Below are 68230 nucleotides of genomic sequence, written 5' to 3'. Positions count from 1 at the left end.
ACTCCCAAAATCAAAATAAATACAGGCACAATTGATCAATTTATATGTTCAATTTCACATGTGTGTGTGTGTCTATATATATATATATATATATATATATATATATATATATATATGATCCTATCTAGAGTGGAGCTGCGCTTTGAAAATTAATGTGTGAAGTTCGAGTTTTAGGTCACTTTTCGGTTGCATATCCACATCTCGACTGTTCAGTTTTTAGGTACTAGTGTATAGATCATCTCTGCAAATTTTCAGCCAAATTGATGATCGTTAAGGTATCTAACGCGCTTAAACCAATAGACGGACTGAATCTGTCAACCTGAACCGTACTAGCTTTAAGGAAGTTATCAATGCCTTAACGATCATCATTTTGGCTGAAAATTTGCAGAGATGATCTATACACTAGTACCTAAAAACTAAACGGTCGAGATGTGGATATGCGACCGAAAAGTGACCCAAAACTTGAACTTCACACGTTAATTTCAAAGCGGAGCTCCGCTCTGGATATGATCTGTGTATATATATATATATATATATATATATATATATCAGTTTATGTGTCGATAGTCTGGGTTGAAGTCGAAATATGAGGGAAGAGCAGTGGTTGTCGATGGCGGGTCTGGTCTGAATTGAATGGCAGATGATTATTGGTTGTCGATGCCGGGTCGGGTCTGGGTCTAATGGCAGATGATTCGCTGCTGCTGGGATGCAATTGACTGGCTCGGGTCTGTGGTTGAACGCTGGAGAGGGAGTCGTCGGCATCTGGGCAGTCGAGGTCAGCTTGTACAGGTGAGATCGAGGTCATCGCTGGCAGCGGTGTGCAAGTAGAGTCGTCGCTGGTGGAGGTGTGTAGGTGGAGTCGTCGCCGGTGCTAGGAGATGATCAGGTGGAGTCTTCGCCAGTGGGCCGGAGTCGTCGTTGAGGCCACTGAGATCGCTGGTCGGGCTGGAGTCGTCGTCCTGTCCTTGTCGGCGTCAAGATGGCCGGAGTCAGAGGAGCTGATGGAGTCTGGATCAAATCTGGTGTATGGGTATGGATATGTGTATGGCGGAGAGAGAAAGAGTGATAGGAGGAGAGAGAGGGGTTTGTAGTTTATTAATTAGAGTGGGGTAAAAATGTCACTTGGGTTTAAACTGGGTAAGTGGGAGTAAAAAACTCTCAGTGGAGTAAGTGGGCAATTTTTAGGTTAAAATTGGGTAAGTGGTCACGTCCCCATTCCGATATCTCCAGAGTATAATCAATGTGCAGTAATTCATAGCTGAAAACTCAAAAACCCATAAAATTGTTTTTGGTTTTTTTGGTGGGTTGCTACTATGGTTGGATCTTAGGGGCGGTGAAGACATGAAATATAAGTAAAATTTGTTAACAAAAATTTTCAATATTAATGACTATCTTATAAAAATAAATAAATAAGGAAACAGATGGAGGGCCAAAAAAAGAAGTTATTCCGCTTTCTTAGAGCGATCTCGAAACAGTTTTGTTTACTTGGAATTTTGCATTTCACAACGCCATTCAACGACGCATCTTTGGGACATCATCGTCAGTTGGGCAACTAAGTTCTGTGACTCCAATTGTAAGGGTCAGTGGTGTAGTCGAGGCCAAAACAAGAGGCCAGAAACGTAGTTAAACTCAATTTCAGAGAAGGCGCGTCAAACACAACTATGCCTGTTTGACAGTTCCCGATCGGAGCAGAGGCAATGAAACTGCGCAACAGTGGAGCAGCGGAGGTGGACGGGCAATTGGCGAAGACGATTTTGGTCGCCAAACTGTGTTGATTTTTTTTAGTTATGGGTTATGGCTAATGAAGGAAAATGCTTCAAAGGCACGTAAGGATTTACGCTTTCCTTTAGACTTATTTGTTCACAACAAGTGTGCAAAGGGGTTTGAACATATAAGTCTTTATGATACAATGAAGCCTAGCAATCCTGCTATTGTTGATCGACGTTTTGCACTTACGAAGATCAACCCAACACTTGATCAAAGGTTTTCAAGAGGCTCAAGGTTGCTAGAAACTATATCTGCAGTTTTATAGTTTCTAGATTTTATCTGTGTAAGAGAGAGGAAAATTGATATATTGAATAATCTGAGAGAAAGAAGTAGAGAAGAGAGAAAACAAGGTTGCTTGATATGCAAATCTGCAGAGAACTATCCCCTGTATATAGGAGTAGTCATGCCTTTTGAAATGATGTCATACCTCTTCACCAAGAATTATGTACAATTGTCAATAGATATATTCTGAATTGAGTTCAAAATCAGCATGTATAATAATCAATCAGAAAACACCAATTCGATATATACACATCTCTTGGTTGTATATATATCATACTACTTCTCTTTTCTTTTATAATTTGATAAACTTTCTAACTATCCTCCACCATTTTCAAAATAAAAAAGTATGTGTGTGTATATAAGTTTAAAATATTTTGAAAAATCCTTGAGTAAAATCTTGGAAAACATAGTGCATAAACTAAGGTGTCTTGTGGACTTGAACCTTAGCTTAGTGAGAATGCATCAAAGTTAAATCAGGATGGCGCAGTAGCACCGCTTTGAACTTGCGATCCTATTATGACTTAACCAGACATATTTCACACACTAGTTTTCTACTTCTTTCGAGTGTTAGGGTTGTTCACATACTGTCGAACTATTGAGAGTTCTCAAATAATCTGAGATTGTAATATTGGTTTGACAGGTTTGCTCACCTAAGGGACAATTTTTAAGGGACTGTGAAGGACAAGTGAATCTGACGGCTGAAAATAAATGCACATTTTTGAATTATTATAATTTCTGCTTTTATATTTAATACATGTGGTTGAGATGCATTTATCCCTCAAAGTCCCTTAGGTGAGCAAGCCTGTCAAAACCAATATTACAATCTCAGATCATTTGAAAACTCTCAATTGTTCGACAATATGTGAAAGTTTCAATCGGTAATCTGTTCATTATATTTCAAAACCATATGATTTCTTTGAAAACTTTTAAAAGAAATTATTGTGGTTACCGTCCACACGAGGAAGGGCAACAACTACGAGCAAAGTGAATGGTTGCTAACTTGATAAAAATCAATTAAGCTGAGATATCGAGTATATTCAATGACAAATGAAGAAATTCAAGAATATTTCGTCATAAGCATGTCATCAATGGAGAACATCTAATATTGCATGCCACATCACTTAGTTATGCAAATTTAGGTATGAAAAATATACAATTAATAATTCTAGGTTTTAGTCTTTACATTTGGGGGGTAGGTCGGTGTGTGTGTGTGTGGGCGCATACACCTTAAAATATATAGATACATTTACAGCTATAATTATGCATTTGTTTTAGGGAAACTGAATTGAGAGTAAATTGCTGTGTATTCTCATTGATAATAGAGGCCTCTTTATATAGAGGATTACAAGGCATAGAGTCTGAATCATACAAGGAAAGATAATCTCTAGATTCTTCTAAGGCATAGAGTCTGAATCATACAAGGAAAGATAATCTCTAGATTCTTCTAATTAAACCATATTACCACTAGGTCAAGTAACCTAGAGTTTGGGCCAAACACAAATTAGGGTTTTACTTGAACACTCCCCCTTGTGTTGCCCAAACGCGGTGCTTCTCTAGTTGCCTAGTTAAAAACCTTGCCGAGTAACAAAAGCCCAGTGGGACAAAAATAACCTCGGTCGAAGGGGAAAAAGAGCACAACACACCCTTCACGTTTCGAGGTGAACATGTAGACATCTCCCCCTGATGTATGCGTCTCCCCCTGATGACTATGATCAGGGGAGTTCAGATAATTTCCGCAAGCCAATTCTTTCCACATGTTTCTCGACCGTGGATTTGGGCAATGACTTAGTAAACAAGTCTGCCACATTGTCCCCAGATCGAACCGAGTTCACTTTGGTATTTGAGGAGAGTCTGTTGTTGCTGATTATGCTTGGTGTTGTCGCTTTTAATGTAGCATTACTTCATTTGTTCAAAATGAACAACATTATCCTAAATGCTCGTAGGCTCATCTTGTGGTAGACTTCAAACCACAATTGTTCGAACATGCGTAATTATGGATCCAATCCATATACATTCACGAACCACTTTGTGAAGAGCAATAATCTCTGCATTGTTCAAAGATATAGCGACTAAGGTCTGTTCTGTAGACCTCCAAGATATCACGGTCTTTTCCCATAGTGAACACTTATCCAGTTTGGAAATGACCTTTGTATGGGTCAGAGATATACCCAATATAGCAAAACCTTCCAAAACACTTATGTCGTTTTAGGGTGGGGATAGAGAACGCAGGCCAGCGTTGGTGGCCTTTCTGGTGTGTGATGGGTCTGAATCCATCATCTCTCTGTAGGGATAGAACAAGCCCATATCAATCGTACATCTCAAGTACTGAAAGATATCTTTTACACCAATCAAAATGGTGTCGCGTTGGCGCAGAGGTATACCTTAGCTAACAAGTTCATGGAAAATGAGATGTCCGGTCTTGTGCATTGAGCTAAGTGTAATAATGCGCCTATTGTACTCAAGTAAGGCACTCTTACCTCTAGCACATCTTCATTATCAACCTTTCAACGAAGAGGATCCTTTTCAGGATCAAGATTACAAATGATCATGGGGATGCTTGAAGGCTTGACCTTGTCAAAATGCTTAAACATCTATCGACACGATGCTCAAGTTCCAAACCGAGACATAATCGTGTTCTCCCATAATCCTTTATCTCAAAATCGGATTTTCAAGTGTTCAGCGGTTTCCCTTAACTCTTTAAGGGCTTCTAATGAAGATCATGTCCAACATGAACCGCGATAGAATCCGAAACTTGTTATGGAAACGCGTGGACATATCCCTTCTCAATCAAGTAGTCACTTTAGTGAGCGTTCCAACCTTATTGTAAACGCGCTCCGTGGTCTAGAGCCACTTGACTAGGGTAAATGAAGTTCACCATGAACCTTCATGTATATTCCATATCTAGATCCCCATATAGATACGTAGTGAACACATTTGTAAGCTGCATGTTTAGTTATTCAGAAATTACCAAACTGACAGGGTAGTGGAGTGCAATGACATCCATTACGAGAGAATATGTCTCATCGTAGTTAATTCCAGAGCGTTTTGTGAGAAGCCTTGCACCATAAGGTGAGATTGCTATCTCTTTTTTCTCATCACGCTTTCTAACGAAGACCCATTAGTCAATAGGTTTTATGTTCGGAGGTGTTGGCATCACTAGTTCAAAAACCTTCTGGATCGCATCTTTCCATTTAGGCCAAATTTCTCTACGTTGGCATTCATTCATCAACGGAGCGTGGTTCGATATCATCGGACTCAACAAACTCATGTGCAACGAAGTGCGTGACTACATCATCAATTATGATGGAGTTTCTATCTCATGTCTCATGTACACTAGTGTAATTTTCATAGAGCTCTATATTCTCAAGAATAGGTTCTGACGTTGAGGCGTCCCCCAACGATAACCATAACCCGGAAGATTCTCATGAGATGGATTTTGAGTCTTGATGATCAAAGGATTGGAATGTGCCAAAGTATCCTTCGAACTCACGGGCCTCCCACGCATCCTAGCTGGGGCCATGGCCTATAACGCCAGAGTGCCACTCTCTTTGGCGTTGGCGCCATGCCTACCTCCGTGTAGGGTGGCGCTACGTCCTCTCGTAGGGACGTACTTCCTTGCAGGCATGTTTACAGCATATTTGTGTGATATCGTCACTTTAATAGGGATTGAGATGAGACATAGTGGGGACAGACTACGACAATTCATGTCGTTCTTATTGAACATTCGTGTTCTTATCTCCCCCTAATGACAGGAAGACTGTCTCATCAAAGTGACAACCAGCAAATCTAGCTGTAATGAGATCGCCTTGCAAGGGCATTAAGTGGTGTGCGATTGTTGGAGTCTCAAGTTTAACGTAGTTGCCCATTCGTCTATAAGGACATATCATAGTGCGCTGTGGCGGCTCAATTGGCACATAAATAGCTCACTCAAATATGCGTAAATACGATACTTGTACCCAGTCACTAGCTGTAACGCAAAGGTACATTGAGTGGCGGTGGGTCATAGGCGAATTAGCATAGCTGCATGCGATATTACATTACCCCAAGCGGATATAAAGAGATTGGTGTGCATTACCAATGTCCGGACTACCATCGTAGTCATTTCAGCAAGATCATTTGGGTGTGTACATGGGAATGTGATGTCCAACATCAGTCCCATTGCAATATCCATCGAAAGTCTTTCGATGTAAACTCTCTAGCATAGTCAAATCCAATTGACTGAATAGGATGATCCGAGGAGTGAGCCCGTTGTCATATGATATTTGCTAGGAGTGTAGCATAAGCAGCATTACAAGTGGACAATGACATAACACGTGACCAGCGTGTTTGCGTGTCAACCAACATCATGAAATATTGAAGCGTCCGCAAGTTGGTTGAATCAATCCACAGAATCCCCATGGATTCTATATAAGAACAGAATGAGTATGTTCATTTCCTTTGCATAGGACGGTCTTAGTCCTAATTTCCCTAAGAAACGAGTTTTGTAAAACGAGCGAGAGGCTTTAGAAGCAACCAATGAGAATTTTGGTTAGGTCTGAGCGTCTGAAACGCTATTTGAAGCAAGTTGGTGATTGCAGCATCACCTGGGGCGCCATCACCATGATGGACGCCATCCATGGCGTTATTGATAGGGACTGCACCAGCCCTAGGCTGGTGGTGGACGGAGGCGGTGCCTTAGGCAGCAGCGTCGGTCACACTTAGTCCAAGAATCAACTTTTTATCCATGCTTCGTTTCGCTCAATAGAAAGGATGTCCATGTGAAGTCTTTAGTAGACGGATCATCATATCATGACTAGGATGACCTATCATGTCGTGACAAAGCCAATATGTGTCTAAATCTAAGAGATCTTCTCTCGTAACTTTATTGTATTTAATAGCTCGAATAGTGACATAGAGTCCACTAAAGTGACACATAAACTTCTCTAAGATGCGCATTTGTTCGCAATCATTAGAGGTATTGCAAAGGAACTCATTTCTGTTCTCTACATGCGTTTTCGCATGGAATCCATTGGCTACTCATAGGTGCGATTTTCCCTAGGAGCGTAGAGAGTTTTTGTGACAGTAATCAAGGTACTTTTTGGCAAGGGGAAGTTGGGTTATTCCATGTCCTTGAATTAATACTGATGGCCCAGCCATCGTAGTCACAAAAGTCATATGCTCAGAATCAAAATAGAGTCATAAAGAACTCGAAATTTTATTTATAAACCAATGGAGTTACATCATTGTCTCTTTGACTAAACAAAATTAATCCAAAATGATAGCTAATGCAAAACAATGGTAGTCGTCTAACTTAAGTAACACTAATCTCTTAACCTTTCTAGATATCACACTTACTTTGAGTGAGCCTACTTTGAAGAAAAACTAAATCATTGGCATTTACTACAAAAATATATGGCAATTGCCTATTACATCTCTTGGAAAAATAAAGACTTAAACAGAATTGGCGATCTATGATCCCAGCCAGATTTGTAGTCTTCAACCCTTCACTCTAGATCATCTTCTTGATCTTCTTGTTCCATATAGTGAGCTCTCTTGCTTCACAATATGCTTTGTAGGCGGTGACGATTTCTTCACGAGCTCTACAAATGTATGCCCAATGATCAGACACTCCACATCGAGAACATACATCTCTTTGCTCAAACTCCATTGATTGAGGCGCTTTGAAAGCGTCATTTAGATGGCTCTTAGTGTTGGTGGCGCCACCAACATGGCCAGAGGAGTTGCCTCCCTCTCTCTTTCCACGTTTACCTCTTCGGTTCTGTGTTCGCCTATTTTGGCGGTTGCCTTCCCAAGTAGAGCGATTATATGGACCAGAACGTCCAGAAGTATCCCTAAGGTTAGGGTTTCGCTCTTGGCGCTTTCTCTTAGGGGTGCGACTATAATTGGATTCCAGAATATGCTCAATTTCCACAAATCTCGAATTATAGTTCTTCACAAGGATGTTGTCATGCTTTTCAGTGACATTCATAGCTCCAATGAGCTCATGAAACCTTGTGATCTGTCCTACAACAATATCGATTCGATAGTTCTTAGCAACCATCAATGCAGAGACGGGGAAGGTAGAGAGAGTCTTCTCAATCAACATCGCATCTGTGATCTCTTTATCACAAAATTCCATTAAGGATTTAATGCGAAGTGCTTCCGAGTTGTATTCAAGAACTGACTTGAAATCACAGAAGCGGAGGCTATGCCATCTCACTTGTAGGTCAGGAAGCAGGGAGTCACGGACGTTGCCAAATCTATCTTCGAGTGAGACCCACAACCTTCTGGGGTCTTCTTCATTCATACACTCGTACTAGAGCGAATCATCCATATGACGAGTCATTAGGATGATGGCTTTCGCCTTATTTGCCTCTAAGGCTGCTCTATTTGCTTCCAAAGCTTGAGCTTGCTCAACAGTTAGCACGTCCTGGCTAGGCTCGAGAATCGTATCCAAGATTCCATCGGTCTTGAGATGCTGGCGGACATCACAAACCCACCTGTGATATCCAAAGCCAGTTGTTCCCAATGGAGTCCAATTTGTTCAGGTTACTCATCCTCAAAATAGAACAAGAAATTATGGTTAGTTTCAGAGCGTAAAAGGCTACCACGAAAACATATAAAATTTCTAAGCGTAGTTGCTCCCAAGAAATTAGAAATTTCTGAGCGTAATTACTTCCAAGAAATTCAATTCCAAGAGGTATTGGATTAGATCGAAACAATAAAGTAAGTGGTCGATCATAAATTCTCTACAAACTCTAAGTTTGGAGATCTCAACAAGCTCCAAGCTTGGAGTGAGCACGAACCCCCACAGTTCGGCTTAATTAGGTCTCCCCTATGATGAAGAAAGGGGGGTAGAAAAAAGGATGTTGCAAGTCCCAAAAAAAGAAGAGAAATTGAATTAAAAAAAAAAGGGAACATTTAGTAAAAAATACCTCGAAAAAGGTCGCCGGAAAATTTGACAGGAAAAAATGGTCGGAAAAGTCGCCGGAAAGTTGCCGGAAAAGTCGTTGACCGGAGGATTGACGTGGCACTGATGCAAACATGGCAGTGGGTCCTTCTGCTGACGTGGCAGTGGGTCCTTCTGCTAACGTGGCAGTGGGCCTCTGCCTTGGGCTTCTTTTCCTTTCCTTTTTTTTTCTTTTCTTTTCTTCTGCCGGTTTTTTCTGCAGTACTTTGAGTCGGCCAGTTCAGCAAGTTTTACACCGGTTTTTGGACTTTTTATTCCGGTTCCTGAAACTTCAGATCAAGAGGCTTCTGCTATCAAAATTTGGTGGAAATTGGAGGTCCAGAAGATGGTGAACCGGTGGAATATTTGCTGTGAGTTGTATGGAGCTTCCGGTGGCCGATTCGGTGGGTTTTTGGCCGGTTCTTGGGGTGGGGCAGCCGGTTCTGGACTCCTGGGATCGAGTTCTTCAAGGTGTGAGGTGGAGGCAGAAAAGGCTTCAAGGTTTTTAGCTTCTTGAATCACGATTTGGCTATTTGTTTCAGGGTTAGGGCTTCGTGCTGATAACGTGTTTTAGGGAAACTGAATTGAGAGTAAATTGCTGTGTATTCTCATTGATAATAGGGGCCTCTTTATATAAAGGATTACAAGGCATAGAGTCTGAATCATACAAGGAAAGATAATCTCTAGATTCTTCTAATTAAACTTTATTACCACTAGGTCAAGTAACCTAGAGTCTGAGCCAAACACAAATTAGGGTTTTACATGAACAGCATTTTGTTTATTCTAAACGGATAAGCAACAAAAATGATCAAGAGGATTTAAGAATAAATAAAAGATGGGACCTATCCCCTTGTTGGGATCTATGTACTGGGTCATTCTTGCCTGTGTTTGCTATGAATGAAATCCATTCTTCTTGTCAAAAAAAAAAAATGATCATGAGGACTTAAGAATAAATAAAAAAGAAAGAAGGAAAGGGATCGTCGCTTCAACACTAAGATTATCCAAAGCTAGGGGTCTAGAGTTTAGGGTTGGGTTGAGGTAAAAGTATACTTTAATTTATTATTATTAATTTTTTATCTTGTCAAATGAAGTGAGGTTATAAAGATGGTGACAATCGTGAGCTCAACATTGTAAATGAAAACTGCTGGAGATATTTACTATCTTCTAATTCTCAGTTAATTGTTCATCGGCTTATGAACAGTGACGGCTCCAGCCGAGCCGGTCATGGATGAAAAGACAATTTTCTCCCTGCTTCATCTCTTTTGCTCGACACCTGTCTACCGTCTCAGAGCTCCGTGTCTCTCTTCTTCGCTCCACACAGAGGTATAGAGAGAGAGAACGAGTGAAGGAAATTCATTTTCTTCGACACCTGGGTTGCTACTCAGTGTGTGTTGTTTCTTGCTTTGACACCTGGGGTGCTGCTCGGTGCTATCAAACAGCACCACTTCCTTCACCGATTGCTTTGTCTATGCTACTTCATTCCACCGAGAGGTAGATAGTGAAGGAAGTGGTGCTGTTTGTTAGCATGTACGAGTCTGATTCCATTTTCCATGTTATGCTGTTTGCTGAGGATTGCGCAATCGGTTGCGGGTAATTTCAGTTCTGATGTTGCATGTCATGATTGTGTCTGTGTTTCTTCGATTTAGGATTTCTTTGTTGGGTGCTCTTTGGATTTACAGTTCGTCAAATTTGATTGGGGTTGAAAGAGTGGGTTTTCGTGATGAGTAGAAAGAATTTTGATTTGGGGTTTTGGTGATGCAGGGGTTTCTGCGTTATTGGCTCAACGAGGTGGAGGTGTGTTGAGACAGGCAGGAGAGCTGCTGTTTCTGGTGTTTGAGGTGTGGCCTGAAACATCCAATTCCAGAGTTATTGTTCATGCATGGAGACATAGATTGCTTCTACGTTCAAGGTTCCTTAATTCTCCTCTCTCAATTTTGTCTGTTGTGATTGTAAATTGTTCCTATTAGGGTTTGGAATTGAGTAAATTGGCAGAGATGAAATTCCAAATTAAGAGATAGTCACTTTGGTTTTGTGGTTGAAGCATCTATTTTTGTGATGCCCTGTTATAAATTTCATAGCTTTGCTTGATAAGATTGAAAACCACGGGATTTTTTAGTAATTTTGGAGTTGTGCTGATTATATTCTTAATCTGTGATAGTAGGTTGCTATGGATGTTTTTTTTTAATTTTTTTTTTTTAGGGATTTATGGTTTTCATTTGTGTTTTTAATGTTAATCTGTGATTGGTTTTGTATGCAGGTTTCACATGCTACTATAATTGTTGCTGCAATTGATTTATTTGTTGTAAGAAATCGGTCTGCAAGGTGTGAAGAAAAGGAGAAGCTTGAATCTGTAAATCAAGGTAAATGGAAGAATACATGTTAAGCAATTTTGATAGTACAATGGATTACTTGACCAAAGTATGATATGGACTGTGTAAATAAAGGTTGAGAGTTAATCTGAGATGCCTAATCCTTTCACTGTTTTGCAGGAAAATTTGGGTATAGCAAGAAGGAAGATCTGGAATTACCATTGTTTTTTATTTGTCTGCTTATTTTTGAAGAGAAGGTGGGTTTGTAAGTTTATCTAATTGTGTTTGGTTTCTGATTTGAATTTGAGTTCTGTGTGGATTTGTATGTGAGGTGTGTTTTGTAGAATTGCATATGGAAAGGGGTTAGATTCAGTAAATGGTTTCATGCATATGTCAGTATATATCATTTTTTGCTTTGCTTGGTTCCGTTTTCACTTTCAATTGTATATGCTTTCTTCTTCTTGGTATGTTTTCTATTTGTAATTTATCCAGTTTAGCTCAAATCAGTGGAGAGAATAGGTTTTGCATGTTCTCTGTCGGAATAATTCATACCAATATGCTATTGTTTTTTTCTGTAGGAGAGGCTGAAAGTTGTTATTGAACAGATCACGAGCTGTAGCTTCTTGGTGAGTAGTCTGTTGTCTTTCATCTTTTAGCTTCCTTGCAACAATTATTGTAATTCTCCTAAGGCTTAAAACAAGAAGATATACCATGTAAATATATGCTAGAAAAGAAACTGTTATTAGAGATGATTGCATTATGATCAATTCAAAGATAGCAAGGATCAATTTCTCTCTGCATTTTGTATTTCTTGCACATTACCGTTTTTGGTGTACTTATTACTTTAATGTACAGTTTTCATCTTTGATAATTTCAAATCTTTTATTAAGTTATATATGAATCTAATCATGGGATCAATGATAGAATGCTGCAATTGCTTTGATTTGTTGAAGATTTTTCTATATTGATTTTCAGCTACCTTTTTCAAGTAATCATAGAAAAGATCTTAGATTTTTGAATATTTTGGAGGTGTAAATTGAGGAGTCTTTGCTTTTACAAGTACAAATGTTTTATCCAATGTAGATCACACACAGTTCATACTCTGTTACTTTCGTGAATATTAGGTAGTCTACTGGTGTTTGCTAATTCTCTCATTGTCTTTCAGTTTGGAGACCTTTTAACTACTGGTATACCAACAATTTTATTTCTGCATTCATATGGATCAACACTTATTCTGAAAGCACAATTGGAAAGATTGATTTGCTTTATAGACTGCTGCACATAAAATAAGTTTCGACTCTATACCTTTCAATCTTTTATGTACTATTCCAAATGTTTATTCCCTAATAATAATAATAATAATAATAATAATAATAATAATAATAAGAAAAAAAAAAACAGCCAACCTTATTACTAAGAAATATCAACATTTAAGACTCACTACAGTTATCATATTTGCTTCTACCTTTTCAATTTATACACAACAACCAGAAAGCAAAATTTTGTTCGACTTATAATGCATGAAATTTTGAAATAAAAAATTACTTCTCATATATGTTATGTCTATGTTGAGTCCTACAATTGAACGTTTAACCTTCTTCTTCTTCCTTTTATTTATTTATTTATTTATTTTTTACAAAATTTGGAATTTATATAAGCGGTTCAAACAAGGTGGGTCTTCTCTGGTTCAAACAAGGTGGGTCTTCTCTGGCCTACGCTTTTGATTTAGCTTCAATGTTTAGATAACTTGCTGGAATTGATGCGAGAGAATGAGTTTCAACACGAGTATAATAATCATTAGGTCTGGATTTGTGTGACTGTGGGATTTCTTTTTTCATGATAGATATTTTCAGTAAAGGCTGTATGATGTATTCGATAATGCAGGGATTTGCGATTATCATATTGGGTTTGTTATGTTGCATATCTCTTTTGGTGATATTGCTGTAGTTATAGACTCAATAGCTTGAAATGTTTGCATGTTGGTTTTGCTCTTTTCTCTTGGAAATATAATGCAGTTATTTATATCATTGCAAAGAAGAAAATCAGTTTTATTGATTAGCCTTCTACACTGATTAAAAGGGAGTTAGCAGTTTTGTTTTGATAATTTTGCTATGTTTGTTTTCTTGGTAGTTGCTTTGCTTGGTTCTATTTTTAGCTTCAGTTATCTTTGTTGCTAAGCTTTGCATTACAAATCTGTTCTTCACCATGTTTTTCTTCTGTGTGAGTGTTTAAGTAACAAGCTGTATATAATAGACTTGCATATATATTTTACACAAATCAAGAAACTAGGAAAAGGGATGAAATAGGTAATGAATAGGACATAAATAATAAAAGTAATGTCCAATCTGTTCTGATTCATCTGTTTTTCCTTTTATAATATGTGCTGATTAATTCTTCTTCCAAATCTGTAGGCAATTGTTTTCAGCAGCAGATGAATGACAACCAAAAAGATGAAGTGATCTGCGAGATAAGCAAAAAGATGAAGTGGTCTGCCAGTGACATGGTCTCCTCATTATTTTCTTTCTGTAGCTCGGGCGGTGTGTTATACGCGGTCGACTGTAACGCGTGGGGTTTAGCTTAACATAACCAAGGAAAACGTATAGAACAATATATTTTTGACAAGCTGTGTCAACAACAGTTGTATTGAATATTTGCACAATATCAGACCATTTATATTAATGGTAATGTTAGTTCCAAACATAAGTCTCTAGCAGTCGAAACTTGCAAATTTTGTTTCAACACCCGCAGCAAAGCGCGGGCACCTATTCTAGTTTATACTAAATCTGGATGCCAAATGATGTAGTATGCATGGTCATCTACTCAACTTCTTTTCTCTATTTCGATCTAAATTTAATGGTAGAGAATAATAAGGTGGTTGGCATATTTTTATTTGTCTCATTATTCTCCACTTAAGGATTTAGCAGATCTAATAACGATTAAGCACAACTAAGAAAGAAATTTATCAAATAGGTGAATAAAACTCACAAATGAAGTTATACCTACCACATCACCTCCAACATACCACACCATCTATGCCACATAGTTTATTACAAGAGTTATTCTATTGGAACCTCCAAATTTACTCACTTGACCTCTATGCTTTTTACACCTCTTATTAAATTTTCAAATACTAAATTTACTCACTAAACCTCACTAAACTTCCTCAAATAACCTCACTCATATAATTTGCAAACAAATTATTATTTTTAAAATAAAAAATTTAGTCATTTCAATGAGTTAATCACTCTATAAATCTTAACTAAATATACATTTCTTAATCAAACTTGAGTTTCAAAAATTAATGTCTAATCAATAAGAAAATGCCATGAACTATTCTGTCTTTTAAAAAAAAAAAAAATCTATTTTAGCTGTGCAAAAAAAAATGAAGAAATCATTTGTTTTTATTCTCAAAAAAAAAAAATCATTTGTCTTTTAATTTTTTTTTTCTGTATTTTTTGTACCACATGATTAATTATTTAAATATTTTTAGTTTTTCCCTCACCAATATGAGTTCAACATTTCTTAAAAAAAAAAAAAAATTCAACATATATATCATATATTTTTCTGTCACATGATCTTAATCATATTTTTAGTTCTTGTTAAATGTATATGAATGCTTTAATGAGTATGTACTTAAATTGGAAAATAAAAATAGATAAGGAAAATAATAAAAAATACAATTTAATATTATTGAATTGGAAAGTCCACATAAAATAAATATAATATTTTTTGGTATAATTATTGTCTTTAATTGTCATTTTATAGTAGGTTATATATGTCATTTAATAATTCATAATAGAGTGAGGTCAAGTAAGCAGATTTGGAGGTCCCAATAGAAACTCTCTTATTACAATTAAATCTTTTCTTTCAAGTTTGTCACGATTATTTTTCTTTTTCTTTTTGAACCTTTTTGTTGCGTTTCCTCATAGACATTTTATTTTGTTCTACAATTAGAAATCTAAAATAAAATGGGAATGAAATTAGAACTTTTTTTATTTTTTTATTTACAAACCACACCCATTTTTATGCACATGTCCATTAAAAATATTCATTGAGGGGGATGTGCTTTGTAAAAACTTCAGCACCCAAATGAAAATTAAGAAATCTGGCAAATGATTTTGTTGTGATGTCGTAGTGGCTTGGTTAGCGTTTTTGTTTTTACCATAAACTTTGATAATCTAATATGCACTCTAATGCAAGACGATTATTAGTCCTGTTAACGTGCAAAAACTATAGGTTACGGTAACCCACTTTAGGTTGGTGCAAACAGCACATGTCGTATACTCTTGTTGGCAAATTTGTAGATGTATAATGCTTGAATATTTAAATTAAAATGGAACGGGTTCCAAAAAGGCCAAGAGAACCTATTGCAGACTCATAAGCACGCCAAGATTACACATTAAGACCAAAATCACTTATTGAAACTTCAACAAATATGGGAAGAAGTGGAGCGCCTTGAATAATTGGAACAAAATTTATAGTGCGCAACTTTTGTGAAATAGATTAACTTAAGTGATTGCTATGATAAACAATATTTTGTGTTCTTTTGATAATAATGTGTTTTTGGGATCTGTGTTAATTCGTATCAAATTAACGACAACTATTATGTGTTAATCTATTTTAACATCTATTTGGATTTTTGTAATCTTCACTTTCTAGTATTTAGTGATGTTCTAAGAACATAAATTGAGAGCTCAGTGCCAACCAACTTTAAGTGGTATCATGTGAAACAAACTTATGACCTAGCGCTCTGCTAGGGTTTGTGGAACGGCGAGTCAACCTACTCTGTCGCGTCCTATACCTACTCTTTTCATGGAGAAAACTTCAGGCTTCGGCCTCTTCATGCTTGTTTTCGTTGGATTCAGAGGCAGGTAGTATTTTGAGGGTAGCCTGGACGTTGCTGGGGCTGCGTCGGTGGGCCAACAAATGGCTGAGATGCCATGGGAGGATGGCGGCGATTACAGGGAGGTGTGGGTGGGATCCGGGTTGCTACCACGGTGTTGATGCGGGGATCGATCTGTGGTTACGTATGGTGGATCTTCTCTAGCCGGACCGTCTGTGTATGAAACGGCAGTGTTCGATCTATAGGTCGGCGACTGGTGGTGCAGGCGACCTCTTCTGGCCGGTCGTCTCCCACTCATGTGGCGGCATGGTGGAAATTCGGTGCGTCACCGGCGGTAGGGCCGCTGGTCGAGATGCGTTGGGTGATTGCAGACGTCCCAGTGGGCCTTGGACTCAAGCTAAGGATTTGGGTTTGGGTTGGAGTGGGAGGACAATTGCCGGCCTGGTGGCCAATCCCATTAGTTTGTGGTCGTTGATCCCATCTCATCTGTCATCGACGTCAGAAGGACCCGAATCTGGGATCTGGGGGGAATATGCCAAGGGTTCCGGATCTGGGATCTAGGAGGGGTTGGGTTTGGGCTGCGTCCTACTGTTTTTGTTGGACTGTTGCTCATTGGTTACCGTGGTTTAGGGATCCGATGCGTTACTGGTATTGGATTCGAGGCCCAAGTCTTTGGTATCTGTTCGTGAAAGATCGTTTGCCAACATGGCCATGTTCTGACACCCTTGGCCGACTTCGATCTTTAGGTGGGAGAGTGCCTTCATTCCGACGCCAAGTTGATTTTTATCAAATTGTGCGTTGGAGTTCGATGGGTAGTCAAACCACCGACTACTCAAATCACTACACGGCTGCAATCCGTAGTGTAAAAATAGAGCTGCGTTTCGACGTTGGTGCTCTTGCATTTTTAATTCTTTGTATTTCTCATGCAATTATTGCATATTTTCCTTTCGCATTGTTGATTTTCTTTTTTCTGCCTATTGGCTTGGTATCGTTGTAATCTGTCATTTTCAATAAAGGGCTAACCTCATTTTACTCAAAAAAAAAAAAAATGAACATAAATTGAGAGAATGAACTAATTCTTCTAAGATTGGTTGCTAGTAGCAATCCTCTTCTAGGATTGACTGTATCAATTCTATTATGGTTTGATTTTTGCTATGATTGGTTGCTTGTATCAAACCTATTATGAGATTCATTGGTCTCAATCACCTTGTAAGATTGATTTTTGATATTAATCCGACACAAATCCAATGCCCAAACAGGCCCTCCAACATACATCACATAGTGTCATAGTCTTGTCTGCAGGAAACTGAGGAAAGCACAGAATAAACATTTTAGGCACGTGTCACCATATTTTTAGGTAATACTGAAAGAAAAAAATGTATACAAGACTAACAGAGCAACCATCTCCCGAAAAGCAGAAACAATAAACTGAAACATAGAAACATATAAACTATCCCCATATGCAATTCATTGTCTCCCTATATCATAATATTAATGATGCCACAAATTACAAGTTAGACTATATCTTTGAAGAAACTACAAGTAAGATGACAAATATTAACGAGTGCCAAATCCACAATCAAAAATTTCTTTGCACAGTCGAGTACCAACATGCAAAAGAATGAATACAATTGAGAAAGCCCTGGATATCAGGAGCATAAATAAACTGAAACCTTGCCAACAAAAAAGGGCAAAAACATACTAGGACAGTGAAAATTGGAGGGAATATCAGATAAGTATCAAAATAAGAAATGCGAGCAAATTTGGAGAAAGGACGAAGGTCATACAAGTTTTCTAAATGCTTCATCATCCTAACACTGCTCAACTTAGCAATTTTGCTGTTCATTTTAACACTGAAGTTTCGTTTCTTCGTATTTCCTGGCAATCCTAGGAAATCCCATGACCTTGTTGTATGTAATTTGAGCTTGGCGTTTGGAAACACTGAAACAACCCGATCATCATCTACAAAGGACAGAAAGAGTTTAAAATTCTCAGCCTTGAAGTGTTCAGGTATTATAACCTACTAGCATATATCAGATAGTTCAGTAATATTACACCTGATAGTTTCTTTGCTTCATGCGGCAACAATATATCTGGCTACGGAGCCATTGAAGCTCTTTCCATAAGTATAAATTTTGGATACTCTGGCTAAGTCGGCACTGCGATTTTAGAGAAAAGGGTTTGTCATCTACAATAAGATTTGTATCACTGGAATGTACTGTTTGTTAACTGCATTCGCTGAAATATTGATAGATACTGGTGGGAAGAAACTGGTCTTTACTCTCCAATTGCTGCCTTGAGCAAGCTTTCATGGCCGGCTGTGGTCATGACCATGGTGGAGGATCCGGGTTCCGGCAGTTCTCCCATGTACACAATGTAAGGCTGTAGTTGTACAATGTCATATCACTCTTGTCAATAACAATTAACATAGTGTAAGATGGATAACAACAATCTATTGCAAACTAATCTAACATATTATATTGTTAGACCGTCAATTAATTAAAACTACTTGAATGTCATATGATCTCAATCCACAGTCTTGACAATAGAACATTATCTTATTTGCACAAAAAGATGGTGAGCGTGCGAAAGGACCATCAAATTTATGGTATTGGGCATCGGACGTCCCTTCCTAACACCAGAACCATCCTCGTTTGTTCCTTGAGCCACTGTGGCTACAACACAAGTACTGGATACCGATACTAGCACTAGATATTGTTTTTTTTTTTTTAATCTGAAGCACTAGATATTGTAAGATCCACATTGTATTGCAATATACAAAAAACAGAAGTGAATGGCTTGTTGCACTGATATAAGTAAAGAGCTAGCTGCACATGTAACCAACAGTGATGATATTCTTCGACTGTTTTAAGTCTTTAGTCCAAGTCAAGGCTGAGAGTCTGGTGGCCGGGATTTTGGATCTTCGAATCTATTACATAACTAGCGACCCGTTCATAAATGCTGCCTTGTTTTCAAAATGACTTATAGCTTTCAAAATAAATCATAAGTTTTTGTTATTTCAATATCCAAGTTGAATATTGAAATGATTAAAACTTATGATTTGAATTACTTGACACTTGAGATTTATGTGTGGGGAGCTTATTTTAAAGGCCACAACATGATAGGTTTCTTCGTAATATTGTAGGTCTGAAATAATATAGTGGTCTCGTTTTTGCTGAAAAAAAACAAAACAAAACCAAAAAACAAACAAACCAACCAACCCAGGTTGAATATGTCGATGATACTAACTTGGACACAAGAGAAGTCGTGCATTAGAATCGTTTCTTTTGTTTCTATTTTGGAAACAAAAAGAAGATCAAAGAGTCATGAAGTGATAAAACTACCTTACCTTTAGCTTCATACCGCCGGTGGTAGGTGTGTGGCCGCTAAAATCCTAAAAATGAGTATAGCTTTCCAACAAGACAGAATTACAAATCTACATTCATTTACACATGCAGGAAGTCAATATCAACGCGCAATTCTAATCTATATACATCCCCAATTAACTCTGTCGTCATGGTGTCAGAAGAATCAAGAAGCTACAGAAAACATGGTTTCTCATTTCTTCCTTGCCCATTTCATATCAATGTCAGACAAAACAATCTCTTGGCAACGTACTATTCCAGCTGCCCCTCCATAGCATAACCATCTCTCACTACCCTTGTTCGTGTTCCATCTCACTCGGTGCATTGCTACTTGCTTGGAAGGAAAAACTTCATACTCGGTCCCAGTTTTTTCTCTCTGCGTATTAATCAGCTCTTCATCTCTGCCTTCCGGTTCTTGTTCATCCTCTGTATTTTTCTTACTAGACTTGGATTTCTGTTTTACAACTCCTTTAAGAGATGTACCCTTTTCTCCAATTTCTTCGTCTTGGGTATTAAATGGCTCTTGATCCATGCATACTAATGCTTGGTCATCCGCAGATTTGAGTGTTTTGCTTCTAAGAGATGCTGCTTCTTTCCCAGATTCTAATTCAATACCCGGATCATCACCGTAACAAAGAGCTGCAACAAGAGACAATTTAATGAACATTGTAACAGAAAGATAAGAAAGAACATATGGCGGCTAAAGGAAATGTAGGCTCACGTCACTAACAAAGCTTTACCTAAAACTTGATCTTGTGATGTAGTTGTCATCTTATCATGTTCTCTCTTCACTTTGTTTGGCTCAGCTTTACGAGATGTTTTCAACGGGAAAGGATTATATGGTACTGGGGTATTGATGGTCACAACAGAGTCCTCTTCAGTTAGTGACACGCACAGAAAATGTGGGGCCCGGTTTCGCGTAGCATCTTTCTCCACAGCATTGGACGTAAGCTGAGTATCAACGCATCAAAATTAAAACATAAACAGCATGCAGTTCTTGTGTATCATATCCGAATGAGTCTCATTTATAAAGGAGGCCTCAAGTTATGAATGCCTGCTTAATTCATTGTTAATGTGACTCACCATTAAAATCCAAGGAAATATCATGACCACATCAATGGAAAAGCTCCATTCATATATTCCAAAAATATCCCCACTCTCCACAACAAAATTTAGTAAACCTATTGGTTGAAATACCTAGAAAAATTGCTTGATGGCCCTATCCTCCAACCATAATGCCTATTGGTGTTATTATATATCTAGAAATCAAAATTTCTTACTGGGCAATGAAAAGTAACTTTAAAAGTGTATCAACAACCAATATGAAAAGAAGAAATCTGATAAAATTGATATCAGTAAATGAAGTTAAAAACTCACTTGGAAGCGCAGAACAGTTCCATCTGCACCACAATATGCAACCATACCTACAATATGACGGTGGAGTTTTTCATTTAATGTATATTGAAAAATGTGGTCTGAGATGTTATACAGGTATATCACCCAAGTACAGAAATTTAAGGTCATAATTTATAATTCTTTGTTGACAGGTGGCTGGATTATAAAGAGGAAACTTCATAATACACAATTTCAGAAACAAACTAACAATTTGCATTCCTATACAGTTTCCAAGCAAGGAGATGCAGAACAAAGGACCACACAGTACCTCACAAGACCAATGAGGGGGATTAGCAGGTAGCGTTTCCATGTGGTTTGAGGTTCAGACCCCTCATGGAACCTACCTAGCTATTTGCTAGAGTTTCCTGACTCCTGAAGATTGTAGGGTTTGGCAAGAGGCCAATCAGTTGAGGAGATTTTTAGGTATTCAAAAATAGAACCACACTACTCCATATATACAGCAATGTTATGTGAAGCAGCAGTCAAGAGACTGAAGCCCTTAAATACTATAACCTATTCAGATACTATTCTATTTCATTTTTCTTTTCTTTTTTTTCCTTTTTTATTTTTTTAAAAGGACGTAGTTTGTTTCGAGATGGAAAAGCCAAGTGTACTAAGTAGTGTTTCATAGTCGCCTCTTTCAACTGATCTCAGCACCAGGTATGAGATGGTAAAGCCATTTGCCATTAGGCTATAATGATATTTACACTCAAATGTTAACTCTGATTAAGCAATATATGTGCACACATATTTGATCAGCTGAATTACCACAGCACATAACTAAGCAGAAGTAAGCAGAAGTAAGACCTGTTAGTCTTGATACTTGAACACTCCAGATAGCAAAAGGCAAACAACCAAGATTGTGCAGGCCCTGTTGTTTTGTTCCAGCAAAGGGTTTTCCTGTTACAGGGGCATCAGAGGCAGCCTTTGTCAAGCTGAGAAGTCTCATTGTTCCATCATCAAAGGAGAGAAGAACACACCTGAAAAACAAAACACAAACTTTCACTGAGTTGACACTTGACACACACACAAAACCAACAAGATTTATGCCAACAACACTAAGATCATGGAGTACCTTGGATCTGGAATCCAATCCAGACTATATATGAACCTTGGTATATGATCGATGTCCCACAAGGGACGGAATGGATCACTGCAACACCAAGAGTTATAGTTCTTAGTATGAAATGCAATTTTAATGGCCCATTGTTTGAAAATATCAAAACAAATGAGGAATGCCTTAGTTTTATGATGCTTCTCACGAGGGGGGAAAAAAAGCCCGCGCACACACTAAGAAACTGAGGTACTTTTCTCTCCTCTACTGTCATGTGAACCCCATTAAGCAGTCTGCATAACCTAATGATTCAAGCTTTTTCTTTTGGTAGAAATATTCAGACATTTTAGTGTGGAACATCTTCCAATTTTAATTATGTGTTTACTCAAACCCTAGTAAGCCAAAAGTAAAGGAGCAGAATGTAGAAAATAATGGAAGCAAAAACAAACCATAATACTTACCGTAGGTCCCAAAATTTTAGGCCTCCATGTCCAGCAGTAGCTATAACATTTGCATTGTCTGAATTGCTGAAAGTTACAGATAGTTGCTTTAATGAGAGAATTAATAAAACCAATGAGAACATCTCAAGTAGTCATATCTTTGACTGCATGATAAATCTGTGCCCCAATTTAAAAAACCAGAGTATTATGGGCCGACCATAGGAAGAAAGACAAATTTGACTTTTAACATAGCTAACCTTTGAGCTGGGGCCCAAGAGAGCGCCCTAATAGGATTTGTATCTGCGCTGAAACAAAGTAAAGGCCTTGTATCTGTAGAAGAAGAAAGCTGCCTTCTTTATTTACTTGTTTATCACTTTTATAGCATAACTCCAAGCCATCTATATTATTTTTGTTTTCATATTCAAAAAAAAAAAAAAAAGGTGCCACCTTAGCATTACCTTGAGATACATTACTAGCGGAAAACTTCCACATAGCAACCTGAATTAATGGCAGACTTCTTTAGCTATGATACCACAAATGAAAATAAGGAAATAAAATAATGGGGAAAATAAAAAGAAACAAGAATAATTCTTCCAACTTAATGGGCTGAAGCAGAGACTGCATAATATAGAAATTTGTTGAACATTGAGTCTTTCTTTCTATCAAAACCCTTTATGAATTCAACATAAATCATTATTGGAAACTCTACAAAAGCATGCTAAATATTCGAGCAGAACATTGAACAACAATGACAAGGTGCAGGAAGAGTTACAGTTCCATCATGGCATCCGGCAATTAAGTAATCGTGAGGTGGTGAAGCTGACCATTCCACAGTAAGAGGGATGCTGTTCAACAAAACAATGGAATTTTAATTGACCAATGAAAGATATAAAGTACATTACATGGTCAGAAGAGAGACCAGTGCAATGACAATTCAACAAGATTGGCCGCATGAATTCAGCGTACAAATCAAATGAAAAAATCTCCATTATATCATGCCTTTGGGAACCCCTTTCATGAGGGGAGTGAAATTCACACACCTCATTTACAATCCACACTGCATTTTTTTGGTAACTAAAAATTTTGTGTTTTGGTAAGAACTTCAACCAAAAAAGGAAAGGAATGTGGATTGTAAATTAGGGAGTGTGAATTTCATTCTCCTTTTATGATGTTCGGGAAGCTTTTGTATGATATCAAAAACTTGTAAATGATGCTTTTAATTGCAGGTCAACCCATTTTTTTTTTCCCATATCAGTATGCTTCCAAATCATTGTCAAAAAGTAGAATATATCCAGTAATCCTGTGTACCTTTTTTTGTCACCAGACTTCAACATTGAGCATCTAAATACTGGTGCCAATTTTACAAAGCGAGGATCAGTGCCCTCTCCAGATGAAGAAGAATAAATAACTTCAATTGCACGAGGAACAGGAACCTCCCACCTGCAGTTGATCAGTTCAAGATAAGTATCACCAGATAGTAGAACACAAAAACAATTGTCAGTATAGCAGCTTAAAGTGTGAACCCCACAAACGTATGAATATCAAACACATGTTATACTACATGTTTCAGCCTGCAAGTAGATTTATATAAGTGCTCCAGATTTACTATATTTTGATACTAAGTACTATAGCTCATATTGCCCACTTTGCCTGCTCCTCATCAAAATTCATTATTCAAACGTCTCATTCATACTACCATAACTCAGCGTTCATCTATTTCAGCATTTTCTTTTTCAAATAGAAAAAGAAGGAATGTCGATAACTGATAAGTATGTTTCACACATTGCCTGAGTTTTGGCTCCCACTTTGAAGAGTTGACTGTAAAAGAAACTTGAAACTTGGCTTAGTACGCGATGCTTACCTAATCCCTTCCATGTCAATCACATAATACACTTACCAAACAAATCATTAATCACAACTCATTTGAAGATGCAAGAAAATCATGTCCATAATGCATTTTCAAGCATTTAAACCCATGTTACCAACTCAAATTTTCTCTAGGAAAAGAAATGGACTGCAAAATCATCTGAGAAGAGAATCTATAGACATAGGCCAAAGGTCTAAAGAGAGAGTACATAAAGGAACCTAAGGTCTGGAAAACAAAGGAAATCATGTCTGAAGAAGTAATCATATGTCTTACACTTCCAGAGACCCGTTCCCCAACAGAACAGCAAGATAGCCCATTCGATGCTTGCATCTGGAATCATGTTCATTAAGAGGACGCCATTTCACATCCCAAGCAACCTTTCCATGGTGAGCTAGGCAGAATATGATTCTTGGCAATGCTACATCCTTTGGAACTGAACACCTAATTGAGCCAATTTCAGCATAACCATTATTTGAAACATTATTATTTGTTTGAGGACCCGGTCCGGAACTTTCAAGTTTTTCATTAAGAGCTTCTTGTACATCATGCGCCTGAGTAAATGCAGGAACACAATTCATAGCATGCAACTCTGATGTTTCCTTGAGATATTGGACTCCAAGAGCCTCCGCATAATGGCTGCTCCCATGCAAGTTATCAACAGAATATTCTACTAGCTTCTCCCCAGGTTTTTCTCTAGGAATCTTTGCTCGAGTCTTTCTGTACGTTTTTCTTTTCTTACCACTATCATCTTGTACCTCATCTCCTTGAGTATTTTCAGGAGCGCAATCCCTGCCCTCCAACTCCAATAATTCCTTTGGATATTGATCATCAAGAGCCTCACCCGTATTGCTGCTGTCATCCAAGTTTTCAACAGATTCTTCTATTGGCTTCTTTCCATGTATTCCTCTAGGCCTCTTTGATCGAGTCTGCTTGTAACTTGTTTCTTGTACAGCGTCCACTTGAGTATTTGCAAGAAGACAATCCGTAGAATGCAACTCCAGTGATTCCTTTTGGTATTCAATAGCAAGAACCTCAAAATTATTGTTGCCCCCATCTAAATTGTCAACAGGTTCTTTTATTGGCTTCTTTCTGGGTCTTCCTCTAGGCTTCTTCGGTTGACTCTGCCCATAGCTTAGTTGCTTTTTGCCATGATATTCTTGTACAAAATTTCCTTGAGTATTTGCAGGAAGACAATCCATAGAATGCAACTCAGATGATTCCTTTGGATAATCAATAGCAAGAACCTCATCACAATTGGTTCTCCCATCCAAGTTGTCAACAGATTCTTCTATTAATTTATTTCTAGGTCTTCCTCTAGGCCTCTTTGGTTGAGTTGATTTCTCTTCTTTGGCCTCTTTGTCAATAGATTCTTCTATTGGCTTCTTTCTAGGTCTTCCTCTCGGCCTTTTTGGCTCAGACAGTTTTTCTTCTGTGGCCTCTTTGCCAACAGATTCTTCTAATGGCTTCTTTCTGGGTCTTCCCCTTTTTTGTTCAGTGCATTTTTCTGTGGCTCCACTCCTTTTATTTCCTCCTTTTGGTTTGTCTCCTATAGGAACACCTTCATCATTTACACTAGCATTTAGAAGACACCATATCTGAATGGCACCTCTGCCAGTAAGTGGCTCACCTAACTTGTGATAAGAAGATCCAGGGGGATGAGCAGCAATGGCAATAAACTGAAAAGTAGGAGGCAGATGTCATAAAACGATGAAATAATTGTAATATGGAAAACTTCTCAAGCTAGTACCACCGCACAAATTTCACAGATCTTACTCAAAATAACAAAAGCAATCACTGAAACTTTCAACTATATTGATAAAAGCAAATGCCTCATGTATTATGAAAAGCAAAAAACAAAGGTCAGCTTATTAATATAGAACATAGTTTCTAGATATGTATTTGATTAGTGAAAATCAACAGTAATCCCACTTATAGACCCAAGATAAAAGAGAGTACCTAAAGTTTCACACACACACATATGTATATATATTGGAAAAGAGGAAATGGAATGATCTCCCACATGACATTTGGATACATTTTTTACAAACTTTTAGTATTCATTACTTTAATTTTTTTCTTTTTGTCAGATTCATTGTTTAAATCATAAGCAAATATACACACACACACACATACACTGGCTTTGGGCCTCTAACCTTGTAGGAAATTATGTGAATCTAACGAAGTAAAATAAGATATTAAACTGACAAAAGCCACTTGATAAGAAACCATACTAAGATTCATCTTATAATCTTCTCATCCTACAAGAGCAATATTGCCAAGGGAAGCTGGGTGAACATCAATATATTGCTGAAAACCAAAATGCAAAAGGCCAATAAAAACGAGGCACTGAACATTCTCAAGGAATCTGTTACATGTCTCAATGGTGGAAAATTTCATGGAGGACATATATAGAGAATTACTATTTGGAATGTGACTCATGATCAAGTATTTTAATGTCATACATAACCTCGTAAACAAGCAAAGCCCATTGAATAAGACTTCCTTTGGTGAGAAGTAAACTAAATTAAAGGACATAGCTACTAGCAAAATAAGGAAGAAGATTGAAAATCACATACCTCGCACTTTGCATGACGGTCGTGACTTTCATGAACTCTAGGACACCAATCCAATGCCCAAACAGGCCCTCCAACATACATCACATAGTCTTGTCTGCAGGAAAGCATAGAATAAACATTTTAAGGCACGTATCACCATATTTTTAGGTAATACTGAAAGAAAAAAAATGTATACAAGACTAACAGAGCAACCATCTCCCGAAAAGCAGAAACAATAAACTGAAACATAGAAACATATAAACTATCCCCATATGCAATTCATTGTCTCCCTATATCATAATATTAATGATGCCACAAATTACAAGTTAGACTATATCTTTGAAGAAACTACAGGTAAGATGACAAATATTAACGAGTGCCAAATCCACAATCAAAAATTTATTTGCACAGTTGAGTACCAACATGCAAAAGAATGAATACAATTGAGAAAGCCCTGGATATCAGGAGCATAAATAAACTTAAACCTTGCCAAAAAAAAAAGGGCAAAAACATACTAGGACAGTGAAAATTGGAGGGAATACCAGATAAGTATCAAAATAAGAAATGCGAGCAAATTTGGAGAAAGGACAAAGGTCATACAAGTTTTCTAAATGCTTCATCATCCTAACACGGCTTAACTTAGCAATTTTGCTGTTCATTTTAACACTGAAGTTTCCTCCTAGTTGGGTACGAAAATTTTAATGAGGAACTATAAAGAGCATGTTTACAGCTCAACTCATGAACCCAGAACATCCCAGATCTAAGCAGGAGATGAGTTGATCAAACAAACACTACTAAAGACAATCATTGTCTGCTCTTCGAACCTCCCTCAACTCTGTTTAATTGAGTCACATCAATATACCATCACCCTTGACAAATAAGTTCACCTAAAGAATTTATAAGAACACCCAGCATGCAATGTCAGAAACATCTCATAAAACTCTTTTTTTTTTTTTCAGTAAATGTAAAGTCCTGTGATTTCTTTGCAGAAGATAATATCATCAGTAAAATTTGCAGTCTTCAATAGGATTTTTCTAGGACTACTACCATTTAGACTATGTCACATTATATTCTTCCTACATAACAAATCACACCACTCAACATCCAAGCCATACAGAACATGCTTAATGCATAAAGTCTCAAACAAAGCATAAGTTTGAGGCATCCTTATAAATGTCATGTGTCACAGTAACCCACATAAAAGCAAATAACTAAATCAGTTCTAACTATAGAACTGAATGCTAAGCTCAATCAAGTACCTCAACTCTGGAGAAGATGTGTTCCCCGCGTCGTTCTGCATTAATATGTGAACCAAGTAGTTAGATCAAAAGAGCCATTCCAACACTTCATTCTAAAATTGCGAATAGTCCAATATACAAAGTCACCAAAGATGCAACCTGTGGAACAGTTGCAGAAGAAAACTGCCGCAAGTTTATCCTACTGACAACATCCTCCTCATCAGAGCTTTCTGCTTCGCAAGCGAATCGAACATCTCTAGGTTCATACTTAAAATCTGCCCATTCCCTTCAAGAATCACACGCAATTTCATAAGCTCTATTTCCACACGCATTAGCAACATAACAAATTCAACGTTTCTTCACAATGTGATAACAATAATTCACCAAAAAATGAAGAAAGTCTGTTCTTCTAGTTTACCTCAAGAAAGTGGTGGAGGATGATAAGCGTTGAATGTCGCTCACCGGGAGTGGCTCGTCTTCGGCGTCGCCACAGAGCTCAGAAATCGTGTGCATGACTCTAAAATGATTCTCCACCGAGTCATCGAACATCGAAACACTAACCCTAGCGCCATTCCTTGAGTTCTCTGGCTCAATTGCAATTGGCTCCGCATCGATCGGGACAGGCTCTGGTTCGATTTGTAGTGGCTCTGTGCTGTGCGGTGTTACTTGGCTTGCTCTCTTGGCGGACTTCGTTTTCCCGCGCTTTCGACCCAATAGAACCCCGAGTGGAGGTTCCACTTCCTCTTCATTCATATCTGTCTCTCTTCTTCTTTGACGAAGAGTTTAGCTTTTACTCTTTGTTTCAGGGGATCGGGGTTCGAACCCTAGACCGGTTTGGTTACGGGACCAGTTAGGACCTTGGGTGAAATACCATGTACTCGCAGGACTTTTTTTTTTCTACTGAAAGACAGTAAATGTAAAACTTAGTTTTCTCGAATATCTTAAGGATATCACTATTTTAAGAGCAAACCCTAGTTGAAATTGAAATTATATAAAATACATTTTCTACCTGATCTCTTTAGTAGGACAATATATCAAAAAGTCACAAAACTGTTGCAAGCATAAAATTTACATGCGCTTGGAGATTCCTACTTCAAATATGAATCATATTGACATTTACTCATGTACTCCCCCTACTTGTAAATTCGTTACTTGATCTAAATAGAATAGACATGAACTAAAATAAGAGAAAAATAAGAACAAATTATACTAATACATGCAGTAAAGTTTTCGTGACAATAAGATTTGGACTTCAATCAAACCGGAAGGCTGAAAGCATAATTAAAAAGAGTGTGTGTGTATATATAATTCGTCCAAGAAAAGAGTGTGTGTGTGTGTATATATACACACACATATATAGTCTATAACTCCAACCTGAGAAGTTGACAAAAATAAAAAAGTTATATTCTGATAACTATTTCAGTTTGTTCTTAACTTCAGATGCTCAGCCCAAAAAATTTACTTGAGCATCCATATGTAAGAGATAATGTCCTCACTGGAACAAAAAGTCTTGTCATCTGCATTGAGTGTGAACAGAGTTGATTGCAGATTTCCAAGAAAAAAAAAAACATGGACAGACAAAAGTAACAACCCATTTCTAACTTATAAACTAAAACCTTTAGCATACTCATATATTATCATTATCAATGCTTAACACTTCCATGGCAGCATTATGATACAGACGACATATTTCAATTGATTCAGGAGTCTGCATTGCAACTTGATTTCAACAGACACAATATACATTCAAAACTCAACTCAATCCAACTGTAGCTACCCTAGCATCCATGAATCAATCCCCTTAATTTCCAAAAGCTGCAACATTATGATTATCAGTTCAAGCAAAACCCGATTACCCACAAGTGCAAAGTTAAATCAAACACTCTCAAATAAATTCCAAACATCCATCCAAACAAAACAAGATAAACCTACATCACACAACAAACTAAAACTCAACACTGAATACCAACCCATATGCATTGGCCTATTTTGAAACCGAAAATCACCTTCAACACAAACATTAAGCTCAAACAATCAAACCTCAAGTCCTTTACAGACGAGGCTACATAAAGTCGGGCGTCGTCGGCGTCACTCAGCCTCACCGTGTCGCCGCCGTTTCCATCTCCAGGTAACCTCAGTATTGATTTCAGTATTTGGAGGGAGGTGAACTGGTTGAAGGAGAGAGTGAGCTGCTGGAGAGATGGGTGGTAAAAGAGGTGTGCCGCGGGACAGAGTCACCGAGTTGGTTGTGACTCAGATCGAAGACTTGTAGAGAACCCAACTCTTTGATGGTTTCCGGGACAGTTCCGACTAGACTGTTGTTTCGTATGGAGATTTGAATCAACGAGGCTGGGAGTGTGTGACGGAACTTGGAGGTAATTGTTGTCAAGGAAGAGCTCTATATATGTGTCTTTTCTTGGACGAATTTTATATATATATATATATATAACGAAAAAAAAATCAAAATAATATATTTGTTTCAATTTAATCCGAAATATGTGTCTGGCTCGAACTCTAGGTTACTTGACCTAGTTGTAATAGGGTTTTGAATTGGAGATATTCTCGGAGATATTCATAGAGTCTTTCTAAATGTACTCAACAAAGTTCTAAGTATACTCGGCAAAATTTTTTGTTTTATTACCTTTAATTTATGTCTAATTAAACCAACAGATTTTCCCAAAATACCCTAGAAAACAACATACCCTGCCAAACACATCATACCCAGCAACATACCCAGATCTTTGAACAATAAACATTCAATTTCAAATGTCATGAATCGGGAGTCCGGGACATAAACATAATGAGGTATTATTCTATTCTCTTTCTCAAAAATTATCAAGTGCTGCACTCTTGAAGGAAATTAAACAGATTTGGTAATCATAATATCCCTTTTGCTGTAACAATTTCGATATCGATGGAAGCAGAACTCAGCTTGTGGTGTGCTCTCACCTACTGATTCCTCCATCTCCTCAAAATTCTCAATCTGAAAAGTTGAAAGACAAGAAACAAAGAACCCATATTTGATATTTCAGTTTCAATCTCATTTCAAATCTTAGAAGATAAACTATGAGATTTAGGGATGTATGAATTACCTTAATTGATGGTGTACCAGTGACCTTCTTTTGCTGCTCCTTTTCTCTGAGAGACCGAATTGAAGAAAATCTTTGTTTCAAATCCAAGAGCTCCATAAGCAAAAGATGAAACTAAGAAATGAAACTGAAATGTAAAAGAAACTGGAGCTTACAATGGGTTGATAATAAAGTTGATTCAATCTGAACACCCAATCAACATTAATCTCAACCATCTAACCATCTTCTGGATTTGACCTCTGTTTTCAATCTCCTTCATCTGCAAACCGAGCATTGCATCCCTTTCTTTGAGCATCTTCTTTGTTCTCTCTCTGTCCAATCTTATCCACCGTTGAAATTGAATGTTCATTGTCCACCGTTGAACTTGTGCAGAAATCTGGGTAGGGCATGATGGGGAAGAACGAGCATAAAGATTTGGGTAGTATGTTTTGTTTTGCTGGGTACATTGTCTTCTAGGGCATTTTGGGGAAATTAATTGGTTTAATTAGTTATAAATTATAAATTAAAAATAAAAATTATTCTGCTGGGTATACTTAGAAATTTGCTGGGTATATTTAGAAAGACTCCTAAAACGATTATCTTTCCTTGTACAACTCTGATTCTATGTCTTGTAATCTTCTATATAAAGAGACCCCTATTATCAATGAAAGCACAATTCAATTATCTCCCAATTCGGTTTTCCTTAAACACGTTATCAGCACAACGCCCTAACCCCAAAACCTAATAGCCAAAACCCTAAATCTGAATACAAAACCTTGAAACTCTTTTGGTCCCTGCAGCACACCTTGAAGCTCTCGATCCCATAAACCCAGAACCACCAGCGGCTTCACTGGAACCAGCCGGAAAAGTACCGAACCGGCCTCCAGAAGATAAAAACAACCTCTACCCGGTTCGCATCCTTCCAGACCACCTTCCATCGTCATATTTGGCCAGTACTGGTGGCTTGACTCCAAAATCCTTCACCGGAAACTCCACTTTCGAAACCGGCCGAAAAGTGGCCTGACCGGCTTGCAGAAGTGTCGGACCTCCTTCAACTGCCAGAACCTATTCTCCTTTGTTCCAGCCGGCACAGCCTCAATTCGGCCCAAGCCAAAGAAACAAATGCAGCCCAGAAAGAAGAAAAGAAAAAAAAGGAGAGAGAAGGTCTGCGGCCCACACTCGTAGTCAAGGTCAAAGACTGAAGAATCAATGCCTCAGTGGGCCTGGGCCGAAAGAAAAAAAAAATAAAGGAATAAGGGCCTGGGCCGAAGCAAAGCAAAAGAAAAAGAAAAAAAAAAGAATGAATAAGGGGAAAGGAAGGGCAGTCCACCGCCAAACAATTCCGGCCAATCACCGCCAAGCTCCGGCGACTAATTTCCTGCAATTTTCTACACTTTTCAAAGTATGTTTTAAAGGTTCCTGAAAATACAAGGACATAATGTGTTTTCTGGAAAATGGGGATTGCAAGGCACGTATCAATCCTTACTAGGCATAAACCAAAAATAACGAACAGAACACTAGATTTTTTGTTACGCAGTGAAAACCTCAAACATGAGATTAAAAACACTGTGGGGCTCTTACTCCTGAGAACCCAAAATGAGAATTAACTTATGATGAAGGATATGTTCTTTAGAAACTTGAATAGCACTAGCTCGGCTACAATGATTAGACAAAAACTAATCCAAAATTTGTCTTCCGTCTCGAACTCCTTCTTCACTTGAACGATCACCAAATATCGCTCTCCTTTCTTCATAGCCTCTCTACTGATCTCAAGAGAATCTATGCATATGAAGAACACTACCAACAACACTTAAGCTTGGAATAAGTGTTTTGACTCTTGTGAAGACCCAAACTTAGACGAACAAGCAAGACTCTAAAAAATTTTTGCGTTCCAGACCTCTATCCCTATGAACATCTCTTTTCTCAATATATATCCCAAGAAGACCGCCCCTGCACAAAACAAAACAGATTTTTCTTATCCTAGCTAATTCCACTTCTACAAGGAAACAATCTTTTGTTTTAAAGATGATCAATTAAAGACACCAACCCTAAAATATTTAGGCAATCAATTACACACAGAAAAATATCTTCAAATAAATAAAAGATATTAAACCCATTAACCCCAATGATACCTTCCTAGATTAACCCCATGGATGCATTTACCTGAGATTCTCTTGGAACAGCTTGTAGGATACTTCAAGGTTTTGTATGGGAATGCCAACACATCATAAATAGTTCTTCTACCTACAGTTCCTTGAGTCCCCGTTTTTGAAGTTTTTATTGTTTTTCTCTTCTTTTTCTCGGGGACTTGCAAACTCCCTTCTTCTACCCCCCTTCTTCATCATAGGGGAGACCTAATTAAACCGAACTGTGGGGGTTCGTGCTCACTCCAAACTTAGAGCTTGTTGAGATCTCCAAACTTAGAGTTTGTAGAGAATTTATGATCGACCACTTACGTTGTTTTTTCGATCTAATCCAATACCTCTTGGAAGCGATTACGCTCAGAAATTCGTAATTTCTTGGAAGAGATTACGCTCAAAAATTTTATATGTTTTCGTGGTAGCTTTTTCCTCTCCGAAACTAACCTTTTTTCTTGTTCTCTTTCAGGATGAGTAACCTGAACAAATTGGACTTTGCTCCATTGGGAACAACTGGCTTTGGATATCACAAGTGGGTTCGTGATGTCCGCCAGTATCTCAAGGCCGATGGAATCCTATATACGATTCTCGAGCCCAGCCAAGACGTGCCAACTATTAAGCAAGCTCAAGCTTTGGAAGCAAATAGAGTAGCCTTAGAGGCAAATAAGGCAAAAGTCATCATCCTAATGACTCGTCATATGGATGATTCACTCCAGTACGACTGTATGAATGAAGAAGACCCCAGAAGGCTGTGGGTCTCACTCGAAGAAATATTTGGCAACGTCCATGACTCCCTGCTTCCTGACCTAGAAGTGAGATGGCATAGCCTCCACTTCTGTAATTTCAATTTAGTTCTTGACTACAACTCGGAAGCACTTCACATTAAATCCTTAATGGAATTATGTGGTAAAGAGAACACAGATGCAACGTTGATTGAGAAGACTCTCTCTACCTTCCCCATCTCTACATTGATAATTGCTAAGAATTATCGGATCGATGTTACTGCAGGACAGATCACAAGGTTTCATGAGCTCATTGGAGCTATGAATGTTGCTGAAAAGCATGACAACATCCTTGTGAAGAACTATATATAATTCGAGATCCGTGGAAACAGAGCATATTCCGGAATCCAATTATAGTTGCACCCCTAAGAGAGGGCTTCAAGAGCGAAACCCTAATCTTAGGGATACTTCTGGATGTTTTGGTCCATATAATCGCTATACTTGGGAAGGTAACCGCAAAAATAGGCGAACACAGAACTGAAGAGGTCAACGTGGAAAGAGAGAGGGAGGCAATGCCTCTGGCCATGTTGGTGGCGCCACCAACACTAAGAGTCATCTAAATGACGCTTTCAAAGCGCCATTTAGATGACTTCTGGGCAAAGAGATGTATAGTCTCGATGTAGAGTATCCGGTCATTGGGCACACATTTGTAGAACTCGTGAAGAAATTGTCACTACCTACAAAGCATATTGTGAAGCAAGAGAAGCTCACTATATGGAACAAGAAGATCAAGAAGATGATCTAGAGTGAAGGGTTGAACACTACAAATCTAGCTGGGATCAATAAATCACCAATTCTGTTTAAGTCTTTATTTTTCCAAGAGATGTAATAGGCAATTGCCATATACTTTGTAGTAAATGTCATTGATTTAGTTTTTCTTCACATAGGCTCATCCAAAATGAGTATGATGTCTAGGAAGGTTTTGAGATAAGTGGTACTTAAGAGAGCTTTGCTCCACCGGCATCTCTCTACTCACCTGGTTATATTTATTTTGGAGTTACCAAAAGAAGTCAAACGACTACTTTTGTTTTGCATTAGCTCGTATTTGGATTAGATTCTCTTAATGATTAAGAGACAATGATGTACTTCGTTGACTTATGAATAAAATTTCTAGTTCTTTTCATTATGACTACATTTTGATTATGAGCATATTACTTTGTAACTATAATGGCTGGGCCATCAGTATTAATTCAAGGACATGGAATAGCCCAAGTTCCCCTTGCCAAATGGCACCTTGATTACTGTCACAGAAACTCTCTATGCTCCTAGGGCAAATCGCACCTATGAATAGTTAACGGATTCCATGCGAAAATGCATGTCGAGAACTGAAATGAGTTCCTTTGCAATATCTCTAACGATTGCAAACAAAGGCGCATCTTAGAGAAGTTTATGTGTCTCTCTAGTGGACTCTATGTCACTATTCGAGCTATTAAATCTAATAAAGTTATGAGAGAAGATCTCTTGGATTTAGATACATATTAGCTTTGTCACGACATGATAGATCATTCTAGTCTTGATATGATGATCCATCTACTAAAGACTTCACATGGACATCCTTTGTCTAGAACGAAACGAAGCATGAATCAAAAGTTGATTCCTAGACTAAGTGTGACCATCGTCGCTGCCTCTGGCATTGCTACTGCCACCGCTACCTAGGGCTGGCACAGTCCCTATCCATGATGCCATGGATGGTGTCCATCATGGTGATGGCGCCCTAGGTAAAGCTATAATCACCAACTTTGCTTCAAATAGCGTCTCAGATGCTCATGCCCCACCACAATCCTCATTGGTTGCTTCTAAGGCTTATCGCTCAATTTACAGAGCATGTTTCTTAAGGAAATTAGGACTGAGATCGTCCTATGCAAAGGATATGGAAATACTTATTCTATTCTTACATAGAATCCATGGGGATTCTGTGGACTGATTCAACCAACCTACGGACGTATAAATATCTTATGATGTTGGTTGACACGCAAACACGCTGGTCACGTGTTGTGTCATTATCCACGTAAATGCTGCTTATATTACACTCCTAGCATATATCATTTGACAACAGGCTCACTCCTCGGATCATCCTATTCAGTTAATTGGACTTGACAATATGCTAGAGAGTTTACATCGAAGATTTTCAACGGTTATTGCAATGCGATTGATGTTGGACATCATATTACCATGCACACACCTAAATGGTCTCGCGGAAACGACTACGGCGGTAGTTCGGACATTGGTAATGCGCACCAATCTCCTTATATTCTCTTGGAGTGATGCAATATCGCATGCAACTATGCTAATTCATCTACGACCCACCGCCAATCTACCTCTACATTACAGCTAGTGACTGGGTATCAGTATCATATATAGTTACGCATATTTGAGTATGCCATTTATGTGCCAATTGCGCCGCCACAACGCACTATGATGGGTCCTTATAAACGAATGGGCAACTACGTTAGATTTGAGACTTCAACAATCGTCCGCCACTTAATGCCCTTGCAAAACGATCTCCTTACCGCTAGAATTGTAGGTTGTCACTTTGATGAGACAGTTTTCCGGTAGTTAGGGGGAGATAAGAACACGAATGTTCAGCAGGAATGACATGAATTGTCGTGGCTTATCCCCACTATATCTCATCTCGATCCTTATTATAGTGACGAGATCACACATTTGCTATAAATATGCCTGCAAGGAAGGACATCCCTATGAGAGGACGTAGTGCCACCCTACACGGAGGTAGGTATGGTGCCAACGCCAAAGAGAGTGACACTCTGGCGTTATAGGCCATGGCCCCAGCTAGGATGCGTGGGAGGCCCGTGGGTTCGAATGATATTTTGACACAACCCAATCCTTAGATCATCGACACTCAAAATCTATTTCATGAGAATCTTCTGGATTAAGGTCACCGTTGGGGACGCCTAAATGTCAGAACCTATTCCTTAGAATATAGAGCTCTTTGAAAATTACACTAGTGTACATGAGACGTGAGATAGAAACTCCATCATAATTGATGATGTAGTTACGCATGAGTTTGTTGAGTCAGATGATATCGAACCACGCTCCGTTGATGAATAAATGCAAATGTAGAGAAATTTGGCCTAAATGGAAAGATGTGATCCAGATTAAAATGGATTCCCTAACGAAGAGGAAGATTTTTGAGCTAGTGCTGCCAACACCTCCTGACATAAAACCTATTGACTAATGGGTCTTCGTTAGAAAGCGTGTTGAGAAAAAGATATGGTAATCTCACCTTATGGCGCAAGGCTTCTCACAAAACGCCCTGGAATCGACTACGATGAGACATATTCTCTCGTAATGGATGTCATTGCACTCCACTATTCTGTCAGTTTGGTAGTTTCCGAATAACTGAATATGCAGCTTACAAATGTGGTCACTACGTATCTTTATGGGGATTTGGATACGGAATATACATGAAGGTTCATGGTGAACTTCATTTACCCAAGTCAAGTGGCTATGGACCATGGAGCGTGTTTACAAAGAGGTTGAAACGCTCACTAAAGTGACTACTTGATTGGGAAGGGATATGCCCGCGCATTTCCATAACAAGTTTCAGATTCTATCGCGGTTCATGTTGGACATGATCTTTATTGGAAGCCTTTAAAGAATTAAGGGAAACCGATGAACACTTGAAATCCGATTTTGAGATGAAGGATTTTAGGAGAACATGATTATGTCTAGGTTTGGAACTTGAGCAATGTGTTGATAGATGCTTAGGCATTTTGACAAGGTCAAGCCTTCAAGCACCCCCATGATCGTCTGTAGTTTTGATCTTGAAGAAGGATCATCTTCAGCCGAAGGATAATGACGAAGATGTGCTAGAGCCAGAAGTGCCTTACTTGAGTAAATAGACGCATTATTGTACTTAGCTCAACGCACAAGACTGAACATCTCATTTGCCATGAACTTGTTAGCTAGATATAGCTTTGTGCCAACGCGACACCATTGGATTGGTGTAAAAGATATCTTTCGGTACTTGAGATGTACGATTGATATGAACTTGTTCTATCCATACAGAGAGATGATGGATTCGGACCCATCACACACTAGGAACACCGCCAACACAAACCTGCGTCCACTATCCCCATCCCAAAACGAAATATGTTTTGGAAAGTTTTGCTGATATTTGGTATATCTCTGACCCACACAAAGGTCATTCCCAAACTGGTTAAGTGTTCACCATAGGTAAGACCGCAATATCTTGGAAGTCTACAGAATAGACCATAGTCGCTATATCTTCGAACAATGCAGAGATTATTGCTCTTCAAGAAGTGGTTCGTGAATCTATATGGATTGGATCCATAGTTACGTATGTTCGAACAATTGTGGTTTGAAGTCTACCATAGATGAGCCTACAAACATTTAGGATAATGCTGCTTGTTTTGAACAAATGAAGCAATACTACATCAAAAGCAACAACACCAAGCATAATCAGCAACAACAAACTCTCCTCAATATCAAAATGAACTAGGTTCAATATGAGGATAGTGTGACAGGCTTGCTCACTAAGTCATTGCCTAAATTCCACTTTCGAGAAACATGTTGGTAGCATGGTTTGCGGAAGTTATCCGAACTCCCATTACCGTTGTCATTAGGGGGAGATGCAGACATCAGGGGAAGATGTCTACATGTATGGTCTCGAAATGTGAAGGGTATGTTGTGCTTTTTTTCCCCTTCGACCGAGGTTATTTTTGTCCCACTGAGTTTTTGTTACTCGACAAAGTTTTTAATGAGGCAACGAGATGAGCACCACGTTTGGGCGACACAAGGGGGAGTGTTCAAGTAAATCCAGAATATGTGTCTGGCCCAAACTCTAGGTTACTTGACCTAGTTGTAATAGGGTTTTGAATTAGAGATATTCATAGATATCCGATTAATTGTACAATTATCTTTCTTTGTATAACTCTGATTATATGTCTTGTAATCCTCTATATAAAAAGGCTCCTATTATTAATGAAAGCACGACTCAATTCAGTTTTCCTTAAACAATATTTTATTTTTAGATGAAAACCAAAATAATTTAGAGCCATTAGATTTTAGAAAGATAAGATGGTCTTTTTACTCAAGACTTACATGACATGATTTGGCAAATAAGTTATGTGTGCAGGTGACATGGCATGATACCTATGATTGCGGCTACAAATCGTAGGCCTCATTGAGGCCGCAAATCATTTTCCTTTCAGGTACCAATAGTCTTGAGAAAAGGACCGCATACTTGGAGCTTTTGATTACTTTGTGACTTCATGTCAGATATATTATTATAGCAAACAGTTTGTGTGGTGTCACGTTTTAATTTCATACGAGTTGATTTCTTGGTTGAATTGAAGCCACAAATGGTGACAGACAAGAAGATGGCCATCCATGCATGGCATGTAATAAGTAGTCATCCTTTTTTTCTTACAAAAATTAGAAATAAATGGGTTTGTATTGTAAAAAGAAATACAAAGCTATCTTAATACTCGGGGATTTTTATAGTTTGACAAAAGAGGAGAAAGACAAGTGTGGCAAATACATAATGTTCATAACTTCAAGGAGAAGTTTCAAAGATAGCAATGTAGAACAAAAGGTACGTGGAAAAGTATTTTTCACTATATTTCACATGGTGAGCGACTTAGGTTCATTTGCATGTAACTTTTTCTGCATGTTATTGTATATTTTTTTATGCTTTTTTTTTAATTCCGATAATGAAGAAGAATAAAAAAGTATAATGGTTTATTGAAGTTTTCGCATCTAGGCTTTTGTTTTCTTTAGCATCATTTTAATACAGTACACTAACATAATCTATCATCTTATAACTCGTAGGGGAATAGTGGATACACTAAGTGTTATCATAATACGAACAAGTATGGCCCACACACTGTGTGTGAAAAAAAGTTAAAAGTAGTGGAGAAAATAATGAAGAGATTTTTCACATAACCATTATGTTTTTTTTTTCAATTTCTTTTCTTTTTATTTTATATTTTATATTTTGTTAATTTACTAAATTATTCCTATTGATTAATTATATTTTAAAGCTTTTTAATATATAAGGGTTATATTGGTAAAAAATTGCTATCTTCTCTTAATAATAGTATAGATTTACATTGATTGACTTCCGGGCATGATTCGCTGTCAAAATGGCACGGAACAATTTGGACTTGCGAAGTAAAGGCTACAAAAGAATCGACCCAGCAGCATGTTTACAAACTGGGTTGGTCCATATATAATAGGTTTGGGCCTTGACACTGTTCAATTATGTATATATTGTTTATTCTTGGTATACCTAGCATAAGAGGCACAAGTAATCTGTTTCTCACTTTTTCTCTACAGATGGGACAACAGGTTACAGCTGGTGTGGAAGGTGTCATTCAACGTTATATAAAACCAATTGTAACGGTCAACTAGTCAAGGTCGACCATTACCGACTTCTCCATTACTATGATATAATGACATTTGCACTTGAATTATAGGCTTATACTGAAAGAAAAAAAATGTATACAAGACTAACAGAGGATTCTCATATTTTTTTGGTAATGTTGTCAGATTTTAGAATTCAGTTGAACATGAAAAGTAAATTTTGGAATTAAAGACATTTGAATAGATAAAATCGAGGGAAAGTGAGAGAATTTCACTATAAATGAAGATATTGGAGGGATACTACTAGAGGTTTTTGACTTTAAAGAGAGAATTGTTGGCTTAAGTAGGTAATTCTGTCACCAACTTCAAGTCACAAGCACTAAAGTGCGGATTTTAGACGGAGAACTTACTTAAGTTAGTGTTAGGTACCACTAGAGGTGTTCACTTTTGTTTTGTCATCTTTAGCTCACTTCCTCCGATCAAGGCCTTAACTTGTTTTCATTTTCTTTGTCCAAGAGAAATATTATATATCTATCACATCCTCTATTACATCCACATTCAACTCCCAACACATTCATACACCATCCTTATTACATCTCTATTTTCTCTACGCTCTACAAGCAAAAAATCCAAATTCATACTCCTCAACCTCCATCACCACCAACACAACTACTATAAACTACATCACCAACACCACTTCTTCATCATTACCACCCCAAGTTAGTCAAATGAAGCATCAAATCCTCCTCATCATCAAGAAATTCATAACCCATTCATAATCTCTTCGGACGGTAAACGATCAAAACTCTGTACTTTTACCTTCATTTCGATCTTTTAGGGGGACCAAAAGTTGACATTTTCTTCGGTTTAGTTTTCAAGGAAACTTCCTTCACAAAAGTTGTAGAGGATATTAAACCGAGTTCGTGGACATATGGCACACTTAAATCGGAGTTCGTATGAAGAAGTTATGGTCAAAAATGTAAAAGTTACTGTTTTGGGAAGTTTCTATAAATAGCATGATGAAAATGGAAACTTTCTATTTTCGTCCATAAACCTTAACCCTTTTCTTTCCACGCTGACCCGCACAACGAACCTGACTCAAGACCGAAAACTAGCCCAAACTCCGTCGTCTGGCGACCAATCTAGACTCCACCGGTGCGGTTTGAAAGCTCTTTCCTTTCTCTATCAATCTGTGGTGGTATGGTGACTCGATTCGAGGTGTAGAAGATGCAGTAAGCGGAAGAACACTGCGATGGTGCTTTTTCGAGTACCAGGCCAGAGCTTCATTTTCCGACCACCTTAGGCGACGATTCTTGTTGGGTTTTAGAACCTATGAGACGCACATTAAACCCTCCCAATGGCTTGAGACGATTAGAAGTAAAGGAGGAGGGTGAATCGAGCTTCAGTAGTTTTTGGAGAAAATCGAACCCGTTTTCTTTCAAGGTAAATTCTGGCCATTCTAGTCATTTCTGGGCTTCGTTGTAGTTTTAAGAATGGAATGGGTTGTTGAGAGGAAGATTTCGGCATAGGTATTGATACTCCAATCGGGGGTTGACTTTTGGCTTTCTATTTTGGCTAGTTAGGTAGTACATGCTGTTATGGACTTGCAGATATGAATTTGGTAGATTTTGGTGAAAGTTTGCTATTAATCAGGAGATTTCTGACGTTTAGAATTTTTGGATGTTGATTTATGAAAATCCTACTGTTCGATTTTCTTTGTTTTTGTTCTAGAAAGCTAGAATTGATGAAACGATGATGTTGGTAAAGTTTGGTTCGACTTCGAGGAGTTTTGGAATTTTTAGGTTTTGGAGGGTAGACGATATTGAGTTTCGGTGTAATTATTGTAATTTATTTTGGGTCTTCCATTCGATTATTTATGATGTACTGTTTTGTACAAAATAATGTACTGAGCTACGGCTCAACAAAGGAATTCCTATGCAAAACCATGCAGTTACCTCCATGAATAAATTGGCAGGTAGACTAGAGCTTTAACTGGATAGTAACCATTCACACAAGGGTTGATATCTAGATTTCGTAACCATTCACCCAAAGGCATGGTTAAGTTTGTTTCCCTATCCTCGCGGCCTGCCATAACCTCTCTTCTCTTCCCTTGTCATCATCACCGTCACCATCACCATTAACTGTAGCTGCACCAACCTATCTTCATGACAAGTTAGCATAAGATCCTCCATAATCAAAGTTGACAGAACCAGTTCCAATGCAAATTGGCTTCCTTTTGGGGTCCATCCCCATATCATCCTCCTGGCTTTGAGGCATACTCGCAATCCGTTGTCTCTCCTCGATCACCACGGCTTGATGCTCTTCCACCGGTTTGATCATCACAAATCTCTTCGGTCTGAATACACGCATAAGGTGACCCTGTTGCAGGAATGGAGAAGAGAGAGGTCGAAGAACATTGGAAATTGAGATGTGATTTTTTTTTTGAGTAAAATGAGGTCAGCCCTTTATTGAAATTGAAAGATTACAACGATACCATGCCAATAGGCATAACAAAGAAAATAAACAATGTGAAACGAAAAGATGCAAAAATTGCATCTGAAATACAAAGAATTAAAAACGCAAGAGCAACAGCGTCGAAATGCAACGCTGAGTTGACACTACGGATTGCAGCCATGTAGTGAATTGAGTAGTCGATGATTTGACTACCCATCGAACTCCAACGCACAATTTGATAAAAATCAACTTGGCGTCGGAATGAAGGCACTCTCCCACCTAAAGATCGAAGCCAGCCAAGGGTGTTAGAACATGGCTATGTTGGCAAACGATCTTTCATGAACATGTACCCATAAGCTTAGGTCTCAAATCCAATACCAGTAAACAAGAGTCCCAAACCAATCTAGCAACTAATATGCAGCCCACCAAAGATAGTAGGCCATAAACCAAGCCAAATTTCCAGCCGGATCCCAGATCCAGACCTGTATGCCAAAACCACCTGGATCCCAAATCTGGATCAGGAACCTTCTGCATATCCACCATCGTGATCCGTGATGGCCAGTCCACCACCACTGCCGACTCGATCCCTGATCCCCAGTCCACCATCGACTTGGAGAAGTCGAAGAGAGAGTATGAATCAACTTGCACATACAAGACCAGAGGCCAGAATCACCATGAGCCCATAAACCCCCAACAGTCGAACGTGAAGACCAGCCATCGTCACCATCAGCCAAAACACCACCGTGAGCGACCGCTGAAGACCATGATTGGCCTTGCACTCCTTCAAGGCTAGAACTCAGAACTTTCGTCCCCGAGTCTCCGACACTCGATCGGTCAAAATCCCGACAAACGACCCCATAACAGAAGGCAGGAAGAATAGCAAGAGCCGGACCAAAGCCCGTGAATGACTCCATTGAAGTGGAGTAGATACAGGGAAGACTGATCTCAAAGGAGATGCCGCCGCCCCAAACCCTAGCAGAGCTAGGTCCTATACTAATACTAATGGAAAATTGTTATTGATATTACAATTCAAGTAATGATTCGGAAAATTGAGATGTGTTAAGTGAATAGTAATTGATATTTGTCGGCGTAGTTTAATCCAAATTACAATAAACATGATTCCATATAATTTGTTTAACATATTTTCTTTCTAAAAATACAGTGGATAATTGACTAAATAAATATCTCAAATAACTTCATTTAAAATTCCATATACTGTTCTAACTTTTTACTGTTTCTTTATAACATTTACTAACATTAGAATTTTCTCGATATTTCCATTAAATTTTTTGATTATTGGAACCGCTTTATATTATATTATAGTTCTTTTAAGTGTAGAAAAGCGAAAGATGACTAGAAACATTTTTCTTTAATTTTGGATATGTAGTGATATTGGTAGGGAAGTAATTTATTTTCATCTTGCTTGAAAATTACTTTACCTACAAGGCTACAAAAGCAAAGGTATCAACGGCCCATTTGATTCCTCGCAAGTTTTAACCCAAAACAGCCGATACTAGGGTTTTAGAGTCTGGAGGTTTTGACATTAGAAAGAGAGAGCAGACTCTCTCCCTCGATCTCCCCTAAACCTCTCTCAACTCTTGCTTCGTCTTCTTCTTCTTCTTCACAGTCGAAGCTTTCAACAATGGCGGGCCTCGTTCCTCCTCCACCCACTGCTCCTGATACTCCCAAACAGAATGAGAGAGTCGATTACCTCAATCTCCCTTGCCCTATTCCCTACGACGAGATCTCCCGCGAAGCTTACAGTCAGTCCCTCTCTCACTCTCACTCTGCGATTGATTATATGCTTCCTGCTTTGCTCTCTCTCTATATCTGTGGAAACTCTACGATTTTTGTTCTCGGATTTTCAATTTTTACTTTGTTCTCTGTACATATTGCAAGTATATGAATTCGCTGTGAAATAGACAATTTTGTGATTCGTGTTGGAGTCTGGAACTGTGTGTACTCTAGTTGAAGTGTGAAATTAGTTGTATGGGATGATATGCAGTGTCTTTAAAGCCAGAGCTTTTCGAGGGGATGCGAATCGATTTTACCAAAGGTCTCAATCAGAAGTTCTCACTCAGTCACAGGTTGGATCACACAATCCTTTGCATCCATGTTCTATCTGTTTATTTCGGATTCTGATCTGATTCCCTTATCTTTTCTTTGCCTACAGTGTGACCATGGGACCTACAGAGATTCCTTCCCAATCTACTGAAACTATTAAAATTCCCACTGCTCAGTATGAGTTTGGTGCCAATTTTTTGGACCCAAAGGTGACTCTAGTCCTCTTATTTCAACTGCGCATTTCGGGATGGATATCTTTCCACAACACTAGTTTAATCGTGACTCTGCCCTGTTAAAAATTGGTGTTATGCAGCTGATGCTTGTCGGGAGAGTATTGACTGATGGGAGGCTCAATGCGAGAGTAAAGTGTGATTTAACCGAGAATCTTTCTTTGAAGGCTAATTCTCAGGTGATTTGCAACGCCGTTAAATGACTTTTTCCCCTTTTTTGCTTTTTATGGATTTAAATGTATAAGCTAGTTGGTAACGTCTGTGTGTGTATTTACAGCTTACCAACGAGCCACACATGTCACATGGCATGGCCAGTTTTGATTACAAGGTATAGTGTTCTGGCATTAAATTTGTTTCTTTTGTGCCTCTGTATGCAACTTTCTCTCTGAAAAAAATTTGTACATGCCATTTATTTAGTAAAAACTGTAGCTACTTCAACCTCTACATGTTTGGCAATGAAAAACTGCGTTTTAATAGCTCATGTACTTTTCTGTTTCTATGACAATGTTCAGCTGAACTTGAAGACAATGTGCTTTTTTGATTCACGCCATCTATAGCTTGTTCAGAAACATAAATAAGAATCTTCTGCTGGAACCATTATCATTGTTTAATCATTTTCTTTTCAAAAATTGACAAAGTTAACCCTGTAAATGTAATTATAAATCACCTCCTGGATAGTTGATACCCTTGGACAATACTAAAATTAGGATGGCTAAATTACTGAAAGGTGTTCAAAATAAGAGGATAGGCTATCAGGATTAGTTGAACTGATCTGGTTCAAAAATGTCTTAAGAGATTCAGAAGAAGAAACAATGTAGAATCAGAGAAGAGTGAAAACACTAGGCACCTGACCTAGATTTATCCTGTGAAATACTAGGTAGAGCTATTAATTTGCTCGTGTTTGGGCTTCTTAAGGAGGGGAATTAAAAAAAAAAACAGGTATGTCCTGTTTGTGTTAAATGTTCTTGTGCTTTTGTACTTCAACTAATATGCTGCAAATTTTGTACACACTTGAGTTTGGACATTAAGTGGATTAGTTTTCGAAGGGCTAGATCATTGTTGTAATTCAAGACTAACTTCCGTCCACCCATCTAACTTTTTCCTCTATTTCAACAACTGAATCCCAGAGATAATGCACATGTGTTGCAATTTCCCACCCAAGGAAAGTCATGTTTTATATTTGGGAAGTGTAATTGAGTGAATTATCTTCTATATCTTTCAAATGACATTTTTTTTATTGATCTTTTATATGTATCTTGAGCAAAGCACTGTGTTATTAATATTATAAATTCTTTTTCTATAATATTATAAATCCTTTTTCTATACTTTTGTACAGGGTAAAGATTTCCGGTCACAGTTTCAACTAGGGAATGGTGCATTGTTTGGTGCAAACTATATTCAGGTGAATTATTTGGATATTCTATTTAAACTTTTATATTCAAGTATGATTTAGAGTAAACATTGTCGCATCTACATATGTTTGTGATGTCACATCAGTACTCTGAAAAGAGCTCAGTACAAAAAGAGAAGAACTTTGATAGTATGTATAACATACTAGGGCTTAGTTTGGGATTGTGGTGCAATCAAAGGTGCTTATTTCAGAATTTTGTTGCCACTACCAGCAGTTTTAAGAAGCAGCTGGGAGGTTCATTGTCAAACTTGCTTTATCAAAATTTCTGTCTAACCTAGGATACTCTCAACTGATACATATTAGAACCCCTAGAAAGTTCAGTTCTCTTATCACTTGAGTTTCAACCAGAAAGCTATTTGAATTGAATTAAATGTGACCCCACCATGGAGTTCACAATTCAAGTCAAGTTTTTAAATTTTCCTCGTAAGCTTGGCATTTTGGCTTATGTCGGATTCCTTTCGGTTTCTTTCGATATGATGCGTATATTTAAGATGTTTTTGAACTGCATTAATCAATTTTGTCTTCTTAGTGATTAACTATGTTTTTGTTGTCTTCATGCCAATGCTGTGCATGCTTCTCTTAGTAGATCCATATTTTCCATCAATCTAACTAGTTATAAGCATGTTTATCCAATACTTAAGTACTGGTTGATTTTCAGAGTGTAACCCCCAATCTGTCCGTGGGTGGTGAAGTGTTTTGGGCTGGTCAACATCGGAAGTCTGGTATTGGCTATGCTGCTCGATACAATACAGACAAGATGGTATGACTCCTCGAACCCTTAATTATAACATCCTGATATCATATACTTAATTTTTCTTTCTACTAACGATGTAATGCAATATATCTGTTTCACACAAATGATTATCAATTTGTTGTCTTCTTGCACCACAGATGTTATGCATTGGGATTTATATATGCCTAGAAAGTATATCAGAACTTAACTGTATGTGTACACCTTTGTTTCTGTTTTTGATTACCTCCTCTTCATCGTAAAATAATCTCAGTTTTAGGGGTAAAGCAAATCATGAGCCTTCTGATATATGGTATCTGATCTTCCTCAAGGGGCTGGATTAGTGGAAACTCATAGTAGCGATGCCTTCTAGCTCCAATGGTAGAGCACTTTAACTCCACACCTATGTAGAGATCTCAGTCTTGCCCATGTCCTCCCCTGATTAAAAGATAAAAAAATGCAATATCCAAGATGTAGGGTATTTACTATCTAGGCATATGCTCTCAGATTTGTGGAAAATGAACTAATCTAGACCACACATACACAGATATGGTGAATAAAAAATCAATAAAAAATAAACATTATAACTACGGATTTTCTGCAATTCTTCTAGTTGGTGATGTCATATGGTACAGGATTGCTGGATTATTAGGCTATGCATTTGGTCAAATCACCGTAGGTGTTTAAAGACTGCAGATATAGCAGTGGTTGCAAAGTCCATGTTGAGTTTGAATTTGGGTTTGAAAACGAATCTGAATGATTTGAGGTGGAGTTATCTTCAATATAAAGAATTCTTCAAGCAGTTGGTTTGTAGTTGCAGATCAGTCTCAACATTATTGAGGCTAACTGCAGGGTCTTCCCCCGGTTCTCCATGATGCTACTATACCAAGGTTTGAACCAGCGGAAGTGATTTGGAAAGCAAACCAGGTCGAAGTCAGCCCGGATTGCCGCTCATCAAAGCTCAATACATGTTATTTGGTCCAGAAAGGATACCAAATTAGGTTCTTCTTCATTGCTTAGCAGCTTCCAACAATTGTGGTATTATGCTTTTGTGGGAGTAAAATCCTGTTCGTTGTATGGAGATGTCTTGGCTAATTATTTGGATTATTTAGATGGAAAGGCACAAAAGTAGCTTTAAAGAGCACAGAGGCATGGATCTGAGGTGTTGGAGGATATAGGGTTGTTTACTGCTTTTCTTGTGTGCTTCGATTTCTGGTTCTTATCTTGGCTGTGGTGTGACTTGTGCTTTATTCTTCTTGTAATGTAGTATTTTTTAGAGTGACTCTTATTGCGGTGCTTGTGTGGTTCTGTGTTGTGATTAATGTGTAACTATTGTGATTAATTCCCTAATCTAGTTTTTTTTTTTACCCCTCAGGTTGCCACAGGGCAGGTTGCTAGTACTGGAGTTGTTGCTATGAGCTATGTTCAGAAGGTGTCTGATAAGGTGAGTAAAGTAGATCTATGATTAAATATCTTCCGGACCAAAAGGTGCATCACTAGGTTTAGTCTTTGGAGATTGTTTGAATAGCTTGATGCTGTTTTTTTTTTCATGGTTTCCCTAATGTTAATTTCATTCTTTCTTGTAGGTTTCTCTAGCATCAGATTTCATGTACAACTACTTATCAAGAGACGTGACAGCTAGCTTCGGTTATGATTACATTCTGCGACAGGTAGCTTTTGCTTCTGAATATTCAAAATCTTATGACTAGTGTTATATATATATAACACCGTTGTTTTTGCTTTTGCTTCTGAAACACCGTTGTTTTTGTTTACTAATCAAACAAGGTTTTGTTGTTACAAAAATTTAAAATAAAAACCAAGAGATTCTTGAGTAAACATTGTCCTTCTGCCTTTTTAATTTTTTCCCTGTGATATATATAATTCAATGGCTCTTATTTCACTGCAATAAATGTGTTCTTGTTCTGTCATCCTCTGTAATCTCACTATACACACTAGTCCGTGGCAAGGTACACAATCAGTGAATCTGACAGCTGTTAGGGTTTTACCACCTAGGAGGTGTTGTATCAGGTTCCTATAGTCAGTGGACTATGTGGCCTCTTGGTAGTATGTTGACTCGATTTGATCTCACATGGAGTGGAATCTTGCTAGGCAACACTAGCTCATTCTTTGTTAAATATTATCTTGCCAGAAAGTAGGCAGGTTATATTGCTACTAGCAATTAAGACACTGATCTGGTGGATTCATGTCTGAATATGTGGTCATGACTCATGACTGATAGTCAAACAACAAAACCATATTCTATATATGGTTCCTATTGCAACCAATATATAGTTCTCAACAGATTAAATGCATCTGTTATTTCTATTCAATTCTGGTTTCTTAAAATCAATGGTATGGTTCATGGTCTGAGCATGATATTTATAGGTTTTGTATAATAGTGATACAAAAGCCGGTCAATAAAACCTTTTGTATTAATTCAAAGCTCTTGTTATGATATTAATATCAGAGCTGGAATCTGGGTTCTGTTCCTAAATGTTCATATGGAATTTTTTTCAAGTTATGTTAATTCATCTTAATATTTTTTTTTACTGTTGCAGTGTCGTCTTAGAGGAAAGATTGATTCCAATGGAGTAGCTGCTGCCTTTTTGGAAGAGCGACTAAATATGGGTCTTAATTTTATTCTTTCTGCAGAGGTGAGGGCTAGTGTATTTTTTCTGTCTTCAGATGAGGCAAACATGCTTGACTCAATTACCTATTTTCCTTCTGTTTTTCGGACATGTTTACTCAACTCACCTAGATGCATTTCCATGAATAGTGGAAATATTGACATTTATGAAAATTTTAGTTGTTTATATCATCCCTCCACGTTCTTGATTGGTTTCTTTAGGTTGGTGCACTAAGACACTAGGCACATTTCCTTTTAATAAAGTACCCTACATTGTGGATTCTCTGTTGACAAGTACTAATGTAATATATGCCATGCAGATTGATCATAGAAAGAAAGACTACAAATTTGGGTTTGGATTGACTGTTGGAGAGTAAGTGAATTTGGAGGACCAACGCTGTTTCGTCATTCTTGCCGGCAAGATAATATCTATTAATTTTTGCTTCCGAGTTAAACTATTGTCACAGGCTTCCATCATTTAAGCCAGTTTTAGCAGATGTCATTTATTTGGAGTTTTTTTTTTTTTCAAATACAGTTGTAGAATGGCATTTCAAATAATGCAAATTGAGGCTTTAGCTACAGTAGTGACTGTAATTGCTGACTCTTTATCTTGTTGGTATGTTGTTATATATCTACATTCAACTTGAATTGTTCCAACATATACATATGTAAGGGGGACGTATAATATTAGCATCATTTTCTTTTCCCTCTATTGACATGAACTAGATCGGCCAATTGAATACGAAATGACCTGTCACAACATGTTTGGATGAAATGTTTCAATCCAAATGGAATATTTGCTCTGTGAGAGGTTGGATACAATAGCAGTAGTTTTCTACCAAAGTGAAAGTTTATTGACAAATAACGTGGAGATTTGAGTTTAGAATTTGATCCTTTACAAAACCAAAAGCATTTCATAGACGCCAAATGCAGCATATTCATAGGTGCCAAATTTAATAATGTGATAATACAAAGAAATTTGCCGTGTTTAGCACTTTAGCCCGATAAAATTGAATTTTGTACATATAATATTGCACTTGCATATGCCTAATACCCAGAGAACAAAAAAAAACCACCAACGCTTGGTGGTTCAAGTGGTAAAGAGCTTGTTCCCCCTTAAGCAAGGTCTCGAGTTCGAGCCTTGTGAATGGAGCAGCCAGTTTTGGGAGAGCTTCCTTCCAAAATGGGGTTCGACCCGGCTCGAGGGATTAGTCCTTGCCTACGGGTGGGGGATACCCTGTTCTAACCAAAAAAAGAACAAAAGAAAACTGGGGAATTGATCTTTCCAAAGCCTATGATGGATTGAATTGGAAATTTATTGAAGATGCCATTTCAAATTCCCATTGAGATAATTAAGCTTATTATGAATTGTGTAACAACTACTAGCTCTTAGGATTGTCTAAATGGGGAATTAACAGAGTCTTTGACTGCTTCTACAGGGATAAGACATGCTTCTAGAGGGATAAGATAAGGGAATCCTCTATCCCTTATTTATTTGTTCTATATGGAAAATCTATCTCATTTGATAACCTCTGCCCTCTGCTGGGAAAGTTGGTCAGTAGAAGAGAGTAAGAGCTTCAGGCTCTGGCCCCTTCATTTCACATTTTTATTTTGCAGATAATCTCATTTTATTACTTGTCATCTCTCTTTTCATGCATTCAATAAATCTTTGGTTGCCCCAAAAAAAGAAAAAGAAAACAGAGTTTGCATATACCTTAAAAGGAACAAACAGAAACATAAAAGATCAAAGTGGAATTATCGCTCGCTGAGTCGCTGTATTAAAAATGAAATATTTATTAAAGAAAAAAGTTCATACAGAGGACTTTCTTTTCTAATCTTGGTACGGTAGATGGCCAAAGCCTACAAACTACAACTTATCTACAAAATTGCCAGAGTACATAAACCCAAGAGCATCATTCCCAAACATGAACACCCAGTTTAGCATCATGCCTAAGTCCTAACCAGGGAAGGCAATCAGCATTCAGCCACCTCCTTTAGCTCGCTATATTCGTTGGGATAAACTACAAGATCAATCACCATAAATTGAAGTCTTGCAGCTTTTGCACCATAAGCATGGATGGTTTAATAACTCAACCATACGTCCATATCACATTCAACATAAAGAGCATGAATACCGCTTCTCCAGGCTAAAATTACATCGTTAAAGCACAGAAGGAATCCCGACATTAGTAGAAAAATCATTCCAAAAATCATTCCCTGAATTCTTACTTCCATTGGTGTTGAGCTTCAAAAGTATGAATAGGAGGAGGGCACCATTTTAAACCAACAGACAGTTCTCCTTGGACCAATTATTTTGCATACTCAATAATACTGCACTGCAGCCTATTTAGAAGCAACATAAAACACAACTTCACATTGCCACTGCCAAATATACCACAAAAAGTGAAAAACCAACGAGTAGATGTAGAAATGTGAACTTTAGCTTTCAGATTAGCAGCTATAATAAAAATTACAAGTAAGCCTGCTCCAACTTTGAAGAATCACATCAGTGTAAAATGGTCTGAAGGTTCAGTGTGCAACTTCCATCCAGCACTAATAGGATCACTATTGTCATCTGCATACTTAAAGATTAGTAAGGAATTTCCAATGACACACGGCCCACAAGAACTTCTATTTTTGCAAGTTTCCCCTTCTGCTTCTAATGTCCTGTTGTTATATCAGCTAGGTGCAGGCTGCCCTAGCGGGTTTGCTTTATTGTCTTCTTTTCTTGTTCCTAATCGAAAAAAAATTCTTCTCCACTCGCTAAAACTACCAGGCATTTTTTTTTTTTTTTTTTTAAATTTCATTTTCCCTTACATGTCATAGAGAATTTTCATTATAAACAAACAGTCGAGGAAAATGGGTGCCCAAAGAACAAACCTGGTCAGCTGGAGCAGGTGGTTTCTACCTGAAATTTTGATCTAATGCAGCTGCATTCAACATTCACTAGTTTATTGAAATCACTAAAGAGTAAAAACCAGTCAGATATGTAATATAGATAGAGAAATCACAAGGTGTACCAAAGACTTGCAGAAACTAATGAGCCAATTCTATGAGCAAAATTGTATCGCTATTGTTGAATTGTTGCAGGGATATGCTCTTCTGGGTCAGTCCACATTCCAAGCCCCCCTAATGATAAATTCAGTAAATATGTATCTGAGGGATAAGCATAGATAAATGTTGAAGCAATTACAGATGATTATATGTGGATCACAGCAAAAGAGCCTAGACAGCCAGGAGTCTGACAATTAAAGAAGACCACAGTACTAGTTAGCATAAGGGTAGTTGAAGCAGAATAGTGGCAAAATGAATTCATCTTCTATCTCCTACAGCTCTTTAATTCTGTATGTTGCTTTCACTCCTAAGACAGTATCACAAAGTTCATTCTCAAATATTCCACAAAATGCAATTAGTAGAAATTCATCTGAAAACATGACTAAATACGAGAAGAACTAAGCCAACTAAACTTATCTGTCCTAAAAAGCGATAAAAGGTTAGCAACTCTAATAACCTCACAATATAACATTCATGATAAAATCTGATCTAAACCTGCTGTTGACACTAATTTCTACTGCATTTTTAGTACATTTCTCTCTACATTTTGCTTAGTTGTTTCCTTAACAATGTCATTTCTAACTTGTTTTGTGTTTTTAGGTAGTTTTGAGTTTAGAAATGGAAGGCAAGGAAGTTATATGAGCAGAAATGGGAAAGAAATGGAGAAATGAAGCTTTCCTAATCCTACCAGGAAAAGGAGTCCCAGTTGAAGTAGGAATCCTAAGTCAACTAGGAGAGAGCTCGGAAAAATGATGTTCGGAAATGAAGAATTGACAGAGTCCCAGTTGGACTAGGAAACCTGATGACACTAGGAGTCCTGATGCTGCTAGGAGACGTGGTGAGACTAGGAGATGCTATGTTTGAACATGACTCAAGATAGTTCAAGAATGTTCTAGATTTATGAAGAATTTCAGCAACAATGTATATGGATTTCGAATTGGCCTAATTTGGGAGAGTCTGGCCTGAAGTTTGAAGCATGTGACTTGCACATGAGTCTCTAGATCCTTCTTGGCGTCTTGGAGGAGTCATTGGCCCATTTTAATTGCTTTTTGCCGTGAAAAATAAAGGAGAATATCAAGGAATTTTGGCAAATATATTTTGGGATTATTTTCGGATTTCTAGGGAATTTTTGAGAAGAAAATATAGGAATAAGTATTGAAATATGATTCCTAATTCCAAGGAGGCCAAAATAACGTCTAAGTACATGGAAGATTTCAGCCAAAGAAAAGTTACTTGCTCTCTACTTCTCATGCAATTTTCTTATTGGTTGAGTGATGCAATTAAAGAGAAACAAAACCGAAAACAAAAGATGGTGTTCATGGTTACACTTTTTGATCAGCAAGAAGCTTCAAAAGGTGGTGGAATGGATGATGGCTACGGCAAGGGTGCTTGAATGGAGAGGATGATGCTTCACGGCCTTGAACTTGGAACTTCTTGAAATTGCCGAAACTTGGAAGAGAAGGAGAAGTGTTTGTGGCTTTTGATTCTGAATTTTGTGGTGTGTAGAGGAGCTTCACAAACCTCCTTTATATAGTGAACGGCAAGGGCTAGGGTTCCCTTGAATATAAGAAAGTCGGATTTCTATGAATTTTGATTTTAATTTTCTGTTTTGGATTTATGATTTGCGATTTCTTGTGATGATGAATTGTTGATTTTAGTTAGGTGATTTTCGAACACTATGAAGCATGTTTTAGGTTTTAGGTTCTCTAATTGAAAAATTGCGATTTCATTATGTTCTTGCATGATTGTTAATTTCGAGCCTCAATCCCATCTTTTATGTGTTAATTGATCATTGGATGCATACTTAGGTTGATAAACACGTAATTGAATCCATATTAAGGTGCTAGCGTTCTAGGCTTTAATAATTTCGGTGGAAAACCTAAAATTACTTAGGTAAATTAACAATGAGTCTTGCATGCTTGATTAGCGTTCTAACTTGTGTTCTTGACTTGAATTGATCAAACTTCCATGATTCTTAATGCGTTGGAAAGTGTTTTTGTTAGTGATTAGCTACCACTAGTAATTGCATGCTTAATAGGGTTAACTATGGTGCGTTCATCTAGTTAATTTAATTAAGAGAAGTAAAAAGAACTTTGTATGCGTTCATCTTTGTTCTTGATTGATTCTATGCTTAGACATATTTTGATTCGCATGTGATTTGATGTTTGAAACCTTGCCAACGTGTTAGTAGTAATTAATTACATCTAAATTCGTTCCATTCATTTAATTCTACTTGATTCTGGTTTTGATATGTCACAGTTGTTAAATTAAATAAACACTAAATCCCCTTACTTGTATTTTTCGTAAATATTGTCTATATTATATAGTTTCCTTGGTCTAACATTTTATTTTTCAGAAATTAATTAGGCCCTAATCCTCGGTTGAGAACGATCCCTACTTATTCTTACTACATTGATAGGGTTTTAAATTGAGCACTAATTTTGTGCAGGTCACCTGCCTTTGTTCTATTGTGGCATCTTTTTAAAACTGCATTACTAGTTGTAAAACAGGCACCTCATTAACACAAGTTTCTGGTTCTAGAAAGTGGAGTTAAACCAATGCATGCTTCAAACACAACCATAGCATTTCTTATTATTATTATTATTATTATTATTATTTTGAGAATAACAACTTTCTGCTCTAATTAAATTGACATAGAAGAATAAAAAGAAGAAAACAAAGGTTAGGAAGACTCATCTTGAGTTGCCTTCAATATGTTGCAAAAGTATCATCAGGGTTCCTCCCGGTTTGGCAAAGAAGGATTGATATTGTTCTCGTCCTCCTCAACCGGTGTCAAGAAATTAAGCAAATATTCGGCTGCCTCAAAACCAGAGTAGTCAGGAGTAGGCGACCATATCTCAAATTCTGGGGAGGTCACACTCTTAGTATTTAGAATTTGATCAATATCAGAAGAATGGCCAAGAACAGTAGCTAACCCATTATTGAGAACATCAGGATCCAGACAAATAAAATCATCAATTGACCCAAACATCACCTTAGCCATTGAGGATTCTGTGGGTATGTCATGTTAAACAAGTGGGGATATAATATATATATATATATATATGTATATATGAAAAGCAATACGTAAATAAATACAACTAAGTAGATTAGGATTCACTAACTTGATCTTGGGAGAGAGGCTCGCGTATGCAGCGCAATGTTCTAAGACAGAAATTCATCCACACACTGATGCTGTGGTTGATTGTAGATGTTTGCCATGCAGGATACAACTCTCGTTCTAAGGCCTTGCACAGATGCCTTGAAACCTGGCAAACTTCACTTGTGTTTCTCTAAAGTAATTTTCGAAGAAGATGTCGTTCCCAAAAACTTTTGACGTTCTTTTATAGAGTTCGGAGAAGAAGACGCAACTGAGAATACCTTGTGTAAATAGATACTTTATTCAATAACCTCAAAAGTAATATTTGACCAATATAAAAAAAAATTATAATTAAATAACTTTTGAAAGCTTTAAAAATCACAAGAATAATGAAAATTGCAATAAAAATTTGTAATTTTGCAAAAAAATAAATAAATTTGGAATTGTGAATTCCTTTCTAAAAGGGGAAATAAGGAGTGTGGATTGTAAATTTGGGAGTGTGAATTTCCGGAATCGTTGAAAATAAAACATTTGAAATTAAAAAGAATCTACAACGCCTCTCGCTCTAATCTTGCATAATCCTTTTTTAGTCTCACAAATGTAAATGTTCTTTCGCTAAGTCTTGTCGATAAACATGTCGAACGTTCTGAACAAAGTAAATATCTATAAAGATGAGGTTTAGCTTAGTGGGGTGCTTATATAAATAATACAAATAAATTATCAAAAAAAATATTTAATGTTTAATGCATGCGTGAATGAAATGCCAACTCAAGCTCCACTCGTTCTCTTACTACGTTTTCTCCTATGTTAGTCATCTTGTTTGCTCACGATATTCAGACCTGAAATCCAATGAGATCATTTTATCAACACTCTTGGTTGAAGGGGCATACTTTCCCCGATTTTGTGCACTTATGAGATAATCATAGATCCTGAATGCCTCATGACTCCAAACTCAACTACACAAAAGGATTTGTTTCTTTTAATTCATCTGGATACCAATGTTGCTCGTATCATTTTACATACACTACGTTCAAATGCATACTCCCCATGCCTCTCTATGTATTATGTATGCCAATTTGAATATCAACGCTCGTAATATGATATTCAACACATGTTTTTATATAAAGCGACAACACCCAATATGTAATTCAATTAATGGCAAGCAATTTACAGATTTCAATAATAACCAAGGACTTATAAATCGAAAATGTCGCCAAAATATTGGCGATAATTTTGTTTTTTTCATATGGCGATATTTTAGTTACCTCCCAATTAAGTTTCGTGAGATTTTATCGAAATTTCCTGAAATCTCGCCAATATCGAGGAAATCTCAATAATTTCGAGAAAATCTCGCCAATATCTTAAAAATCCAGAAAATATCGGGAACTTTGCCTCGATATTAGCATTTTTTCAGCAAATAATCTAGCCAAAAAAATTTCAAGGCTGGGTTTCGAACCTACGCCAACACCAAATAAATTGGAAGCCTTTGCCAATCCAACCAAACTAACACTCAGTATGCATGCACCTTGGATTATATTTAAACCATCAGCTCTTTCTTTATTTGCTTTACCACCCTGTTAGTTTCTTACTTAGCTAAGCTCTTATCACACTCGTACTCCATATTCCCAAAACGAAATTAAATTAATTAAAGCTTCTAACAATTAACAAAACCCAAATTTCTTGGTCAAATTTTGACCAAAAAATAAAAACCATATTAGCCAAACAATTATTTTTCTCTGTAAAAATAAATGAAAATGTGTGATTAAACATGGCTTTCATTCTAATTAGATTAGTTGTACATTGATGTTTCGGTAAATAGACGTAATAAAATGCAAATTATTTTCAACTCTATTACACATAAACTAGGATGTGTAAATGACTATAGGTGTAATTTCATGTTTCAAATGGTGTTCCAATCCATATAACATCAAAAGTTGAGAATTTGAGATGTATTAAGTTAAATGTCAAAAATCTTTATTTTGTCAACACATATGAATTTATCTTATTTCACTACAAATCCATACGCAATGAGTTTGCTCAACATTTTATTGATATAAATACAAGAGATAATTGATCAAATAAGCATTTCTTGAAGCTTAATTTCAAATTTCCATATTTTTATATAGATTTCCGTTTTTTTTTCAAATATTTACCGAAATCGATATTTCCATCGAAATTTCTGTTTCCAGGACCATCAATATTTCCTCGAAACTCGATATTTTGGTCATTGATAATAACTATTTAACATTTATTAGAAAATGCTTCCTGAGAGACCCTATATGGAATAGCTTTAACTTCAATGCTACTCAAGGCTAACAACAATGCGACTCACTTTTTGAAATCTTTATCCTTCTGCTCATTTTTGGATGCATCACCTAACTTATATTATGTGCAATTGTGTGTGATGTTACAAACTCCCAAGATTAGAAAATCAAGTTTTAGTAAAGGAAAAGTAAGAGTATCGTTGATAAAATGATCTCATTGGATTTCAGGTTTGAATATCATGCGTGAATGAGATGCCAGCACTCTTGATACGATACTTTTATTTTATTTTATTTTATTTTTTAGGATTTAGGAAAAAAAAAAGTAAGAGTGTCGTACCTAAAAGATTGAGTAACTCCACCCTAAGCTAGATTGTTGCGAAAACAAAATCTAGAAAACACCTGCAAGTCTAGATTTTTACAAATTAACGGTCTAGACCCTTTGGAAGCCAACACCACTAAAATGATGATATTAACAATGATAGTAGTGGGTCGAATTTGTGTTGATTAATTTAAAAGTAAATTAAACTAAAGTGCTAAAAAGTAAGCTAAACTAAACTGACAAACATAGAGCTTTAATCAAATGAGATGAAAGAGTGTCAAGGCATCGCACCTAGCCTTCGAAGTTCAGTGCTAACCACTACTAACAAAACTATAATTACCCACATATTTTAATCTAAGACTTACTCCCACGGATTTCAGTGTCTGAAGGCTTTTATTCACGGTACATGCACAGATTGATTTATCGTGCTGTTTTTTTTTTTTTTTTTTGAATAAAGGGCTGGTGCGGCTGCCCTCAAACCTTGATTAATGAAACTGTCGAATACAAGGGGGGGGGGACATTGAGCCTAAACCCCTGATTACAATAAGCATCTAGATTATTTTCCAAAATAATATCAGAAAGCTCTTCAGGAGACTTGTATTCTAACAAGCACCAACTAGCAAAGAGTACACAATTAGCTACTCCATTTGCTTTAACATAGCAGTGACACAGCGGAAAGATAACTCGATATGTAACTCGATTACAACATAACATAATTACCAGTTTTAGCACAGCTTTCCTCCTATGTTGCCGCCGGAGAATAGATCTGGCGACACTTAGTCTCACCCTGCCACTAGGCGGTAGCGACCACTTGACGAAGCAAGGAATTAGTGTCCTACCCAGAGCAGACAAGGCACTTGGAGTGCATACACAGGCACAAAGCCCGACTAGTTCTACACAAAAAGTGTAGGATTTTATTGGTCGCAAAAAATGCATCCAACCTGAAAAACATAAAAGTAAAATGATTGCAGAAAATAAAATAGCTTGGGCAGGACCCAAAAGTTGGGCCCCAACCCTAACATAGACCCATGAAGCAAGGATATCAGAGCCATGGTTTAGGGCCCAGCCCAATTCTGATCCAGCACTAGCCTTCGGTCGCCGCCAGCTAAACCGGGTCGCAACTGCCTGAGACGGATCGCGCCTACCTGCATCGGACCCTCCCCTGCGTCCGGCCACCACTTGCTTTAGTCCTCTGCTGATGTTGGAGTATCCTCTGAATCGGATCGAGACCTGTAACAAATCGTGCCCGACCACCGCTCCTCCAACCCAGTTGTCCGAAGACGCTGTTCGCATCCACCATCTTCGTGCAACCCTCTTGCAGAACGTCCCCCCGGATCTAGCCTCTCATCTGACCCGCCACATCGTCCTGCCAGAGCTGTACAGTACCCACCCCGCCATTGCAATCCTTGCCACCGGACACTAAAAGCTTCGATCTGAAGCGAAAAAACCTCGATCAAAGAAACGCTGATCACTTAGCAATAGATCCTGTTCGATGACAGCGTCCACAGATGCGCCGTCGGACAGAGGTAGAGACCCTTTTCTAAAACCCTACTTTTGCCGTCCAAAGAGGAACCTCTGTGAGAAGTAGGTTAACGAGAGAAGGTTGGTCTTTTCTTTTTTAATTTATCGTGCTGTTTGGAGGGAAAAATTTATACCAAACTACTCTAAGCATTGAAGTAGTAAAATCTATTCATGTATATCATAAATTAGCAATTCAATCAACCCACTTCACAACCAACTATTTATGATCATTTTAGTTTATATACACAAATATAAGGATCCAAACAATAAATTTTATAGAATTTCATTATTATCATGAATATCATAAAAATGAATACACCATCAAACTTACTTGCAATATACATGATGAGATTAAGAGAAGTGGAAATACAAACCTGAAAAGAGAATCAATAACAATTATATGTAAAGCATCAACAACTGGTTTAAGCTGTGATCAGAAGAACAGAAGAAATTGCAAACTTTGATTAGTCTGCTAATTATAAGCAGAATTGCCTATGAAATCTGTGTGAAATACATACACATTTGCAACTGATATCCGTGTGTATTTACCTTGATAACCAATAATTGCCATTCGATTGTTTACAAGGAATTCTGTCTCTAGTCTCCTTTCTCACACGGAATTCAGTAGCTAGTTTTTTTTTTCCCACACAGATATGTGTCTACATTTCACACAAATATTTGTGTGTTACTCATTTCACATAGAAATCTATACTGAAAACTTATTGTCACGAAAAGCAGTCCTTCCATAATTCACTTAACATAAAAAATTAACTATTTATAAATAAACTAATTTATAATACTTACAGAAATTCGTGTGAATTGATATTCACACAGATAACAGTGTGAAAATATATTACCTTTTACACATAAATCTGTTACTGTTGTTTATTCACAAGGATTTCTGTTGATATTGTTATTAAATGAATTATTGCGGGTCTAATTATACTTATTTCACACGGTTTTCTGTTAGTATTTGTATTTCGCATAGATAATTGTGGCTTTTAAATAATCTGTGTGAGTTAAATCTGTGTGAATTGTTATTTTTCTAGTATTGAACTAAACTACAAAAGTATTATGAAGATCCTTTCATTTATATATATAATTTCATTGAGAAGAATATATAGGGCATGACATCTAAGACGGCTCTACCGTGTAGGATAATAATCACTTACCAAATATCTAATATGTGACCAAATTGCTACACATCTAATCAAAAATCAAACCGATCCATATTGTGAGTCTACCCACAGAACTCATACCGGTTTGTTTCTTCCCTCTATATGTTAAAAAGATCTAAAACTTTGGCTTATTTAAAGTCACGGGTTACAAAAGACTTGGAATTTTTGGACCAAAAAAGACCAAGATCGAGATTAGGAAACAACAGCCAAAATAGAGTAGGTGAAACTTGAATAGAGACAAGAACTTGAATTGAAGAACAGAGTAGGTGAAACTTGAATCCGATAGTATTATTATTCATTATTAAGTAAACAACTAGTGTAACATTAGTTGTGCTACTTATCAGCATAAATGAACTAGCCTTATATACTGTGTATATCAAGTACCAATAAAACAAGCTTTTTGAACTTAATATTTGTACGTTGCAATTAACTTATATATATAGAGTTGTAAATTTTAACCTGATCGAATTAAGCATATATGTATGAGTTTATCTGTTTAGAATTCAAATTCAAAGTTATGGTTATTCAGACAAATTGGATTAAGATAGGAAGTTACTTTGACAAGGAAGTTCCTTGATGGAAGGAACTGTCATGTAACTATAAATGTCAGTTTATAAAACTGAAGCCTCCACTGATTTTGATTCCTGCTGGAACACAGAACCATTCTCATTCTATTTTGTCCCATCAAGCAAATTAGAGAAGATATAGTCTATATCTAGGAGAAGACATAACACCAGCCAACCAAGTTAAATCACAACATCTGCATTTTCATTTTATACATTTGATCTAACATTTGTGTTAGTTTTCTTTCGTTACAAGTTTCATGTACTTGATTTTTCTAACAAATGGTATCGGAGCACCTATGTTCAGATTTAGATTGATGTATGTTTAATTTTGTATTTGGTTGGTATTCTGGGATTCAACATTCATATCAGTAAAATTGTAGATAGGTTGTAAACATCATGTTATTTATCCTATGTCAAATTAATGATGAATACAACACTATTTATGGTCAATTGTTTAAACTTCATGGTTATATTTGAATATTTGTGTTTATTATATCTGGATTCATAGTCTACTGCATATTTCATATAAGTACCTGATGTTGCCACATTAGGCATGTCTATATTGATATATGCAATGGATCAAGTAATATATCCCTCACTAGAAGGGCCCTTCTAGGAAGGGATCCCTTTTTTTGGTCTTTTATAGGAATAGGACATTAGACCAATTTTTATATACAGGGCCTTTCTAGGAAGGGATCCCTTTTTTTGGTCATTTCTAGGGATAGGGCATTAGACCAACTTTTCGATCATATTTTTGCATCTCAACTATTCAGTTTTTAGGTCCTAATGTGTAGATCACTTCTGCAAATTTTTAGCCAAATTAATTATCGTTAAGGCATTCAAAATGGTGATTTAAGATTATAAGTATGAACAGTTCAAGTTTGACAGATTTGGTTCGTCTGTTGATTTAATCTAGTGTGATACCTTAACAATCACCAATTTGGCTGAAAATTTGCAGATATGATCTACACATTAGGACCTAAAAGCTGAACGGTTAAGATGCCGAAATGTTAAGGTATGTTGAAAGGCTTGAACATGAACATTGATGATCCTTTTATGGTGCATATGATTAGCACATTGATGAATGCACTGGCTAGGATGAAATACAATGGACATGGAAACATAAGAGAGTACATTACGAAGGGGATTGACATTGCAGGAAAGCTGAAAGACTTGAACATGAACATTGATGATCCTTTTCTGGTGCATATGTTGTTGAACTCTTTCCTTGATCAGTATAGCCATCTAAAGAGCCTCTACAACACACAGAAAGAAAATTGGAGTCTTAATGAACTGATTTCCATTTGTGTATAGGAAGAAGATGAAATGATCAAAAGGGGAAAGGCAGTCAGCATCAACTACATATCCAAGCCAAAGAATAAGAAAGACTTTGGCAACAAGAACTCTAAGGCTAGTTCTTCAAAATCTGGTGTGAAGACTGATCTGAACAAAAACAAGTCTCTCAACAAAAATGGTCCAATGAAATGTTTCTTTTGCAAGAAAACAGGTTATTTCAAGAAGAACTGTGAGGGTTTCAAAAACTGGTTGAACAAGAAATGTACTTTTTTGTTAAAATAAACTTTTACTTTAGAGTCTCATGCATCTGTTAATAAAAATTCATGGTGGTTTGACATTGGTTCACCCATACTATTGTTAATTCCTTGAAGGGATTATCAAGCAAAACAATCCTAAACTAGAATGAAACAAGGGTATGCACTGCAAATGACCAAAGGGTGCAGTTCAAGTTGTAGGATGTGTTAAATTAGTATTAACTAAGAATAGGATTGTGTTAGTACTAGATAAAGTGTATTGTATTCCCTCAATAAAGAGAAACCTAATATCTAGTTCTAAATTTGTAATGGATGATGCTTTCAGCTTGTCGAGTAATAATAGGGTATGTATTTCTATAATATTCATCTTGCTTTGGTGATGCTACTTTAATAGATGGTTACTGACATGTAAATTGCATGAATGCAACTACTCAAAATCATCAAGTTTTCAATATTTCAAAAACCGTTGGTGTCAAAAGAAAGCAAAAACAACATAAATCTTCATTTCTTTGGCACAAAAGGCTAGGACATATTTCAAAACAAAGGCTGCATGAGGTAGTGAAACAAGAAATTTTGCCTGCATTAGACTTTAATGATTTTGAAACCTATGTGGACTGTTTGAAAGCAAAACTAACAAACCGAAGAAATTTAAACTCCAAAAGGTCTGCGAACTTGCTTGAATTAATCCACAAACAGATGTTTGTGCTCCATTTCCTATAAACACTATATGTGGAAATTCATAATTTGGGGCTTTTATTGATGATTTTTCAAGATATTGCTTTGTGTATTTAATTTCTGAAAAATCACAAGTGCTTGATGTTTTCTAAATCTTCAAAACTGAAGTAGAGAGACAAACAAAAAGAGTTATTAAAGCCATAAGGTCAGATCGAGGACGTGAGTACTATGGTAAATATTCAGAAAAGGGGCAACATAATGCACCCTTTGCTGCATATCTAGAATAATGTGGCATTGTTGCTCAATATACCACCTTTATATACACCACACCAGAATGGTGTATCTGAAAGAAGAAACAGAACACTAATGAACATGATTAGAAGCATGTTCTCCATATCAGGATTACCAAGGTTCTTATGGGGAGAGGCTTTGAAAACAGCAAACTATATCTGTAACAGAACACCAAGCAAGGAAGTCAACAATACTCCATTTGAAAACTGGTGTGGATACAAACCAAGCCTCAATCATTTTCATGTTTGGGGCTGCATGGCAGAAGCAAGAATTTACAATGGAGAAAATGACAAGCTTGAATCAAAATCAATAAGTACACACTTTATTGATTATTCAGAAAAGGCTAGGTGATTTAAATTTTATTGTCATTCAAGGCATAACATAATTTTAAAGACACATAGAGCAACTTTCTTTGATGAGATATTTGTTCAAAATGAAAATGTGCCTGCAGGAATGTAGAACAATAGTATCATAACATGGAAGAATGGTTTGTATTTCCATAAATGATGTAGACATAAGATCATTTGATTGCTACATATATGTTTCAGGAGCCAATCATTGAAAATTAAACTCAATAAGTCAATGTTGAAAAACCAATCATTGAAGATAATCATCCTCAAGAGAATATAGATGTGCCAGAAGCAGTTATTCAAGAACAACCAGTCTTAAGAAGGTCACAAAGTGCAAGAAAGTCTGCAATACCAAGTGATTATCACCTATTCTTGACTGCAGTTGAATTTGATTTGGGGGAAGAAAATCATCCCACCTCATTAAAAGAAGCCATGCAATCTAACAACATCCCAAACAAAAAGGCAATGGATATATCTCATGAGATCAAGAGTGATTATGGTTTAGATATTGTGTAACGGACTGTTTGGTATGGTAAGGAGTTGGCAAAGGCAGTCGTGCTTGATGATGAAGCTGAGTCTTACGGCCAACTAGTTTGGTACTGTGAGTCCATATGAAGACAAATAGTGACTCTAGGATTATGTTGGAGTTTGATCCAGAAACTCAAAGGTTTCAGAGGATGTTTGTGTGCTACGGTGCATGCATGAAGGGTTTTCAATCTTGTAGATTGAATTTATCATTGATGCTACAGTCATCAAGAACACGTACAAGGGGCAACTTATTGGTGCATCAACAAAGGACGCAAATCAAGGTAGAATTTCATTCTAGTTTTTGATTTTTTTTTCTTTATTTTCTGCTATGTTCTATTTTTGGTTATATCAGTGACATGGCCAGTAAACTAGCCAGTGACATGGCTAATGAGTGCCAGTGACATGACAATTTGACATTATTATTATTATTATTGTTGTTGTTGTTGTAAATATTAGAGTTAAATACTATTTACTCCCTATACTTATAGGGTTTCATTGTTTCAGTCCCTGATGTTCGAATTTCACCTAAAAACTCCTCGAAATCTCAATTTCCTCCCAATTAGTCCCTGCCGTCAAGCTCCATCCAAATTATCTGTTAAATTGCTGACGTGACATCCATTTCATACTAAAATATCTATTTTACGCTCATGGTTTTTTTTTTTAATAGTTTTTTTCTCTCTCTCTTTTTTTTTTCTTTTTCTTTTGACCCCTTCTTCTTCCAACTCTCTCTCCCCCTCTCCGTCTTCTTCTTCCTCCAAAAACAAACCCAACTCTCTCTCCATCTTCTTCTTTCAACTGGAGGAGAATCTGGACTTGCTCGCCATCACCTCATGGAGCTCGAAGTTGTTGGATGCTTCACCATCTTCATCACTGACGATTATGAAATCAGCGAAAATCTAAACCAAACCATCCTCAGATTCTTACCTTCTCCTAAACCAAATCAAATCCCTATCAGTACCAACCTCAACCTAAACCAAATTGATCAAATCCAACAAAGTCCAAATCTTTACAACTCCTCAGATTCTTACCATCACAAATCGGTCCAGCCCGATCCCGATTCCGATATGTCTTTGTAAGGGAGGAGGCCGAAGCGATCCAAGTAGCGGCGGGGGACGTGGAGGTTGTGGTGGTAGTGGTGGAAAGACTAGAGTCACTGATCGACCATTTGCCTAGAGTTTCAGAGTAAGTGAAAGCCTCCTCCTCACCGATCTCGACTTGGAGAAATTTCCGATCCGGTTGTCGTCGTCGTCCTCCTCCTCAACGCTATCTTTCCACTACGCTCTCCAGCCAAACATGTAGTACAGAATCTGGGTTGTGGGATTTGGTTAAGAAAGTGGGTCGACTACTGCTATGTGGATGTTGTTGGTTTTGGTGTTGAGCTTGAAGAGGTCGAATCAAAGAGTAATGAGGTCGAAGTAGAGAGAGAAGAGAACAGAGAGGAGCAAGAGAAAGTCTTGGCCGACGACGTCATTGAGGGTCCTGGGCCGCATGCGCTCTGACAAGGGCTGGTGGTGGGCTGCGGCGGTTGAGGGTTTATTGGAGGTAGTGGGCGGCGGGGTTTTCGGGACGAGAAGTTTGTGGCGCTTGGGGAGTTGGGAGGTTGGGGTGGACTATTGTTCTTCTGGTTCTTGTTTGTCTTGGGATTGTGAATTTGTGGATTGGGAGAGGAAGAAGCAATCGAAATTGGGTTGAGAGGTGGCGGTGGGAGTGGGGTGGTTGTGGAGGAATTGCGGTTGAGAATCCAATCGGTGGCTTTGAGAGCGGAGTTGCCGCCGCTGGCGGCGAGGGCTTTGGCGGCGAGGTCGGTGGGGAAGCCCATGCTTAGCAGCTGCTGCATCTCCATCTCGACATGGTGGAAGAAGAAGGGGTAAAAAGACAAAAAGGAAAAAAAAGAGACAGCGAAATTAAAAAATAAAAAATAAAATCAGTGATGAGGGTAAAATAGACATTTTGACGTGAAATGGATGCCACGTCAGCAATTTAACTGACAATTTGGACGGAACTTGACGGCAGGGACTAATTTGGAGGAAATTGAGAGTTCAAGGGGTTTTTAGGTGAAATTCGAACGTCAGGGACTGAAACGATGAAACCCTATAAGTATAGGGAGTAAACAGTATTTAACTCTAAATATTATATATAGATGGCTGTCCACTGTAAATAATCATTAATTATGTCCTTATGATGTAAATCCTACTCCTATATAAAAGGGTCTAATGAGAATGAAACATACACTTCTACCTCCTCCATATTTTGTTTCTCTCTTCTATCTGTTTCTTATTCTCTAGTTTATAACACATTATCAGCACGCATTTGCTTTTTTTTTTTTTTTTTTTTTTTTCCTTCTTCTTCTTTGAACTCTATGATGATCTGCAAGTCTTATGGTGCAACATAGTTGCTTATACCAAGGCAAATGATCTATGAGTTTCTTTTTTTCTCTATAGATGAATATCAATTTTTTTGTATGCGTTCATATAATTGTTGAAAATTTATATTTCATATACGACAATGAGAACTACATGTTCCATTGCTCAAGACTTGAGTCCTCTGACCGAGTAGTCTTAGACCTATGGCTCTACAGACATCACACGTATGTTTTTCTCGTATTTTCCCTATGGGATCCATTGTTCATATTTATGAACTCTTCGAAATCTTTGTTTCGTATATGAATTTTTCTATCATTTTTTCATAGAACATACTGTTCTAATACTTATGGATCCTGATATATCTCTTCTTTTCTCTTTGTAGAAAGATGACACATCTAACAAACTTGGACATTGATCGTCTTGAAATTTCTAGCAAGAACTATTTGATGCCGAAATTCACCTTATGGCTAACAATCTTGGAAATGCCATAAAAAAAATTGACAATAAGTCATCAGTGCAAAATCAAGCCAAGGCTATGATTTTCTTGTGTCATCATATTGACAATAGCCTAAAACAT

At 37.4% G+C, this 68230-nt stretch overlaps 3 protein-coding genes and 1 long non-coding RNA gene across 11 annotated transcripts; 2 read left to right on the top strand and 2 right to left on the bottom strand.

The window, feature by feature from the left end:
- Positions 1–10460: 10460 nt before the first annotated feature.
- LOC112196169 lies at positions 10461–18509 on the top strand. Its single transcript, XM_040518722.1, has 7 exons — positions 10461–10567; positions 10739–10815; positions 11235–11337; positions 11467–11543; positions 11865–11912; positions 16760–16824; positions 18383–18509. Exons 1-7 carry the CDS (start codon positions 10528–10530, stop codon positions 18507–18509), a joined length of 537 nt encoding a protein of 178 aa, XP_040374656.1. The 5' UTR covers positions 10461–10527.
- An 891-nt stretch (positions 18510–19400) lies between these two features.
- LOC112197098 lies at positions 19401–30441 on the bottom strand. Of its 8 annotated transcripts, XM_024337664.2 has the most exons (17): positions 30050–30441; positions 28462–28943; positions 28203–28329; positions 28065–28099; positions 26827–26920; positions 25878–25926; positions 24524–25796; positions 23692–23823; positions 23156–23228; positions 22842–22881; positions 22641–22713; positions 22405–22470; positions 21965–22042; positions 21697–21869; positions 20872–20918; positions 20235–20445; positions 19401–20133 (listed from the first exon to the last, which is right to left on the bottom strand). In XM_024337664.2, exons 2-17 carry the CDS (start codon positions 28794–28796, stop codon positions 19688–19690), a joined length of 3252 nt encoding a protein of 1083 aa, XP_024193432.1. In that variant the 5' UTR covers positions 28797–28943; positions 30050–30441; the 3' UTR covers positions 19401–19687. The 8 variants fall into 8 exon arrangements, 7 of the variants coding, with proteins under 7 accessions (XP_024193432.1, XP_024193431.1, XP_040374006.1 ...); XM_024337663.2 differs by having other exon boundaries at positions 24524–25926; XM_040518072.1 differs by having other exon boundaries at positions 24524–25926; positions 28462–28940.
- A 428-nt stretch (positions 30442–30869) lies between these two features.
- Positions 30870–31507, bottom strand: LOC121052621. The gene is made up of 3 exons (XR_005809639.1): positions 31288–31507; positions 31136–31181; positions 30870–31026 (listed from the first exon to the last, which is right to left on the bottom strand). It is a non-coding gene; the product is annotated as an uncharacterized LOC121052621 (long non-coding RNA).
- Positions 31508–44307: 12800 nt separating this feature from the next.
- LOC112201047 (mitochondrial import receptor subunit TOM40-1) lies at positions 44308–50590 on the top strand. Its single transcript, XM_024342052.2, has 11 exons — positions 44308–44596; positions 44839–44920; positions 45007–45106; positions 45211–45306; positions 45405–45455; positions 46464–46529; positions 47197–47298; positions 48644–48712; positions 48855–48938; positions 49827–49922; positions 50215–50590. Exons 1-11 carry the CDS (start codon positions 44476–44478, stop codon positions 50269–50271), a joined length of 924 nt encoding a protein of 307 aa, XP_024197820.1. The 5' UTR covers positions 44308–44475; the 3' UTR covers positions 50272–50590.
- Positions 50591–68230: the final 17640 nt, after the last annotated feature.

The sequence above is a fragment of the Rosa chinensis genome, chromosome 4 (assembly GCF_002994745.2).
Source record: "Rosa chinensis cultivar Old Blush chromosome 4, RchiOBHm-V2, whole genome shotgun sequence".
Classification (NCBI taxonomy): domain Eukaryota; kingdom Viridiplantae; phylum Streptophyta; class Magnoliopsida; order Rosales; family Rosaceae; genus Rosa; species Rosa chinensis.
Note: the sequence above shows the minus strand (reverse complement) of the source record. Positions and strands in the feature narration are given on the sequence as shown.

Coding starts and splice junctions, on each gene's coding strand:
- LOC112196169 (XM_040518722.1), top strand. CDS start 10,528: ATGTTATGCTGTTTGCTGAGGATTGCGCAATCGGTTGCGG. Junction 10,816..11,234: donor TGCTGTTTCTGGTGTTTGAG/GTGTGGCCTGAA, acceptor TTTTGTATGCAG/GTTTCACATGCTACTATAAT. Junction 11,913..16,759: donor TCACGAGCTGTAGCTTCTTG/GTGAGTAGTCTG, acceptor ACCGTGGTTTAG/GGATCCGATGCGTTACTGGT.
- LOC112197098 (XM_024337663.2), bottom strand. CDS start 28,796: ATGAATGAAGAGGAAGTGGAACCTCCACTCGGGGTTCTATTGGGTCGA. Junction 21,870..21,964: donor GATTGGATTCCAGATCCAAG/GTACTCCATGAT, acceptor TTTGTTTTTCAG/GTGTGTTCTTCTCTCCTTTG. Junction 20,446..20,871: donor GAACTGTTCTGCGCTTCCAA/GTGAGTTTTTAA, acceptor GTTGATACTCAG/CTTACGTCCAATGCTGTGGA.
- LOC112201047 (XM_024342052.2), top strand. CDS start 44,476: ATGGCGGGCCTCGTTCCTCCTCCACCCACTGCTCCTGATACTCCCAAA. Junction 48,939..49,826: donor ATGATTACATTCTGCGACAG/GTAGCTTTTGCT, acceptor TTACTGTTGCAG/TGTCGTCTTAGAGGAAAGAT. Junction 49,923..50,214: donor ATTTTATTCTTTCTGCAGAG/GTGAGGGCTAGT, acceptor TATGCCATGCAG/ATTGATCATAGAAAGAAAGA.